Genomic DNA, 69,758 nt, shown 5'->3' with positions numbered 1-69,758 from the left:
GACAATGAATGCAACATTTTACCCTGTGTCCTTTTACATAGTAATGGGTAATCAAACTTTACCATTCTCCTGAACACAGTATTCATTTTATGGGCAGATGGTGATAAAACTTGAACGGATGATGTTCTCTAGAAGAGGCACCTTACTGATTTCCAAAATACATGTCTCAAGACCACCCTGAAGCCAAAATGCTAACCCGTAAGCTACTGCCTAGATCAGGGGTTCCCAAACTTTTTAGCCCGCGACCCCCAAAATAACAGTGCCAGAGACTGGCGACGGGGTGTCGGGGGGGGGTGCTAGTGAATTAATTTCAGTTTCCCGCACTCTCGCGGGAGTGTCATTATTGTCTCACTAGTCCGCCCCTGAAAATGTCTATGCAAACGTTATTATTAATAATTTTGAAGAAAAAAAAAATTATAAAAAAAATTAATCAATTTTTTTAAATTATTTTTCTTTTTCTTTTGTAATCATCTCGCGACCCCCACTTTGGGAACCCCTGGCCTAGATAGATCTTGTTATCATCATGTGAGATGTAGCACATTGTGCTGTCACATAATACTTTTGGTTTAATTGTGTTTTCTTGATGCTTTCATTTTATTTTCTGCTGAAGCGTTAGAACTTGCAAAGATAGCAAATATTTAGTTTTTTTGATGCCACCCAACATCTTTTTATGGGCTATTAGGTCGTTTTGACTTTGTTTTAATGTTGTTAATCTTACCTACGTAAAATGCCAACAATCCACCAATTTATAAAACATTTTTAAAACGGCAACTTTGTAATGCCAATGGTTTGCTTTTATTTATTTTTAGTGAGTATATTTATAATTTCAGACATGTCTTAGGATGCACATTACAGTTATTACATTAAAAATAATGTGAACATTCTTTAAAGACAGGATTTTGAGGCCATTTCCTTTTTAAGTATCTCTTTTCAGCCAACCCAGGAGTGTCGGAGTGAATTCAAGCTGTTTTTAAAGTGGACTGTTATGGTATGGACTTAATGAAATGGCAGGATATGTCTTCTGGGCCATACATTTTGGGGTGAGCAGGAGTGACATGCAGCAGCAAAGACCAGGCTGTGCGGTCTCCTTGTGGTAGGTTATCTGCCAGAATTTATAAATATTATTTGAACTAATGCGTTTCTAGCTCGCTCATTGCTGTCCATGTGAAGCAGCAACCAGTGAGATTTTGACCAGTTGTTCTGCTGTCTCAACAAATGTGACTGAGCACATAAACAGAGCCGGGCGTGCAGCAGACTCCCAACACTGGCCTGCTGTTTACATCTCAAGGCTCTTTTGCTCAGATATCGTCATTCTTATTATTTTGACCACTGTGTAGTTCTCCAGCTGGATTCAAATACAGTAGAGGATGTGAAGTCCGAGCAATAATTGAGTGCTATCCCGCAGAATTTGCTCTGAGTAAAACAGAATTGATTTCACACATGATGTCTGTTAATTAGCATGCAGCTCATTGTCTGCTCTCACTGAGACATGCTTTGTCCAATATAAGCAAACCCACATTCAGCCCTCAGATTGAGCTGGTTGTTTATCCTGGGGAATGAAGCCACTTGCAGTGTGCTTTGTAGGCCACCACATATGTGTTAGACGGACCACAGTTTCCTGGTTGGTATTTGGAAGCAATCAGAACACAACACAAGCTATTGATTTAGGTGCAAAACCCTTAACTCAGTGACATCAAAATGACTGCAGGCAAAGATGGAATATATAAGTTTAACTCAGAAATATGAGGTAGAGCTATACCTGTAGTTTTAAATTGGTGTTACAGGTTACACCTCTAGGTATCACCCAGGGCTACATAAAGACCCTAAGCCTTGAAAGGCAGCTTCACTGTGGCAATCTCTCAACATTGTGTGGCCATTGTGTGACTGTATCGCTGCCGCCACACCGCCATGTTCCACCACCCCAAGTCACAATAGTGGTGGTCATCTGTGTGTACGGATGTCGGTTTCACTTGTGTCTGGCAGGATGTGTGTATTTTCTAGGAAGCTACTTCGTCCGGTTCCTGCTCGTATGCATTACACCGAATGCCACTCACTGGTCAGAGAGAACAGGCAGAATTCTCTAGGTTTGCTCAATCCTGTTAATGTGGAACAGCATTTAATTAGATCCGCTCTACATCGAGCAGCTGCATCTGTGTCTGCAACATAAGAACACTGCATGTCGCTAAACACTGAATTTAATGCTCTGACCACTTTGAATTATCCTTTTAAAAGTAAACAAAAATCAAAGGCTGTGAGTGTAAAGAAGACCATTTAAAGTACAACGTTGTTCGACTTTTGTGATGTTAACACGTTATCTACAAATTACATATAAGGGCTACACTGATTATTATCGTTCTATTTATCTATTACTATGGATCATTAAATTAATTGGCAGCCCCAGATTATGTATTCAAAACCTAATTATTATCAATTAAGTTATTTTCTACATTAACTTATAACAGAGAATTCTAAATGTTTTTCATAAGACGATGAGAACTGGTACAAACGTGAAGATTTACGTAAGTAATTAATCCATCACATCAAACATTGAGGTTTGGCTTGATTCATTGGGACTTCCCCTGTTTGTATTGTGTTTTCACTTGACCCAAGTGTACAGTATTGTTTTCACATCAGTTCATGCAACAAAACTTCACTCCGCTCGATTCAGTCACTTGACAGCCACAGAAGAAAAATGGAAATTGCCATTACGAGTGGAATTTTAAATTATTGGTATTCTCTTTTTAGGAGGCTGACTAAGATGGATGGTTTACGTCTGTGTTTTTAAATCTTAACAAAGAACCTACTATGCCAGATGTCACTGAAATCCAAATTGTTTCTAATTTTCAATATAAGTTTTTGCTGTGGAAAATATTTCTCTCTTTGTGGAGGGAAATCTTTCGTTGAGGTGTTAACAGCAATGATACATTTGAGGCAGATGCATTATTATCAATTTTGTTCCTCCATGTCATTGTTGACTCTCGCTTAGGAGAGGAACGTTGCATCCTTCCCTGGGAAAACAGAACTGTTCTGGATGATATATTTTCTTTGTGGCGTTGCTGAGAGAAAACTGTCATTGACAAATAACGCTGGAGACCAGAATCGGCATAACAATCCAGTTTTTTTTTTTTAGGGCAAACAACCGAACATATTGTCCAGCCCTCCTCACTTTCAATTTCTACTGTGTGCCTGAGAAAGCATTTTAATGTGGTGTGACTGTCTTTTGTGCAGTCCATCACCTTTTCACCCCCTCCTCCCTCATTCCCTGCCTCTCTTGTGGGCTCAATGCATACCATTACAGTTCTTCTATAAAAAAGAAGGTGGAGCAGTGAGGGAGAGAATGGAGGATTGGAAAGGTGACGAGAGGACTGAGAGATAAAAACCAGGCTGATTTCAATCTTACTCGAGCGCCATGCACAGGCAGACAGGTTTCTCCTCCCCAGCAACCAGGACAAAAGGGATGAATGCTGTAATGTGGCAGCATGGATTGATTCTCTTCATAATCTGTCCCTATCAGCTCTGATGCAGCGTATAGTTTGCACAGAAAATGTGTCCAAAGAAAAAAAAAGACAGCCTGACACTTTTCATGCCATTATGCCATGCAACCACATTCTTACAGCCACATTGTCTCATTATTTCCAGAACTACTTTATTGCTGTTTGAGCTGATACGTAGTCTAGCCGTTTGGTCCCAGTCAGATAGATCATATATCTCCAGCGCAGGGAGTGCTTTTACGGTGGCTATGAGGAGAGATTGTGAAGTAGCTGAACAAATTACAGAAAACAAATTCAAATTACACTTACACCTAACTGTAATTTGAATTTTTGTTTTCTTAATTTCTTCAGCTACTCCACAAACACCACATTGAGAGTCCTCGAAGCTTCTGCTAACTGTTTATTATATAGCTAGAGCTGGCTTATCTACGGTAAGTAATTGGACGCTTAAAGGTTTCTTTGACAGTATTCTGGAGCGGCAGGGATACATGCATGCTGGATGCTGGGAGGGTGGGTGTAACGTGCACTGGTGCCAACTGCTCCGGTGAGATGCTGGTAACCAGGAGGGCGGAGAGGTTGCTCTGCAAGAGTGGTCCTGCTTAGAACAGCAGCGCCTTTTGTGTCTGCCTGTTTCTGGCGGTTATTTATAAACCCAGTAAACCCACAGCACATTCCTGGCTGCCACATACGCTGGGAGAGCTGCACCTCACCCATGTGTGTCCTCTTTGTCTCTGCTTGGAGCTCGATCCTAGCTGTCAGGACCAGGGATGACGTAGCTCAGCAAGAAGAACACAAAACAAATCTTGTGCTTTTGATTTATACCTCGATTCTGGAGGTGCATGAAAAACCATTTCACTCCCCTTTTTTCTTTCTAGCTTTGGCACTTCAATTGCTGTCGGCAGTTGCATTTTTATGATGCTGCTTGTGGTCTTCCATGAGTCATATTAATAAGATGGCCTCCTTCCTTGGCAATAGATTCCTCAGCTAAATGTTAGCCTATTACTGAACTTGACTACTTTTGAAAAAGTGCTACTCTCTCTGTCTTTCTCTCTCTCTCTCCGTTAAGGACTCCTGGGAATTCCTTTTCTGAGTATGTGGAAAACATTAATCACATTTCCCTGGAATGCATTTCAAAACCAGCACAGCGCAATAATGCATTCAGGGTTTTCTCATTAGCAGCATTGCTTTATCTTTAGAGTCTGGATCACCCTCAGGAAATTTGGTTTTCTCATGTTTCCTTATGCAAGATGTTGTTGCTGATGACAACTGTTTTATTTTCTTACCCTCTTCCATTTGATTTTTGGCTGCAGTTAACTTCAGGTTTCCTGTAACTGAGTCCAGAGAACTGTTGGAGGAAGTACAAAGACTAAAGGTCTGAGTAAATGAGCTAATGGTTAAACATGTAACGGAAACAGTATAATCCTGGCATTCATTTTCTTCTGGATTTGTGTGTTTGACTTGTGTGGTGTTTTATTTCCAATGGATGCTGTTGTTTTTGCTCACAAACATACAGATTGGTTGCTCTGATACTCAGTGCTTGTAAAAGGAATGTACCAATCTTTGTCAAAAACAACAACATCACTGTGTTTTTCTCTGCACCTTCCTGATTATTGGCAGGCTTTGAAATAGTTTTTCCCTTTCTAAAAACTATTCTCAATGCCTGCTTTGTTTTGCTTTGCTCTGTGGCATTAAGTGTTCAAAACGTTAGATATATCCTGTAATTTAAAAAAGGAGGGTATCTCCATCTCAACCAAGGTAATTGTATCTCTGCAGAGCGGCAGTCATGGAAATGTATCGTTTCTGAGCTGCACTATATATCACAAAAGATTATGGCTTTATTTGTGGAATAAATAAAGAAGCTTTGTTACTTGTTACTTTCACATTCAACTCGCCCATTGGTTACTTTAACTATACTGAAGTCAAGTCAGATGTAATCACAACATTGTTCACGTTTCATTCAGTATGCCATTTTGGTGAAACTGAAGAGAAAGCTACTGACTAGTGATTGAATGAGTGATGGGTCAAGCTAACATATAGAGATGGCGAAACATGGAGAAATGTGCCCACTTTTTCCTTGAAAGGATTTCATAGTGTTGCACTCGTGAAAATGTTACAAATAGGTGTGTCAGGAGTGATACAAAGTTGTCAGCAATTCCCGTAAGCAAGTCAATGCAGGAAGAAATCTCACTGTGACCTCGTCCAATCAAACTATGATTGTACAACACAAGGTTCATTCCGGTGTCATTGTAAATGTGTAAGGAAACATTTCCTCTAGCTCCAGCATTAGTCATCTCTGTGAACTTTATTCACTTTTCTTTTACGTTAACAGTTAATAAGAATGATCCTTCATTTTTACGCCATATTGTGACCAAGCTATGTTGAATTTACACACAGCTGGGGCCACAGGCTGCTTTAATTTAAATGGTAACAAGAAATCTGAAGGACACTTGTCATCCACTTGCATCATTAAATCTATGTCAAATTGGTAATTCCCCTCACATGTCCTTTACTTTCTGTCCCGACTGTAAGGACATTGCTTGAAACTGAAAATCATTGCTGATAAAGTATTTAATTTCCAGTGGCTCAAGTATTTTCAGCCTTAAACAGTAATAATGTAAATGAATAATTGAGTAGTGTTGGGTTGAGCGTGAAGGAATTTAACCTGGGGATTACATCATATGGTCTGAAAAGCCCTTGAACTGCTGAAATAAGATATTATTAGAAGAGTCTGTACGAAGCCGAGGCTCAGAGAGGGCTAGTAACCTCTGCCTGCATCAGTGGGGGGACTCAGATCCGTATGTCAGGCTTCTGTAGCTGAATTCCAAACACACCGCCAAGCGCCCACTTTCCTCTGATGCTGGTCGTGTTTTTGATGAAGTGGAAGCTTGAAGCTCACACGCTAGACGGCTCGTTTCTCCTCCGTGATTTGAAATCATTCAGTCATTATGTGTTAGTTTTTCTTGGCTTTGTTTCCTTCTGAGAGTCTTTAAAGCCAGGTGTGTACGAGAGAAATACCACTTAAAGAGGCCCTCAGGTCGACAACATAGGAAGGTGGTGAGTAGGGAGATTACTGACTGTTTGTTTAAGTTTTTTTCTTTTGTAAGTGTTTCATTTAAGACAGTGATTGCGGGGAAGATCGGAGGTTGCGTGGAGGCTACGGGTGAACGCATTTCACAAAGGCTGTGCTGTTTTAGCCGGGCTAATAAAGACTTGAACTTTAGACCCGTGCTCTGCCCCGTCAGCCAGCCGTCCACCAGGGTGAAGTGACCCTGAAAATTGACACTCGCTGTGTCTCTGTCCCTCCTCTATCAGTCGTTCTGCTCTTGCCTTCTTTCATCATCTCGGTTCCTGCTGTTTGCTCACTCTCACTGGCAGATGTTTGTTTACAAATGTAAAACTCTCATGTTACCTTTTGCGTCACCTTTCAACACAGCATTTCAGCAGCATGCAACAGGAAAGAACTTAATTGCTTAGTTAACGTTGTTTACTTATAGTTTGTGGAAACCATACAATGCATGTGCCCTGGAAAAAGGGTTGAGTTGTGTTTTTATAAATATACACAAGCTTTTTTTATTTGTTTAAGGCTTCTCGAGTTTCACCACATCTGACCAAGCTAGCTCTAACAACAACGTGCCCTTGTAAATTGTACCACTTCTTCAAGATAAAGTGATACTAGTCATATAGTAACCATGCTGTCGGACGGGTGTTTGTTGACTAAGCAAGAAAGAGGGAACAATCAGCCTTTCAGAGTAAAAAACACATTAAACATTAGCAACCCTCATTGCTTTTGAGTTGTAACATTCTGTGTTGTTCCTTAATGAAGACCAAACTAAATGTTGTATTTTATGATCTGAGCTACACATGTACCTGCTGACCATTCCCATGCTATAATTTAGAACTGCCGCTAAGTATAACTTTTTCTGCAACTAAAGGCCGCAACACACCAACCTGAGACCAAAGAACGCAGTAGGGCCTGGCTCATTTCGTGGCATCTGCAGGCAGTGGCAAGTACTTCCGGCATCTGCCACAGAGGCCGCTACTCCGTGGTATCTGTGGCAAGTATATGCCACAGATGCCACAACTTGCCGTGGCAAGTATATGCCACAACTTGCCGTGGCAAGTAAATGCCACAAGTTAAGAGAAGGTTTATGGTAGCTGCCACTCGCCTTCCGTGGCAAATGCTGATATTTAAACCCGTATTTATCGCGTAAAATGTCGCTGTTTTGGCATGACTCAGCGTTCGGTCAAGAACTCGAACAATATAAATTGTTCGCCAGTTTCAAAACGCAATAAAAGGGTGGATAAAAAAGCATGCATTGTGTCTTGATTTTTAATATACTGTCATGATTGTCTTAACGGAATAACATGGTTTGTTTAGATTCACTGATATCAATATCTAANTGGGAGAGGGAGGCGGGCTATTTCATCGTTATCAGAAAATCATCATATAGGGCTTACACACGGAGCCGTTGGACCCCCAGAGCGTTGCGTATGCCGGTCTACCCACCTTGGGACATGCCGGTCTACCCACCTTGGGACCCCACCACCCCCACCCCCAGAGCGGAGCAAGGCAACGAAACTTAAAATAAGAAGCAGCATTTTACGGCGCGCTATGCATGGGGCCGCCTTGAGGGGGTTTCCCGACATGTCGTTTCATTAAATTAAAGGGTGTTTCATGTTGTCGTTGCTGTGGGACTTCTTAATACCTTGGAAAATGCCGTTTAATACTTTTTAATAGCCTTAATTTTGGCTAAATTGATTTATCAACTTTTAATACTTTTTAAGACCCCGCGGACACCCTGACTACATATATATTTTTCAACTGTGTGGAGTCCCGATCAGTGCATATCTTGCTTACAAATAACAAAAGTTAATGTGGCTAAATGTTATATTTTAGTATCATCAATGAATCCTATAAGTGCTTGAAAAGCGTTACTCGCTATGTCAAACCAACAACCCTCAAACCCGAACTGAAACCTGAAATGTTTTTAGCTGATCGTTTAAGCTTTTGTAGCCCGCACCTTCAATGTTCGGTACACTCTCAATACTTCCAATTAAACCCAAAAAAAAGCTATAAAAGTGTACTCTACCTGCTGAGCACTTAACAGCAGACAAACAATTTAGCAACATGACGGCCAACAAAGATTTAGCAGCTTGAGAGCCAGATATATCCCTTAGGAGTTGGTAAAGTCCAAAGACAGCTTCAAACACAACTTCAAATTAATTGTCCACCAGAAAGCAATGACAAGATTATTTTAACACTTTTAAGTATTTCCTTGGGTTATAATTCTTAAAGAATCTTAAACATATTTGGTGCTAATGAGATTTTGTTGGCCCGGGCCAGTGGAGGAATGTTTCTCCTCTCAAAGATCCTATCCAGTGTTTGACTTGCTTGTTTGTCAAAGTCATTAAAATGCAATGTGAGCGTGAAAGGATTATGAGATGAGGGCAAATATAGAAGCCCAACCCCACTTATACTGCAACCAGTCACTAACACACTGTAGTTTGTTCATGCTGTAGATGAAGATGGCAGTTTAAACCAGTGGTTCCCAGCTTAATTTGCTTTACCTGCAACCCCTTAAAAAAAAAATCTGAATATTAGCTGCTCAAAGTGTCAATCTCAATCAATCAACAACTTTATTAATCCCGCAAGAGGCAATTGGTTATGAGCAGCTTATGTCATGTACACAGGCAGGAACATACAGGAAGAAAACACACAGATACACCCGGGAGCAGAGATGTGGATCATTCCAATTTACACGATAAGTAGTTCATAGCATCACAATAATAAATAAATAATCAAGTTAAAAAGCCTTTCAAGAATTCAAAAGTTTGAGTGCTGAGGGGATGAATGATTTTTAAAAGCGATTTGTCTTAAGAGCAGGTACACTGTATGCCCTATCGTGAGTAAAGCACATCAGTAAGTAAAGCACAAAAAATGCGCATAGATTACCGAGTAGTACGATGCGTGTCATCCAAGAATTGACCCGACTTTAGCTTTGCAAGTTTGTGTGAAATGGCATTTTAGTGGCTTATCTCACCTCTCCCGCCACAAAGAACAGCAGCGGCATTTCCTCCTCCTTGGCTTTGTACTTGGCCATAATCTTCTCCGCTATTGGCTGAATCAGCTCCTTGGCTGGCTCCAGTTCACCTTCCTCCTCCGCGTCTGAACGAACCAGAAAAGAGACACAGAAAGAAGTTGAAAGTCTGGAAAAAAAAGCCACCTGGGAGAGGAAAAATGCATGGGAAGCAAGGAAGTGGAGATGACTGGTGGACAGATAAGTGAGGACATTAAAGAAAGTGTGGTCTTTTGTCTTGTTTTGTAATCCAGTTATACCGCAAGAGGCCAGGGTGGTCTTATATTTTGAGGATCATCACTGTCAAACTGGCCTTTAGTCCATTTCAGTCCGTGTACATTTTAATATCATTCTGAAAGCTCTTGCTATTCCTTTCTTTGTACATTCTGTATTTGCATATATATAGATAATAGATAAATACTAAATCATTTCCCAAAGACCTTTGGACCTATCAACGCTTCAAGCATTTTCCACAGTGTCTGACATTCAATATGGTCCACATAAATGCCACTCCATTCAAGCACACGGAGCTCCTGTGCCCCATGTGGAGCTGCAGAGGCTTCATCAAATATGGCCGTCCACTCACCCACAAACAGGACGAGGCAGGGCCCCTCGTGCAGCTGCACGGCGTTGGACTCGCTGAGTTCCAGCACAGGGCGAGGGTGCCATGGAAAGAGCCGGCACTCTGGGTCATTCAGCACCTCCACACGGCCCTGTCGCGAGATCATGTGACCCTCTGTGTCCAGCAGAATCAGTGTGGGAATACCTGGTGTGGAAGGAAGAGGAGGAGAAGGTGGTTGGAAAAGGAAAGCAGGAAACGAGCAACAGCGTGGGAGGTGATTAGGGTAATTTTGGTAAGTGTTTGCTTCATGACGCAGACTGCTCCCTCTCCCGCTGTGATTTTCTTTGTTGTATGGATGTTTTTTTACCCTTTTTTTACCCGTTTCTGCCTCCATGTCTGCTTGTATCTGTTATCTACCCTTCCTTTGACCACAGGTGATTGACTCGCACCATCCTTTTGATCAAAACCTTGTGCTCTATTGACAGTCTTATCAAAAACAGACACCATCCGGGACCATACGTGTACATGAGAGAGTGTGTTCCTGTCTGCGCATGTGGTCTGAAGTCAACAGAGGTGGGGGCCATACTAAACTGCATTGATTTAAAATGTGGGAGGTGGGCAGTGTTGACTCATCTTCCAGGCATTCCTCACATATTTTGCAGGAGAGGCTTAGAGCCAGCTCTTGCTAATTTCATCCACAGCCCTGCACACACACACACACACACACACACACACACACACACACACACACACACACACACACACACACACACACACACACACACACACACACACACACACGAATCAGGAGAAATAGAGCGAGGCAGAGGGAGAGGCGAAGCACTTCCGTAGCGGACAAGACTGTAAACTTGATAAGCAGCCCACATTCCTCCAGCAGCGAAGCAATCTGTCAGCCATTGCGCCAGTGTTTCGGTGAGTGGTGTAAAAAAGCCTGGAACAAAACATTTATCTTGACTCTCTCCTCTCAGCTTGAAGATCAGGAAGTGGTTTTGTACCTTGTATTCCATAAAGTCTGTTGAGTCGTGACCGGCGACCCTCGTCCGAATACGGCACGGCCAACCAGGGCATCTCGCTGAAGTACTGCTTAAAGGACTCCTCTGACCTGGAGAGGAAAGCACCAAACAGATGGTGATTGAATAGAAAATAAGTATTCTCTTTATTACATAGACGGATGTGTCAGTATGTATCAAAAAATGATCTTGTCTAGATTGGTGCATTTTACCTGTCAGCGCTGACAAACACGATCTCAAACTTCTGACCCGCCTCTTTGACGGTTTGATATGATTCCACCAAGACCCGGGTCAAACTGCGGCAAGGAGGGCACTGATGCAGAGAGAAGAGGGGATAAAAGGGATTGTTGAAGGGAGTGAAAATACAGTACATAAAAAAATCAAGTATGATGGGTTGCTGCAGCAGCTCCCATTACTTTGGGTATTTTCAAAATGTCTTTCCATGTGACACTGGATATATTATGTCAAGCACTTCCAATGATCCAGTCATGAATACTCATCAAACTGACACAAAGGTACTGTGGCAGTGTGAAGTACATATCGTCGATCAATACATTGCTCATTGATTGACCACTTCCTCTGTTACTCAAAAGAAGTAAATGCAGTTTATTGCAGTTCTGCTGTATTATAGTTTGCACAATGTGGTGCCAATACTTCTTTGTATTAGTCATGTGGGCTGTTCTTTGATGATGTTAGTGACTACACTTCTCGCTTCAGTTTTATTTTAATGACTTAAAAGAAAAATTCCTTAACACTGCAGGCCAAAAAGCAAATGTGTGCCAAAAAAGAAAAACCCTTCTGTGTTAATGGATTCCAAGTCTAGGTACTGGCATTTCATGTTTTTAAAATTACTTTAATAGCGGATAGATTTACATGAGTAACCAGGGGGAACGTGGTGTATAAAGAAAACCCAAATAAACTCCTGTAATGACTTTTGTGACTTGTTCTATTCAATTTCGTAAGGGTCTGGGGTTAGAGCCAGCCTCCTGGCGTCTCCTCTCTCTGAGGCTGCGGCTCTGGCAGCTGCTGAGCCGACTGGCCCCTGTGGCCTGCTGCATCTCATCAGGAACAGTCCTCCTTGCACGCATCAACGAGTCATGACCTTCCCTGGCTATCAGCAGGTCCAGCAGTAAAGAGACAATAGGGATGATGTCATTGGGGTGGGGAGACCAATGCCTACTTTTAAAAAAGGTCCAGAGGTGGTGGTGATAGGACTGACAGGGATAGCTAAGCACAGTCAGTGTAAACAGGCCAACACAATGGAGTCGCCTCCACCCTGCTGCTACTCTTCTCTTATCAGTCTTGACTGACTGCTGTCTCTTCCTGGTCCACTCCGCTGGTCATATCCTTTCTTTTCCCAATGTTTTGATTTTTCTGGTAGCTACGATGCCAGAAATAAAAAAAACAGGCTTCTCTTTGTCCTTTTTCTCTGCTTCCTGTACTCACCCAGTGTGCCGAGAAGTACACTCCCACGTAGTGTCCCTCCAGAGAGGTGCCGTCTGCCGTCTGCCTGTTGTTCCTGAGCAGAGGTCCTGCCACCACCTCTGCAAATGGCTTTGGCCCCCAGGGGAACTCCAGGCCTGGGAGAGGGTAGGGGGGCAAGAGAAGAAATGGATGGAAAAGAAAAGAATCATTAAGAGGAAGATAAGAAATCAATCTAGCTAGTCTGTGAAGCACAGCCATTCTGAGCTATGCTAAAATTAGCATGCTAACATGCTCACAATGAAAATGTTAAAATGCTGATTTTGACTAGGTATAGTATTACCATGGTGTACATTTCAGTTTAGGAGGCTAATAATAATAATAATAATAATAATAATAATAATAAGATGAGGCTGAAAATAATGTTACTTGTAATTTGTCATAAACCAAAATACTGTAGACAATCAAATGTTGACCTCATGTTGGTGCTAGATAAATAGTAAGGTGTATTACAAATCAAATAGTTGTCAAAATATTTGCGTCTGGACACGGCACCAGAGTAGTTTAAAAACATGTGTCAGGTAAGTTGGTGAACCGAATTAGGTCTGCAACTAACACTTTTTTTAGTCATTGATTCATCCAAATCCAAGGCGACATCTTCAAAAGGTCCTGCTTCGTATGACCAAAGACCATTGATAATCAATTCACATTCGATGAAAATGTTGGCATTTTCTTCACTTTTTTCAAATTATCGAAAAAGATAAATGCATTTTTTAAATGATTTAATTAGTTATCACTTAATAAATGCGTTGCCTTGAGCAAATACAGGTTGCAAGAAATACTTCCTTCCAGCTCTCTTTCGCACGTTATTGTTACCATCAAGCTTTAGAGATGTATTTGGAACTAAAAAAGGAGGTACTCATAAAAAACCTTGTATGGCTGCATCATAATGGGCTCTTTATGCAAGCGTGGTTGTCCAGGGATTCATTAGGCGGGAATGACACGTTTGCACCACACATACACGGCCTTTTATTGTTGTCCTGATTGTAAAAGTGCACTCCATCTTTCCGCTGCAGGCTAGTCTGCCGCCACTCAAGTTCGGTCTTTCATGGAGAGTGAAAGGCTGAGAGCCCTGAATCGTTCAAATGCCCCTCCCAGTCTTGATGCATAGCAAACTCTTAATTCCATATCCCTCTTCCAAGCTGTAGCTGAATTGATTTGTCATGTCAGAAACTACTCTTTGTCTGCCTTTCAAATAATATGAAAATGAAAACACATCAAAATGTAAAAAAATGAAAATAATTGGGAGCCTGTTAAATGGTTATCCAGCTACATCTAGTTTGGAAGAACAGCCAATGATAATTCTGCAGGCTGGGACTGGCTTTCACTAGCCAGTGAGCAAAATGTGTCACAATCCTCATGTGAAACCCATTCTGCTTCACCGCAGCACTTCCACAGAGCCGCTGTTCTCTTTTCTCTCATGACTAATGAGTTCTTTCACACTGACCTAGCTGGACCTGAAAAGGTAATGCTTTTTAAAAATGTAGATCTTCACAGTCACAGCCACAGAGGACGTCCTGTGCACAGGGAAAGGAATGCAAGTTCACTCTTGTTAATTCCCTGCCTTCACTTCAAAGTGCAGAAATGATAGGGTTTTCAGATGAGGGAGTGAAACATGGCCACACTATAATATTCATCCAGCACCCTAATTACGGCAGCATCAACACAAACACGTAATCGCAAAATGTTTCGTCCAAATGCTGAATGATGTGGCAGTATCTCCACAGGGAACTCTGAGCAGGCATTTGGTAAACATCATTACAGAGAATGAGTGTTGTGACTGTGTGTATGCAGGTGTGACTTCTGTCCTCATCAATATCTTGGTTTACTTTCATTTCTGAAGCTAATCGAACATATCTATGTTGGGTACAACACACTGTGGTAGTTAGACCAGTTGGAATAATATATTATGTTACACTGTTAGGTTTTATTAGTATTGTTCTAACTAATGTTAGTTTAATATTAAAGCATCACTCAACAGTTTCTTTATTTCACATTTTTTAAATCGCAAAAATTGGAAATGAATAAAAATAGGGGGAATAGAAATGCCAGAAATCCCCCAAAAGGTCTTTTTTTTTACATTAAAGTTGCTCATTCATGCCCCCTTGCCTCAGGGGAATGTTCCTAACTGCAGTAGTTTTATGAGGGACAGGTGTAACGTTAAAGTAGAAAAGCTGATGTGAACCCAGAGCAAGGGTGTGCAAATTGTTGCTGTTTTGATGACCAAGAATGTAACCCAAGAATCCAGGGTTACAGTGGTTTAAACAAGTGTGTGAGAAATGGATGCATGTTGTTCTGTCTTTTTGACCCTTAAATGTCTATTACCTAATTTAGAGGTTGTATTTTTAGGGCTGAATGGTTAGTGTCGGGGGTTAAGGTTAACCATTTATTAAAGAGGATTAAGGTCGGAGCTCGAGATCAGGGGACAAAAATAAATCAGCATGATGCATTCACTTATAATAGCCAACATGTGTATGTGTGCGTGCTGCAGAGACCACCAATCTCACCTTTAGGGTCATCTCTGACCACCAGTAGACCATTTCGACACACCACCTTCCCCGTAGAGGCATCCACGAACACCAGAGATGGTATACTGGTTACCTTGTACTTGTTCCACAGCTTCATCTGAGGAGGGGAAAAAATGAGAGTACAAATTGGAAAAAATTGTAATGGAAAGACCATATTTAATTCAATTTCAGAGCTGGAAAAACCCGGTCTCAGTTCACTTGCGTACTAAAATACTGCAGTATTAAAAAAACGAATGGAAACAAATACATATAGTAGTTTAAAAGGTCAAACAGAATATCAACCTGTCCAACAAGAGCGGGAAAAGAGACTCAGGAGAATAGGTACAATAAAAGAGGATACCCTCAGTTGACTTAGAGGGGTGAGAAGCACACTGCTGAGGGTGAACTGGAGCAAAGTAATGCTGTCCATGCTGTGTCATGAACAAGATTTAAAGCTGGAAAAAAAAAACATTTCTGAATCCTTCTTGAATGTTGAGCAGTGCAATTATAAGAGCTTCTTGGATAGAAAATTCAAGCTTGAATAAGCATTTACGAGTGTCCTTTGACCTTTATTGTAATTATAAAAAACAAGTTGTTATGAATACGACCTGATAAAGTCAGAAATGATCCTTGTTAGCCTAAGATCTGTGCATGAACTGACACTGTCAGTGTAGTCCTCAACATCAAAGAACAGATCAAGCATTTAACATATCTGAGACTCACTTTCCATATCACAGAGAAAAGTCAGCCTTGTGAAGTGAGGCTGAGCAATGTTGCTGCTTCAGCATTTGCAGGAAAGGGAGAAGGGGATTCCTCGCATGAAATTCAGATACCAGATCAGACATTCAGACATTAAGTGAAAATGAGAAATATAGTTTCACCTCTTTTATTTGTCAAATATCCCATAAATTACAAGTATAGCAGAGTATACTAATAGCGAGGTATACACAAAAGTGATTTAATCTTTGCCAGATAAACACATTTCACACTGCATCATCTGTGTCATACAGAGGTTGACCACAGGCCCTTTCTAAAAGCAGGTCAAACGGTTCGTCCACAAGACAAGACGACCCAGAGCCTCCCGACAATGTTGGTCTGGAAGTCCCTCAAAAGCAAACTGCAGTGTCTGCCACAGTCAACAGTTTTACCACACGCTCCACGCTGCTCTGGAAACTCAATCTGGTCTCACAAATTGATGGGGTTTAGGGGCATTAACTGTGACTGTCTCCGGAAAGCTAACGTGCCTGACACTGCATCTGTGTGACTGCAGCCATTTCACTTGGCCGCCTGCTGCTGTCGTCCGGGGTTGATGATGTGAGATTTAGAACCGGATTTAGCCGAAAGAGTGAGAGAGGGACACGAGAGAAGGAACAAAAGCTGAGTGATAAGGTGATTTGTTCCGCACTTGCACTAAAATGTCAAGAAATGTATTCCATGTCAAGGCACAGTGGAATCGGCACTGAGGAAAAAAAAGTAATAATAATAATAAAAAACAATCGTTTTATTTCGATTACGTTGTTTTCGTAATCGTTGCAAGCCATAATCGTAATCGCGATTAAAATATGATTCATTGAGCAGCCCTATCTCAAGCAGCAGAAAAGAGACGTATAGCAACCTCAGAGGAAGAACGAGTTTTTCCTCATGTTTGCCTGGTGCTTTGGCTCCAGCTCAGAGTAGCCCTAGGATGCTAAATTCTGTAAAATTGTGATTGTGAGTTTAAATTGAAATGTCTGTTATGATTTCTGGGGAAGAGGAAGTCTGACTTGAAACAACAAAAGCTATATGTGTTGGAGTCTTTCACAAACAACATAATTGCAACACATAAATCTTCCTTTAAAACATCAAAGACAATAGCTATTACCCTAACATCGTCCTTCTAGTCAAATTGAGAAAACATGAGGATCACATTCCCCAAAACACCAAGTCATCATCAAAAGCCACAGGCTGTCTATTATATCTGAGACAATAAATACAGAATGTGAACTTCCATCATACTGTGAGAAAAACAGCTTCCATCTCTTTGTCATTTTGGCATTGTTTCTGATTATGATCATTCATATCCATTTGAGGAAGTGATTTACATTTCTCCGCTTAACATCATTTTATCTTTAATATACAGTGTTTTGGGAAGCTGGTGGGATCAAAATCATGTTTCATTTTTTTTTCCTGGACAAAAACATCAACTGAGAAAAAAATGCAGAAGATTAATTCATCACAGATTTCTGTTGGAGACATATAAAACTTTCTGTATCAAAATTAACAAGGAAACTTCTCACAGGTTGTCTTCACTGCATCAAGATTGCATGTCGCTATCTGGCTTTCTCTAAGGGCGCCTCTATTCATTATCAATATCAACAGACTGTGAAACCATATAGCAGAGCAGGAGGCCTGGCTATAACGTTACACACAGGTTTAAAGATGCCAATAACCCCTGCAGAGAGCCCACCAACTGCTAAGACTCTAGGGAGAGCTGGGATCCATACTAACAATCCATTAACTCTCGTGAACATGCAGACATTAGCCTCACACTAAGCCCAGTGCTCATCATGCTAATTGGATCACGCATGGCTGCACATCCATAACCAGAAGAGCAGCAAATCAAGCCGTAGAGGGGGCAGAAGATCGGAGAGCATGGACATACCAAGGTGGAAATCTCATTGTCCCAGTGATCAAAGGAAATGCAGGTTTTTTTAAAACATTTTTTTAGATGTAGCTACTTTTTTCTGATGGGATCAATGTCTGCTTTAATGTCCAACCTATACGTTGGTATTCTGAACTGCAAGAAAACAACCAACATTTATATGTTAAATGTCATGCGTAGAAAACACTTTAATGCCCCTTTGCACTGTTGCACTTTAGGGCCATGTTCTGCTCTTTGAAAAATTAGGTTTGCTTACATCTACCCCCAAGAGATTTGAGGGTTAAAAGTGTGTAATCTGAACAAGTCGTTTCGGTTTTGAACCAGTCTGTGTTGAAAACCTGAGCAGTCTGCCCTGTCAGTAACCAGTAGGGCTCTGCAGCGGCTCTGGTGGTGTGTGTGTGTGTGTGTGTGTGTGTGTGTGTGTGTGTGTGTGTGTGTGTGTGTGTGTGTGTGTGTGTCGAGAGAACTAGAGTGGAAGAAATGTCATCACTCAACGAGCCCAATTCATCTATCACTGTTGGAGCCCCATCTTCTCAGAGATCTACTTTAGGCCTGAGGCATCTGCCAGACGCTCCCATCGCTGCTTCATTACAAGAGCGAAACTACAAAGGAAAGTCAGCCATTTACAACAGGGGACATGAGAGGTATCCTGCTGTGACGCTGATAGCAGCACAGTCCTTTATCTCTAAGTATTATGCGAGGGACCATTGATGATAATCCAATTCTTATCTTGAAAAAGAAAAAGGGGGGATTCAACCAAATGTTCGTGTTATTCATTCTATTTCATCCAGATAAGCAACTTGGACTATTCCCAACTGCTCGAGTGGATTTATGGAATTTAATTTAACCTACGCAAGAATTCTCAATGGCATTTATTATTGTATTGTAGAAATGTTCCTGCATATAATTTGTGTATTCATGTAAAGAGGAATTTCTTGGTACAGTTCAAAGCAGAGATTAGAAAATAAAACTGATGGACTCTAACATAGGACACAGAGGGAATCACATTCTAGTTTGATTTGATTTAAATCTTCAAAAGAGGAGTTTTTCCAAATAAAATTCAAACTTGTTCAATGATCTGATGCACGAGGAGATCAATGTCAGGTGGTCAATGGCTTCTTCCTGATTGATGTTGGCTGTAAGTGTGTGAAGCTATTTGTAAGAAGATGGACCGACCAGCCTCCCACAAGACGTGTTCAACACAAGCATTCGTCTTTAACTGGGACGTTTGTATTGAGAGTGCCTGCAGGCGGTATGATCTCTGACCGTAAAGACTTACAGTAGTGGTGAGTAGGGGCGAGCGGGCCATACTGGACTCTCCGTTAGCCTTTTGGCAGGCACTAACAAAAGCTTCTCTAAAAGCCCCCGGGCAACATCTATAACTTGATCTGCAAATGGATTTAATCCAACATGTTTTTGCACATAAGCAGCAACAGCTCATTCACAACGCACCAATCAGCTTTTAGGTTAAAGTCTGAAACATTTTATTCTGGGTCTATGGTTGAACTCCAGTCTACTAACTCATTAATATCTCCCTAGCTACACCACTGTAACTCCCTTTTGGCTGGGCCCCTGCAGCCAGAGTTGACTTACATTCCTCCGAACTGCCCCCCCCACCTCTGCTCAATCTGCTCCTGAGGCTCTCAGGAACTGCCTGTATCCACTTCAAAACCCTGCTGCTGCTCTTCAGGGCTACAAAGGGAGCCCTCCCCTCCTACCTCTTTGCCGTACTTCAGCCTACCCTAAGCAGGCTAGTGTGTGTTACTTCACGCTTCAATCTGTGACGCTCCGACTAGACTATCACTTTACCCGGTCAAGGGTCTTCTCCGCTCCCTCTGTGATGAAATACACATCTCAAAGCCAGTGACAGCTGCACAGCCGCTGCCCTTTCTCCATGCTACACTGATGACCTCTCTTTATGTGCTTCATCTCGCTTTTCTTGTCGTTTTGCATTACATAAAAGCACCACAGAAGTATGCGTTCATCTTTTACTACAACAGATTTCTGCTCATCTGTTGTCACATGATTTTATAGAATGTTAAAATCAACCCAATTGTTCTGTTTTCCAGCCACTTCCATTTTGACCCTTCAGTGTCAGCAATATTCCTAACATTTAAAAAAAAAAAAAAAAGGCATCTCACTCAAGCATACTTCAATGTGCTCATTACAGAGGCTCATCCTGCACTATACATCCATTATGATGAGCAAATGCTCTTCCCCCAAAATTGTCTTCTGAAAGGCAAAAAGCTGCTGCTATCTCATGTGTTTTATTAATCCTATAACATTCTCCGGTAGAGACATTTTGGTGGTGGATCCTCTAAGAACGCAGACGGGATTCACTGGCTAAATTGCCTTTTTTCCGATAAAAAAGCCCCCCCCCGTTGCCACGGCAACCACACCCCCTCTCCACCACAAAGTCAGGACATGTCACCGAGTGCCAGACACATTGTGGGCTCTTAGTTAATAATTCAGTGATAAATTAACGGTTTTGTGAGGAAAACAGGTGCCAGAATGTCAGAGGGCTTAGGGGAAATAACCCAGCAGAAAAATAGGGAGAGAGAGGGAGAGAGAAAAACAGCAAGAGAGGGAGGTGTGGGTGTCTCCTCCTTTGCCTTGTTAGGAGGCACAAAAGCCACCCCCTGAATACAGGCCTCTAAATCCAAACTTGGACCCTGTATGGCAATAAGTGTTCATGTAGTAAAGAATGCAGCGTAAAAAGCAGGGGGGATTGTAAAGGATTAAAAAGCCAGGGCTCAATAGGTATCAAGGCATTGTCTCTCCACAGGCGTGAGGCCTACATTTGGCAAGGTCAAAGGTCAGGACTGCAGGGGGTGCATTCTTCACTCCCAGTGGTGTTTAGTCCATCCTGCCTGCCTCCCTACAGACTTAATGTTTTTTATTTCTCTCTCCATCTAGTCCTCTTTCTTTATAGTAGAGCAACGTGTAAACCCATTTCACACTGGCCATATAAACACTGAAGTGGATTTATTCATGCATGCTAGACATTTTCAACCACAAACATGCTTCTTCATCCGGACGAGAATGAAAATCATGTGATTTGAGGCTGTTTATCATGTGATACATGTAACAATTCTGACTTTAACTTAAATAACATTCCAGTAGAAAGCAGCATGTTGCCTTGTGCCATCCTATCACCAGAAAACACTTCAGCAACCACTACGGTAGTTTATTTTGTGTTCGACCATGGGAAAACAAACAGACATTGCCATGCCTCAGTTTTCCGTTCTTGCAACAGAAAATCATAGTCATTTCTTAAACAATGACCTCTTGATTTCAGACAGATGAAACTATTCTTCGAATTTCAGAGTCTGCAACAGTTTGCTGAGAGAATGTAGGGACTGAAGCCACCAAGTCAAATAAGTTGATGTTAGCTTCATAAATTGGTTCAAATGTAACTTGTAAGCCACATGCATAAATTAGCATGACACATGACCCCTGACTTAAAGCTAAAGGAATTTTTCCTTAGTGGTTTTATTGATTAAATTCTGATGAACTCAAGTCGATGGTGATGATTTACCTTGACTTTATCACAGGATAACAGCTCGTTGTTGTGTGAATATTGTGTCATGATTTCTCAGTTATTGTCACTCACACCTACACTCACCACCATCAGTCTGCGATTCATCAACAGGAGGCCTGCAGGGTCTAACAGACAGACAGACAGCGATAATATGAAGCTGCTCTGGCTCCGAACCAGCTGGACCGGCTCTATCAGTTACCTCAGTGTGACCCTCTGAGACTGGCATTATAAACTCAGTCATCTGCCAACTCATGACTTGGAAAGCCCGGTGCATTTTTAGAGTTTGTGTGTTTGCCAAAAGGTAATAGCCTACAACACACTCTACTCTTTGTCAAATGTATTCCATTAAAGTGTGGAGTGATTTGGGTCTTGAATAAAGAAAATAACTTTGTATAACCTCATTAAGACTATGCCTCTGCACTTGGGGAATCTCAGGCTATTACATATTAATAATGAGACAAAACACATTAGAATAAGCCTTTCAGCTCAACCTGATTTTTGTGCTTGCTCTTTTTACACTTGCTGCTCGATTAGCTACGCTCAGCAAACAGACCCACAGCAGCCGTACATTAATTCTACCCATAAGCCTCCACTTTTCTATTTCTGTGGTACCCTAGTTTCCTGGAGTGCCGACGGAGTAAGGGGGGGGGGTTTGGGTGTCGGGTTTAGACAGCTTCCCTGTTGTGCCCTCTGTTTGACCCCACATTTAACTCCCACCACTCCTCCTCGTGCTAAAGCCCTGGGAGCAGCTCAATCCCGATCCCATCACACACATTAATATTTATGGAAATGCAAAGGGAACATTTCAGACACATTATCAGAATTTTGTGAATAATCAAGGCAGCTCTGAATTCTATAAACGACAATCTATGTAACACATATTTACATTTAGTTGGCTGGTTAGCGCTCCATTGTGTATTATGTCTGCACTCACCCATTTAGCCAATCTGCATAGGATATACAGTAAAAAACTGCATGAATGCAATTCCAGTATGGTTTATAATGGTATTCAAATTGGGACTATGTTATCCTGGCAAAACTGAACAAAAGCAAACCATATACACATAATATAGACTTCCTTTTCAAAACAAAGGGACCTTAAATGGTGCTGTGTTAACAATATTAAAAACTAATGTTTTCATCATTTAATAAAGTTGGCTCATTTACGTATAAAAAGCCAAGATTGTGACGCTGGATGCAGCCTTGGAAGAAAAGGGAAACATAAAGAATGTATGGTAAACATGTTTGTAGTAAAGGCATTATGCTAGTTCACCTGTGTATTTCACTTCAATTCAAGCCATAACCTTTTTATTGCAAGCATGAACAAAGGATTTTACTAGTTTCTCTTATAATCTTTGTTTGTTTCAGTTCGAATTCCAAAGGTGCACATGACTAATTCCACCAACGACGTCATCCTAAAAATACTTGATATGGTTTATGTATGAGATATATTCAAGATAAAAAAAACTAACATACCCAATAAGTGCAGGGATGTTGAGAAACTGTGCACTTGGCAGGGTTTTTTAATATTTGTGGTCCTTTTGTACCCTCAACAGCTGGAAAGGAGCCTCATAAATCTTAATCACAATGACTCTTCCTCATGAAACAAACACAGTAGGATATATATATACACTATATATAGACATATGAGCCCGACAGCCACCCTCTGTCCCAGGAAGTAGAGTACAACTTTTCACGTAACATAAAAGCTATATTGCCGCTGTGGGCTAGGATGCACAATAGTGGGCTGCAACATCAACAATGGTTCACATATCCTGAGGGAAAGGATGCTCTTTCCGCCCATTACCTGAGCTCCATGAATCTCTACATTGACATTTGGTGACATTTTATCTCCATCTATTAGCCTGTTTCCTCCTCTAGTGTTACGCTCATGAAAAGTAACATCTGTTTGGCTGCAGACCGACCTTGTGAGTTTTTATAGCTGAGCTGTACAGCTGGTCCCCTCTCGTATCTCGCACGAGGCCCACATGGCTGTCCTACTCCACGCACCGCTTTTTCTAGGCTTACCCCACCCCCCATCCCCAGACACTTTTCACAGCAGGAGCAACTCATTCAGACTCCCATAAGCTCCCTCTCCAACAGATTTAGCCCAAATTGGTCAGTGGAAGAGACTCCTGGGTACACATTTCATTTTATCCGGATAAAATATTGTGAGGGAAATCGTACAAATCAAAAATCCATCGAGTCTGGGTTGCACGCCTAGGGATGCATTGAATTATTTTTAAAAATAAAATCAATTCAGCAGGCCCAGTTATAGGAACCAAGCTGCATTTATGCTATTCATTATGACTTCATATAAAGGTGATCTTTGAAAATGAGAATATGTCTGACAGTTTGATTGTCCCTAAATTTGATCTTGACTCCCTACATTGTATTAGGACATAAGGGATACTATTTCACTATGTTTACATCAACCACAGAGTGCTTTTAAAAACTGGATTAAAGGCATAAAGACAATGGAAATAAAAATGTCCTTTAGAGAAGACAGGCAGGCTTGGGACAGCAATAACCTAAGATATAAAAGCAGATTGTAACAATGATTCCCTGTACAGTTGAGCTTTGAGAAGTGGTTTAAAAGATGCTACTGATCTGGCTAACCTCAGCTCTGGCAGAGTGCTACAGACCTCAGGAAAGAGCAGGTCACCTTTTGTTATGAGCCTTGGAACAGGCAGCGGTGCTCCCCCTCAAAAGTGCTTCTAAAGAGGTCTGATATGTAGCTCAGAGCCAATCCCCTGCTGAACTTCAAGCTAAACATCCACCAATTGTCTAGATACATTAGGTCAGGACTGTGGTGGCAGCACAGCAAGCTACAAGCTTACAACTTCTTGTAGCTTCTCTTGCACGATCTACAGCTGAGAGACAGTAGGGATGGGGAGAACATCTATCAGGTGCCTGGACCACCTCACCTGGCTCTGTTCTGTTCAACTTGGCAGTGTCATTATATCTGTTAGAACACCTAAAGTCAGAAAATGTTGATGCAACTATACATTTCAGTTTCGCATTCTCCCTGAACGAGTTTTCAAAACAGTCCCTGCCCACAACTAAATAACTATAAACAATATACATAATGTGAGAAAATAAAAAGGATGTTTATAGAGCCGGATTAGTGTCTCAGACAAGTTTCATGTCCCTGCAGGTTGATTTTCAGCTAAAGGCCCTGACACACCTACCCGATTTTGGGAGTCAGAGGCCGTCAGAGGTAGTCGGGCATTCGCGGCGCCCTACTCAGGTTGGTGTGTCCCGCACACCTCCTGCTGCCTCCCAAGAAAGTCGGCCAAAAGAAATCACTCTGATTGGCTGTTGCCTCTTTTGAATGACGAATACACACTACCGCTGCCTGCTGGTAAGGACAGTTATTGCCACTCATCGACTGAAGTCTTTGCGGTGTGTTCGTAGGCGGGCGGCGTAGGCGGGTGGCGTAGCCAACGCAGGCGACGTAGCGGACGTAAAAGTCGGGACGCCTTCGGTACGCGTTCTTTGAGAGACAGCAAGCGCATTTCGTGGCATCTGCAGGCAGTGGCAAGTACTTCCGGCATCTGCCACGGAGGCCGCTACTCCGTGGTATCTGTGGCAAGTATATGCCACAGATGTGGTATCTGTGGCAAGTATATGCCACAGATGCCACAACTTGCCGTGGCAAGTATATGCCACAACTTATATATGCCACAACCTGCCGTGGCAAGTATATGCCACAACTTGCCGTGGCAAGTAAATGCCACAAGTTAAGAGTTAAGAGAAGGTTTACGGTAGCTGCCACTCGCCTTCCGTGGCAAATGCTGATATTTAAACTCGTAATTATCGTGTAAAATGTCGCTGTTTAGGCATGACTTTATCGGACTGATCTGTACACAGGACTGATGTGCGATCTCTATTTTTCAAAAAGATAATAAATTATCATTTATATTCAATTTTACTTGGAATAGCCTACGTGGTTTGCTAAAATAAACAAACGTGCTATATCTATGATAGTAGGCTAAACATAGGCATATTGTAATAAAAAAAGAAATATTGGCAAGTGAGCGTTGCAACGCAAGCCCTTGGCAATAGTCGCTTCTTGAGGGGAGTTTCCACAGCTTGCTACGATAACCAGGTGTATTGTTACTAGTAAAGACAAATAATTAAAAAATAAATATCTGTATTGACACAGCAACGTGTACAATGGTGTTATTAGACTTGGCTACAGACTTAGGGCAGCTGTAACTGATTGCAGTTGCCACTGCTAGTGAGATGCTAAGATTTATATTTTATAAATGAGGCAAAGGACAGTTATATTTGATTGTACACATGTATAAATGTGTTATTTTAAATCCAGGCATATGTACTTAATTTGTATTATTTTCGTTGTTAATAAACAGATTAATGTCATTGTATCTGTTTTGTTGTTTAATATTTTAATTCTGGTTGAACATTTTTATTTAAATGCTTCAGATTATTCTTATTAGATATTGATATCAGTGAATCTAAACAAACCATGTTATTCCGTTAAGAAAATCATGACAGTATATTAAAAATCAAGACAAAATGCATGCTTTTTTATCCACCCTTTTATTGCGTTTTGAAACTGGCGAACAATTTATATTGTTCGAGTTCTTGACCGAACGCTGAGTCATGCCAAAACAGCGACATTTTACGCGATAAATACGGGTTTAAATATCAGCATTTGCCACGGAAGGCGAGTGGCAGCTCCCATAAACCTTCTCTTAACTTGTGGCATTTACTTGCCACGGCAAGTTGTGGCATATACTTGCCACGGCAAGTTGTGGCATCTGTGGCATANAACCTCTCTGTGAAGGTCAGGTTAAATGCAGTATGCTGCTTTGTTGCTTCTGTACTCGGTGCTCTTTCATTCCAGTAAAACTCTTCAGAAACCATTAGATTCTAATGGTTTCTGAAGAGTTTTACTGGAATGAAAGAGCACCGAGTACAGAAGCAACAAAGCAGCATACTGCATTTAACCTGACCTTCACAGAGAGGTTGAAGTTCATGTGGAAAGGAGGCTTCAGTAGTCTGTCTGCAGTCTGTTTAGTTTTGCTATCTTACAATCAATATAGTAAATGTGAGGTAAAGTGTGTTGCCAATGTAACCGGTTACAACTCAAAGTGGCGATGAGGTCTTAAAATGTATGGAAAGGGTCTTAAAAAAGGTCTTAAAAGGTATTAAATTTGACCTCAGGATTCCTGCATATACCCTGTGTAGTACACCAGTTACAATATTTCTGTAATATGCTAAAGTCAGCCATTATTTGGCCCCTCCAATTCAGCCATCCGGTTCTTATCACTTATTGTATGTCCCTTGTTTGGATCCGCAGCCAACCCCTTGTTATTGTTGCAATGAAAGCATTAGAGGCCGCTCTTCGAGCGTCTTGAAACGGCAAGAGTCACAACTATCCATGACCTAAAATTCAACTTGGTGCCTTTATCATGACGGGTAGACCCAGAGCGTGCCAGCAGCCAGCTTACACTACACCCGTCCAAATAATCCTTCCATCTATTTGTTTTTCCCCCACGTCCGCCCTTGTGCGGCAATCCCTGAGGTTTTCATAACTCTGGTTATCTTGTGTTGTTCTGTCTCGACCTCTCCAGAGCTGGTGGAGTTAGCAGCAGCAGCAGCAGCAGCAGCAGCAGCAGCAGCAGCAGACAGAATGACCAGATTAGCTCCCTCTCCCCTGCTCCCCTGCTCTCTGCCCTCTAGCTCCCGTTCCTCTCTGCCCGGCGATCTAGGAGAACGACGTTTCTCATGTCACACGCCGAGATCAGGCTCAGGTTTCTCTGCCGTGGGGCTTGCACATGTGCTAACTGTCTGACCCTGTGTGTCTGTCGAAGGCCACTCATCAGCCTTGAAATGTCACTGACATACGAACACTGAACAAGAAAAGCTCCCAGAAAGACGGGAGGTGACGTGATAGTGTGTCTAGGACATTGTCTGTATGCCAATATTTATTTGACCTAACACAAAGTCACATTGTTGCACTTGAGCTTGAAGGGATTTCGAATTCTTAAGTTGGCCTTTTTTTCCAGATATGTATACCTTCATGCAGTGCTGGTATCATTTCCTGGCTCTTGCTCAACTGGCTTTGAAATCACCAGGTTTCACTTCCAGATTGGATTCACAGTCAGATTTCACTTCCTGTTTCAGGCGTTCAGTGAGTGTAGCTTCCATGCTCAAGGCTCAGACGGCTGCACCTTGGCTCGGGTTGGCCCTGGTAGTCACAGGCTCCTTGCCAGGCCAGCTGCTGGGTTTTCTGTGTCCATGAGACAGCAGTATGTTGGCAGTCTTTCAAGGGGAGACTGGGCTGCGCAGAATGACACGGATCTTCTTACCATTCTGAAAAAAACAGATGACACAGAGTAGTATAGAGATTTTATTAAAGCAGAGTAAAATATATTTTGTTCTCTCATTTCTGCTGAGTATTGGCATACACAATGAACTTTAGTGGTATTATCAAATCACATAAGGATATAATCTGCATGCAGCGTTGATTCATCTATTCAATTGATATGCTTCAATTGGTAAGAGCTTGATTCATATTGACCAAAATAACAGTTTTGAAAATTAATTGATCCATTCCTTCTTTAATCCAGCGTTTGGTAGAAAATGTGCACCTTTTTTCCAATTAGAATATTTTTAGGGTTTTTGACTATTGGGCAAATAAAAAAAGATATGGGATGATTGGTTATAGGATCCTACCAAACGATTGATCATATGATCAAGGAAATAACCGGTGAAGAATTACATTCGGGATTCTGAGTAAACATTTTTAACACCTATTCATTATTTTAGAATGATTTGTGTTGCCCCCCAAAGCATGAGTCGGTGATACAGTAATGTGTGATCTAGCGCCATCATCAGGCCAAATGTTGAATTTGTTCAATATTTTTAAGACCAAAGAACAGAGGAGTGTCCAGTTTTTAGCTAATGTTAGCCTACTCATGATAAACTAAGGTGGTGAACAAGGTAAACATTACACCTGCTAAACGTCAGCATGTTAACATTGTCACTGTGAGCATGAAAGCAGACGTTAGCAATGAGCTAAAATAAAGCTCCCCAGAGCTGCAACAGTGTCATGTAGACTTTCAATAATCTTTATTAAAAACACATTGAATGTTTAATTATTTCTTTGCTCAAAAGACAAAAACATAAAAGTGTGACTGTTAGCACTAAAGCTCAATGAATCATTGTATTCCACTATCCACAAAGTCTAAATATTTAAAACTGAGTTATAGTAATTAGATAAAGCGGACTGCAGCTGTTTCCTTCATGTAGGGTCAAATAAATTGTTTGTGCATTCATCATTTTGTTTTTGTCTTGAGCTGGAGTTTTAAAGTGATTCTCCAGTTTATTCCACCAGGCAAAGATGTTTTTGCTTTTACTAACATAAACTGATGAGCAATTGATCTTGTGAAAACCAAAGATTTCCCAATAATGACTTTATTTTAAGACTTTGAGAAGGACGCAGCCTCTGCTCAGAGGCCAGTGGGGAGGTTTGTTCATCATTACCAGTTCAGGCCTTATCAGCTGGTCATCGCCTGTGAAATGCCACAGTGCATCAATAATCGGAATAATCCTGACACGGCCCAGCAGGTTCCACAGCGTACACACACGCTGAGCCTTATCACAGCTGTGTGTCCGGGCTGCAGCAGAGAGGCCCTTTTGTCTTTTTTGTTCTGAGCTGAGCTTCAGAGGGCGGGGGGGGCCTCTGGTATGGCTGCCCCTCACTAGAAGCAGTTTACACAAGCAGAGAAGGCACACAAAAGAAGATGCATGTCTTCCTAGGAAGGCCAAGACCGATTCAGAGATTACATCTCCTCATATCGGCGAGCCTGGAAAGGCCACAGTGACAGATTGTGGAATTTCACTGTTTGTGGCTTCTTTACACAGAGCCCAGATGATCTATAATCTACACTTTGTAGGCCTGCAAGAAAGCAGACAATGCAAAGCCTGTATTTTTAGTAGGAAAATCAACCAGTATTTTAACAATATTGCCCTTTGTTGACAGCTTACATCTGTGGGAATCAAGTGGAGAATCTAAGGTGATTTGCAATAGAAGAAAATGGGTTCCATTCAGAGGAAGTTAGCTGCCTAAGACAAAATACCACACTGCAACTCATCTGTTACATCTGTTAGCAGTTTTGCGAAGACGATGTCACAAACTTCATCTTGGCATACTTATCCTTTTTAGGTAGCAGCTCAGCAGAGCTATTCAAGGAGAAGTCTGAGGGATGATTGGGTTTTTTGATCCATTGAGCAAGAATAGCTGCGGATCTTCTGATAACAGGGAAGACATAACAAAGAGGCCTGAAAGTGAGCAGAGAATGCTTGAGCTTTTAATGTAGCTGGAAATCCATCCAAAGTTGCTTCATCTTTGACTTTGTTTTGACAAAACTCACATTGGCACATAAATCAGTACCAGTATTGAGAAGTCCAACTCTTTGTTGTAGTGCCACCCTCTGGCCCTTTCCTGTTAGTTCTGAATTTTCAACATAATCTTTTCCATATGAAACTGATGAAACTTTAATCTTTTGTGAGTCTCCCTCTGAGCCAGCCAGCCAGCTAAGCTGAGGGGAAATCATGTCATGCTGTCATGAGTTAAAGAGAATGATAGTTTGCACTTCTAACAAGGGAACTGTGTGACCCTTCAAAACATAACACAATAAATCCTTTTGATTTAAAGCACATTTTACAGGAATAATATAACTCTTTCAAGGTAGGAATTCCAGAAGCACACCCAACTGAAACTAGAGCTGACTTACATAAGTGTGTGATTTCATATTCAGTTCCATAATTAATGGCCCTTTCAAGCTTGTGTGAAAGTCCCTGGCTGCCTTCTGGTTATTCATTATGTTAACTCTGACAAAAGGGGGTTGCAATCCTGATTTGTTAAAGTGTGAAAGGTGACATCAAGCCTCAGGCAGAACAAGAGTAAAGCCCTTTCAAAAATAACTGCAAAGAAATATCCCCTCAAAACCCAGCAGCAGTATTTTTGTAACATATTCCTTCACAACTCTGCACCTCTCCCTGTCCTGCCCACATGTGCCATTCAAACGCTGTGATGAGATTTATATCTGACCTGAGTGAGCTTTTGAAAATTGACAGATGTTGTTGGACCCCCACCTGGTTCCTTCCTGTCTTCCCAAACAGCAGGATGTGTGACTAAGCACCAACACTGTGGCCCCTCAGGGTCGGCTCCCTGCAGGAAGACGAGAGAGAGTTTCATTTTCTCTTTCAAGAAGAGGCCATTAATAAACATTGTGTGCGGCACTTTTGAATTTTAAGGGGTAATTTTTACTTGGCATTGTTTGAGCAATGGGGGCTGTCCTAGTTTCCTCAGACAAAGGCAAGTCTGGAATGACGAGCAGTGGAGGAATGTTTCTCCTCTCAAAGATCCTATCCAGTGTTTGACTTGCTTGTTTGTCAAAGTCATTAAAATCCAATGTGAGTGTGAAAGGATTATGAGATGAGGGCAAATATAGAAGCCCAACCCCACTTACACTGCAACCAGTCACCAACACACTGTAGTTTGTTCATGCTGTAGATGAAGATGGCAGTCCAAACCAGTGGTTCCCAGCTTAATTTGTTTTACTTGCAACCCCTTAAAAAAAAAACATCTCCTTGGCACCTAGTTGATTGGTGTTTAAGAAAATGATATCATAGAAAAGAAAAAGGCTGAATTCCTGCACATGTTTCCTTTTTTTATGAACTTCTCGGCACTAGAATCCAGCTATCCTTATCAATTTCCAATGTTGTGTTGGGTCTCCAATCATATTTGCAAACCATTTTAAACATTTTGAGCAAGCCATAGAAGATAATACTGAGTCCTTTAAACAACTTTATGAGTAAAGCTGTGGGGAAAAAAGTTATATTTTCAGAGCCGAGCTATTTTGTGTTGACATTTTTTTTGAACCGCTTTACCATATTTAAAGTAGACATAACTTTTGCCAGGGTATTTTCAGAGAAAAACGGCAGACATCCCTACTTTTGACTTTCCAACAAGATAATTTAAGTTTCCTAAAACAGAAGCTTTAGTTAAGGCCTGTTCCCAGTAATCCAAAAATGCATGTGATGAATGTTCTACTGTAACACCATGTGCTCACACACACCTAATCAGTTTTCCCCTCTTTCACCACAGGATGACATGAGTGACTCCCTGCGGGACTACACCAACCTCCCAGAAGCAGCCCCTCTGCTCACCATCCTGGACATGTCGGCCCGGGCCAAGTATGTTCGCGACGTGGAGGAGATCACGCCGGCCGAAGTGGAGCAGTTTGTCAACGACTTCCTGGCTGAAAAGCTCAAACCAGAGCCCATCTAAAGAGGAAGACTAAGTGTAAATCGGACCTACTATATGGGACTCACTCCATCATCGAACCCTGACCTGTTGCTACTCCCCCTCACCCTCCCACTATCTCTCCCACTTCCCCCCTGACTTTGTCAGACTGTTAGAGAGATGTCTCAATTTTTACTGACATTTTAACAACTTTTTTTTAGACATGTTCCTCTTCTCATCGAGTCCTCTCTTTCTCCTGTGGTGCCTTGCATTGATGATAGTCCCTACAATAATATATATGGAGATTCTGTTGTGGTTTTTTGTCCGAAGAACACGTATTTTTTCTTTTTTTCACCCAATAGCATTTCTGTACTCTAGACAAAACCAGAGAATTACCCAGTGGACCTACTTATTCAGCTGATTGTATGCTTTCTGTTTTGTCTGCGAGATCCTTGCTGCTTTAGGTTTCTGAATGATGTTGAGAAAGAATAAAATGCATTTTTACAGTCGTAATTCACTAGTAGTGCAAATGTGCTGAACCTCAGTTGGATGTAGCCTATTTAAACAAAAAAACAGGTGCACATACAGTAATGATCACACTCTACTTGCTTGTAACAGACCAATGACTGAAGTGTTTAAACCCGTGTCTTGTTGTGTGTGCTGTGAGCGAAAGTCCTCTCTTGCCAGTTGTTAATGGTGGCTCTCATCTCAAAGTCATTATGAGGATTTTCTGTGAATATCCCCTGATGAAAAGGCCAGGTTGTTTCTGAAGGCACAGAAATGGCATTGGAAAAATGTTGAATATATAAATCCCTGTATTCTTTTACTTCAGTCATGACTTCTCACACCCATTCAAATGTCACTGGCAAGCTCAAAGTTCTGCTCCTTTTAACTTCCATCAATAAAGTTAGCTCTTGGATATTTAAAATGCATATATTGCAATGAATCAACATTTTTGTCAGAAGTATTTTAATAAGATGTTTGGGCTCAATGCAAATGTTCTATTTATTATGGCTGACAGATCATTTGTTAATGTGCAGACTTGGGATTAAAGTGTAGTGTCTTCTGCATATTTGCATAGACAATGTGGCAGCAGATATAAAAGATAAGACTGTATTTTACTTTCTAAATCTAGGCTGAAGTTGAATAGTCCATTTAGTTTAGGAACCTTCCTAACGGAGTGGAATGACCCGGAAGTCCCTCAGTGGCAGCCATTATAAGAGCCTTTCGATTCTCTAGATGATAGGAAAGGAGGTTTCAAACTTCCTTTATAACCTCCTTTAGCTTAGGAACCACTGGACCTCCCTTGACGAAAGGAGAGGAGAAAATGCTGCCCCACAATGCCTTGCAGCCGCAGCATTTGCCGTCACACAACAGTCGGCCGTTCACGCGGAAACAACCGATTATGACCGAGAAATTATATCATGAAAGTTACGGTGCTTATTAAGCATTTTAAAACGTATGTGGTAAGTGCTTTGTTTTGAACGTTCATCAGTATTATAATCAAAAAGAGAAATTTGAACGTTAGTTTTTACTGAAATGATCAAATAAAGTCAACATTTCACAGTCTTTATATCACTATGTTTGAATGGTGATATACACAGTGATAGATGTTAAGGACTAACGTTTATAATAAATACATTTGTATTTATTTTAAGATCTTTTCATACAATAATACGTATTGGGATCATTTGTATTAATGTGGACCGGAGGGAGAGGGTGACGAGCATAAGTTTCACTTTCCTTTTTTATTTCAATTCCAACTTTGGTCATGAAGAATATGTTTCTGTTGTCCATGTTCATAAAGCATAAAACAACAGCATGTCTCTAGATGAGTTTACAGTAGTCCCTCGTTCTTATTATAGCCTACATCCATGTTGTAGTCCGCTGTATAGAAAACTGTAGTTTCCCCACAGCAGCAGACCATGGATGTATAAGAACAGCAGATGCATGACGTCCGCTGGCGCATCATAAAGACGTCGGATAGTGAAAGTGCAGTCGGATTCTCTAAAGTACTGCAGTCTCTTAAGTCCTTTTGCATTCTCCTATCCACTATCCCTTAACCCCGTGACGTTTCACTCAGAGGTCAAGGAATAGACGATAGGGTTAGAATTTAGGAGCTGATTTTTGGATTATCCGACAGCAACCCTAGATTATATATTCGTCAAGTGCTTCTATCTATTTAAGGCATTTAGGAACTATATTGAAAATATAAAGGTCGGAGGTGAAAGAAAAGGGTGGGGTACTAGTTTGACTTTTTTTTGGGAATGCCAATCTTTATTTTAGCCAAAAAATGTTTCTTATTGTAAATTAAACATGCGTTTTCTTGTCTATAGTAGTACACTGCACATATTTTTAGTTTAAGAAGGTAATTTGAGGGTTATGAGAAATTCTGAGAATTTCAACTTTCTTTCATTTTTCCTACAAAATTATCAAGATGAGAATTTCAGATCATTATATATTGGAAAAATAAATCCAGGAGTAAAAAATAACGTGAACAATTATCACAGTTAACTAAAATAAATGTGACAACAAAGAAACTCATTGCATACAAAATTCCGTTTTTTATTAGCAGGACAAGATGTAAAATTAGATCATTCAACTCAGTCTGTAGTAACAAGGACAAATTGAGACCAGATGTAACTCACTGATATTTAGAGCGGTCATGAAAACTGCTGCTGGGCTTTAGATGTCGGTTCCTTCCAAGTGCCTAGGTGAGTTTTAACAGCTGTTTCCTGCCTTCAAACAAAAGGATACTGGCAGCCATGGCTGAATTCAAGCTGTCCATATCCGGAGCGACAGGAATAAAGAGCCTGTAACCGGAAGTTTTCTCAGCCAGCTGTACTGCATCTACACTCAGACCATGTGTCTCTCCGCCTATCACAAGAGCAGTGGGACTCTGAGCCCAGCTCTCATGGTACAGCTTTGAGTCCACTGTGGGAAGTGATTGTGCCCCCTCCTCACAATCTGAGTCCGTGTCAGAATCGTATTCCTCATAGCGCACGTTGCTGCGGTTAGACCTCGTGCTGACCCATCCATAGTCTCCTGCTTTGAGCGTCTTGTGGGACACGTTAACTTGTAAATTCTTTATTTCTTCACTTCTGTCAGCGCCGCAGCTGCTGTCAGCCACATGCACAGTCACAGATTTCGGGAGGTGCTTCTCCAGATCGTCCCAGCTCAAGCTCTGGTAGATGGGAAGGCGGAAATGGGCGCCCATTGCTGCACGCAGAACCTTAGGCTCCCAAGCATCAACACAACCTGGTGGTGGAAAAATGTAACAGACTTTAAAAACGCAACTTAAGAAGAAAAGCCATTATCAAAGGGTGTAGTTCACTTGTATGAATATTAACTTAATAACAATACCTTTGGTGAGGAGGACATCATGGCAGCCAGCAGCAGCAGCACATCGCAACATTGTGCCAAGGTTACCAGGGTCTCGGATGTTGTCGCATATCAAGGACAATGGCACCGAGTCACCTTTGTTAGCAAAGTTCAACCGTAACGGGTCTGGACGAGCAAATATTGCTGCAGAAGAAAAAGTAAAAAAGTCAGAAACGGCTCATTGTACCTGTGCTTCATTATGAAACAAGTCTTAATATGTGACACTCACCAATAACCCCTTGTGGGGCCACAACATCAGACCATATCTTGATGTCCTCAAATTTGACCTTGACCAACGTGGCCCTTTTCAGCTTGTCTAAGGGAAGCTCTCGGAGACGGTCTGCGGTACTGAAGAACACCATATGTGGGTTGGCTCCAGCATTCAGGGCGTCACAGATCAGACGCCTGCCCTCCAGGAGGATTTTACCTTGGTGCTCCCGAAACGTCCTGGAACGAGTGATGCTAACTAACTTCCTGAAGGAAGTTCAAGGGGAGATGGAGAGACAAGGATCAATCACAGGCAGTGTGAATGAGTTATTGTCAACATTAATACCATTTGGGAAAGAAATAGAGCACTTCAAAACGGACTTATGTTACACCCTAATCTGAGACTGAAAAAGAAGATAAAGTAATATGATTAAACAAAAATAACCTTTAGCTTTAATGCCAGTATTGTTAATTGCAGTGGTGGAAAGTAAGTTACTCTATTTTAAGCAAAATACACCATATCTATAGGCCTACGTATAGTCTAGTAACATAATTTAATTCTGATATTAGATAAAACAATATCTAAAAAGCAGTTTTGCAAATAAGTACTTTTACTTTAATTTATATTTTTACTTGAGTTAGATTTTAAATGATGGACCTCAACAGAGGGTTTTTTACACAGTAAATATTGCTAATTTCAGTAAAGTAAAATATCTGAATACTTCATTATTGTAAAACTTACCCCAGTCTTTTATCTCCAGGGAAAGCCCTCTCGAAGCGCAGTCCATCAATTTGATCCTTTGTACCTGTAACATGGGCATGTGTTGTAGTCGCCTGCACATTACTCCTCGCTTTAACAAAATCTTCTTCAGGATGCTTTATTGCAGCTTTGACTTTTTGCCCCTTCTCCCTGTGGACGTCTCGTCCCGCTGGCTGAGGCCGAGGCTTGACGACTTTATCCGCCTCGTTTTCAGGGAACAACACTCGGACTGGGTTCCTCCTCAGTCCACGTACATACCGTTTGGTTTCCACAATAACACCACTTCCCCTTGAGTGTCGAAAAACGTTTCGCTCAATGGAAACAAGACATATCATGCTTCTCATGTAGGCAGCCATGTTTGCCCCGTGTCTTCTTCTCTTGTTTCACAGAACGTTGCACTAACACTAGCTCTGGTTCCTATCGCCTCCCTCTGGAGTGAAGGCAATACTACATGTAATCTTCATCTCTAGTGCCTCAGTTCGAGTTAAAAGATACCCTGTGTAGCTAACACACACACTTTCCATTTTTTTGAATGTTGTATCTTGTATTCTTATATTTTAATTTCCTATTTTGGAGTGTCAAAGTTGTTGTTGTTCAGCATATGAATGAGTATGGGGTGGGGGCAAACGTATTGTATATCTATTATTTGTATTAAATACAAATTACATTATTGATACAATAATTATTATATGATTAACAAAAGTATTAAACATAGATGTCTAAAGACTTTAATGCTGTTTTCTCACTTATATTTACTTTTCGCTCATCGATGTCAGAATAATCGATCATCAAGGATGACTAATCGTTCCCTGAATCTCGATCGGCACAACAGACATCCTCCCGTCACTAAACATGGCTTTGAGACGAGCGCTGCATTTTGTTTTCAAAGTTGGTGAGAGGGCCAAAACTGCCACGTTTTATCGAGATGTTCTGGGCATGAAGGTAGCCTACTCTTTTTGAGGTTTATTTTATAGCCAGAAGCCATTGATTAACTTTTGTGTTGTACAACATGTGTAGCTAGCTAATTCCTCTTCTGTCACATGAGTGAACCCCAGCTAGACTCCATTATATACATATGAAGTGTATATAAAACCACTTATAGAGCATATTTGGTACAACCAGAGTCTTTTTAATAAACGTGTTCTCATACTTATTATTCCATTTCAGATTTTACGTCATGAAGAGTTTGAGGAAGGCTGCAAAGCAACGTGTAATGGGTAAATATGACACCTTTGAACTTTGAACTTACAAAGCCGTATAACACAGACGTATAGAGCTGTTATTGTCCTTATACCGACGTCTCCTCTCCCCCTGTGTCTATACAGTCCCTACGATGGCAAATGGAGCAAGACAATGGTGGGCTTTGGTCCAGAAGATGACCATTTTGTTGCTGAACTGACATACAATTATGGGGTGGGAGAGTATCAACTTGGCAATGACTTCCTGGTGGGTGAGAGTTCATCTTCCAAACCTACAGTGGACAGCACCATGTTGTGTTTTACTGAGTACGACAGTCTTCTAAAAGGATATTGACACATATGTGTTTACTTCAGGGACTCACTTTGCAGTCGAGCCAGGCTGTAAGCAATGCTAAACGCCTGGGATGGCCTCTCACTGAGGTGGGAGAGGCTCTGTATCTGACCCAGGCCCCCGGAGGGTATCCATTCTACCTTGTGGACAAAGAGCAGCCTTCTAGTGGTGAGTGTCACATGTCTGCATGATGACAAGGAGTCATCCCTGCAGTTAATCCAGTGTTTAAAACAGTCCAATTTTGCATTTGTGTCACAGCTTCACAAATGCAAAGCATTATACATTTATGTATAGAAAAACTCATTCCTTTTTATTTTACTGGTAAAACTAATTAAACTAATCCAAATATATGTTGTATTTTATTGAGTAAATAATTAATTGATTAATTAATAAACAATAACATTGAATGAAAAAATTATAATTATCTGCAGGTGCAAAAAAAATTGAAATACAGATAAATAATTGCTTTGTATTGGAGCCTCTAGTCTATAGTATGTTATAATATGTCATTTTTCACTGTCATTATTTCCTAATGGGATTTCTATGCAAACGACCCATATTAAAAACTAAGTCCTTCATGCAGTACTTAACAGCAGGCACATTTGTTTTAAGACCCCGTGCAGAAGGTTTGTCTTGGAGTATCAGACCTCCAGAAATCGACCCACTACTGGACTAAGCTCTTGGGAATGAAAGTTCTGGAAAATAATGAGGAAAAGAAAACTGTGCTGATGGGATTTTCTGACAGTCAAGTGAGTCAAGTATTTAATAAATGTTTTTTGAGTTTATAAATTAGAACATTTTTCTTTTACTCAGACTTTTTATTTTGTATCTTGATGCAGTGTAAACTGGAGCTTCATGATAACAGTGGGGCAGTGGATCATGGAACTGCTTTTGGAAGGATAGCATTTTCATGCCCACGTGAACAAGTAAAAATATTATTTAATGGATATATTCTTGGCTGTTAATAACATTAAAAACAATAATATCTTTTATCATAAATCATTTTTATTACATTCCACAGCTGCCTGGCCTTGAAGCCGTGATGAAAAAGGAAAATCAGAAGATTCTCACTCCCTTAGTCAGCCTAGACACTCCTGGAAAGGCCACAGTAGAAGTGGTCATTTTGGCCGACCCAGTAAGTGCATTAAAAATCTAGCGCTGTAATTAAAGTGAAATTAGACTCTGTTATAAATGAAAAAAACTTAACTGGACAATTGTTGTTTTAGGATGGTCATGAGATTTGCTTTGTGGGTGATGAAGCTTTTAGCCAACTGTCTATGGTGGACCCCAAAGGAAATGAATTGCTTGATAAGGTTGGTGTTACTCAAGTATTAAACTCTCTTTAATATGATTTAATATGCACCATGTGTTTGATATTCACTATGTCTGTCGGTTTTATTTCAACTTTTAATCTTGTTTTTTTTCAGGCTATGGCCGAAGATAAAAGTGATGAGTGGTTTGCCAAACACAACAAACAGAAAGCTGCGGCATGAGATGAAGAGGTTTTGCACCACTAATTTCTCAACAGTTCATATAATGATAAGGTGCTTTACAAGGCACCTTTGGTGTAAATCTCCTTGTTATGACGACTCAATTGTCCTAAGGCTGGCAGTATGCAGTGAATTTTCACCTGGAAGCATGCCATACAGAACAGTTGCATTGGCAGCACTTTGTGAAAGGACCACTTGTTCATTATGATGGACATTTTTCAAAATAATGTTTCTATCAATAAGGAAAAGATAGGGGTAATGTTAGGATCCTGTCGACCCTCCATAAAACCATTGTATAATACTATTAGGCTGCAAGATTCCTGTGCATAAGTTAGATGGATAAAAGCATTGTCATCTAGAACAAATCTACAGTGCAATTGAAACACAAGTTGAAATGATCAATATTAACATGATGTAATAAAATATCCTTCTTGTTGCTATTTTAATTGTGTCATGTTGTAGCATGTTGTAGCAATAGTTCAGTCATGTGTTAAAATTACTTATGTGTAAAGATACATCATGTCAGTCATCATGTTGAAATAAATGTTGTCTCTTTAACTTTTCACCTTCGTAAAATAGTTTGATTATGACTGTGGGGTGTTGGAAGAAATATTTAAGTGTTTCTCTTGATTGATATAGGCTACCACAGCATAGAAGCACAAATCAAAACAACAAATCAAAGTCCTCATTCATAATGTTAAATACAAAAGCATTGGCATCAATATATTTAAAGTGCATAAAGTAAAAGTACTTGTGCAGAATGGGCAATTTCAGAAATATATATTACAATGCTTTTTTATAATAATGCATTAATGTGTGTTTCATTTTAATGTTGCTCCTGGTAAAGGTGGGTCTGATTTCAAAATGAACTTTTACAGCTGTGTAGCTTACCATTGACGGTGTTGATTTATTTTTGTGATAATCTAAATGTGCTTAAAAATAAGGCTATCCTATACATGTAGTAGAGTAAAGAATAAAATATTTGCCTCTACATGTTAAAATAAGTATAATGGAAAAGCAGTACCTTCAAAATGGACTAAACATTAGACTCCACCACTGTGACTGTTTTTGTTTTATGTGTGTATGAATTTGTTTGGGTGTGTTATATAAAATAATAGGTGACCTTTTTGTTTGAATGCATAAGTTAAAGATTAATATTTGCATACACAGTTTTTTGTTGGCGGTGCTCCAGCCACTGTAGTGCCAGTTCTGGGCTGCAGGTCAGATGAAGTGCCAGCTGAGCAGGGCGGAGCACAATGTTGACTGTGAGCACAGAGTTACTGTCAGATGAAAGGGCTCTTTGCAGCGAAACACAATGCTGTGAATATCTCAGGGTAAGTCAGCTTTATACTTAACTGGAGCCTGCGAAAGCAACATAAATATATACTAGTTACCATAAACAATGCCAAGTTGTGTAGCAGTCTAGCAGCTGTGCTAGCTAAGTTAGCTGTAGCGTTAGCTTGTTAGCAAAGATTTGCTGCTGATTTTTGGATGACGCGGCGACAATCATCTTTAACTATTTCATGTCTGACTAATCTGGGCTAACTATGCTACCCTTAACGAGCCAATGTTCTACCACTGATTGCTAGTAAACAATGACTTAGTTTATGCGACATGTTTTAACACTGTCAGTGACAGTAGGTGATAAAGTCTGGCTACGTGCTGTATCATATTCTGTTTGTGATTGCACTTGTTAATTAGCCTTGTTAGCATTGTGATGCTAGCTGTTAGCTGAAACAAACAGAACCAACGTTTATTAATTCTCACAGCAGAGGTTGCTTAGCCTGCTGCAGTGATGGACAAGTTATTGATTGTTGTTTTCTAGCAACCCGTCAGTCCCACCTGAGTGTGAGGTGTGTTGAACTGAAGTGCATCTCTTCCTCTCTGACAGCAGCTGATAGAGGAGCAGCCAGACCCATGACCGAGATTTGGGTGTGAACAACTTGGGACACCATGTCTCTCTTGCTGATATCCTTCCTGTTAATTCTTCTGCTTGGGATTTTGTTGTTATGTTTCATTTTCAGGTAAGAAGTAATTTAATTCCTACAGTATATGTGATTGCTAATGATACTCTGTAGACAACATACAGTTTACCCCAGATAGGTCCTGTCCTTGGTTTTCATAGTTTTCTTTACATATTTTTACAAAATCAATGATTTTGTGCTCTTGTCTTTTGCTCCTAGGTGGCTCGTATGCACCCTGGCTGTGCGATTCTTCCAAACAGCCCTGAATGCTGATCTAAAGATCAAATCAGTCGGGCTGTTTTCTGTCCAAGGAGTTAGTATCCAGTTTCACCCCCAGCATACTCTGGTAAGACACACTGTGTTTACATGACATTTATGTAGTGAGCTCATTGGAGGCCACTATTCCCATTTCAGGAGTAACAGTTTGACCCGGTAATGGCCAGTAAACCTTTTTTGTTTATTAAACTGTCAAAAATTATATCAAAGGTACTTTTTGACTTCACCATAAAAAGGGAATATCTTTTTGACAGGAAATTGACAGAATATGGATTTCAAGTAAACTTCTCAACCAGGATTTGCCGTAAGTTGTCACATTTCTTTGTCAGTTGGATAGTTAGAGATACAATCTATCAGCAAATCAGTAAAAGATTTGAATCCTTTTATATATGAAAATACCGTGGTTATTTGCAACAGCTAGTGCATGTTTGTGTTGCAGGAGGTACCTGGCGTTGTGTGTTGGCGAAACCAGAGTTAGGTTTGACTTGCAAGCACCACTCAGCCCTACGGTAACGAAGAGCCATGGGAAAAAGTCTGGGAAGTTTTCCGTCAGCCCCACAACGCTACGCTTTCTGTCGCAAGTATGGAGCCTCACCGTATCTCAATCTTTAAATAGACTTATTTGTAGACATTATCTTACCCCTTCTTATCTATCTATTTTCAGCTACTGTCGTTCCACGTCAGCTCGATCAATGTGATGGTCCTGAACCTGGCACTGTCAGAGTCTCTATGGCACATGACAGTTACAGGCATCACCTTGTTACTTGACCACCAAAGTAAAAGGTGATGCACTCTATTATTTCTGTCTGCTATTGGTCTGATTTGACGATTACATTTAATAGAAATATACGGATGATGCTACAATTTCATTAATGTTTTAACTTTCATATCAGGTTGGCGTGGGACTTCTCAGTTGGACAGCTAAGCAGTAAAGTGCTTAAAAGCAGTCAGTTAGTAAGTTTTTGCAATTTCTCTGAGATGGACACTTGGGATTGAATGTGTGACTAACATGCTCTCCACTGCAGGATATATGTTTGGCTGAAGTGGCCCTGAGCCTGCTGCTGTCTGGAGAGGTGAGCCTTCCGGAGATGAAGCCAGGCGGTCTGTCCCTGAATGTGAGGACACTGATCGCAGAGCTGCATGAAGGACTATTTCTCAGCCAACTCCTGCTGCCCTCGTCTCCCAAAAGGAGCATTCAGGATGCATCTGGTGAGCAATCGCATGCCTATTCCCTGAAATGTCTAAATCCTTATTAAAATAAAGTGACAAACTTGCTATGGCAATAACCAATCAATATTGGGACGTTCAGCTCACATCTGGGATGCTGGTTGATTGCAGGAGTGCATGTCAACATTTATAACGAGTATATAAATGTAGTCCAACTGTTGGCTGTATTTTTTTCTTTATTGCCTAATATAATCCTCTGTACTTGCACTTACAACAAGTACAGCATACGTTAACCATGACAACACTAAGGTTTATTTCCACTGACTTACATCAGCAAACTTCTGCTTATTCTAAAACGTCTGGATGTCTACTGCAGTCTGTGATATTTTTAGCTGTTCTGCTAACCGTCAAGAAAACGAGGACAAGGTCATGTCGTACAACAACCTGCTTTATTAAGCTCTGCAGTTGTTGAAATCTCTACATGCTCAAGGGAAAAGATAACGTTTAACCTCCTCGATCAAATGAAGTGTAGGTTATGCTGTCATTCTAAAAAGCGAGAAGAGGTTGGTAAAATGATGTCAGGTATTTAGAATAACATAACATTTACATGTGTTCTTGCATTTATTTGAATGCAATTTGATATATCTGCAGGTCTTTTTGGACATTATTAACTACATGAGAAATTAAAGAAATGCATTGTTAATAAAGTAGCATAGACATTATTAAGGTTGATAGTGTTGCCTGGATGTGACATATTAGCTCACTCAGGTTATCTGATATACAGCACACAAAAAAACAAGTTGAAAGAAAATATCAGACAAAGGATTTGTATTAAATGGAAATGTGATAGTATTTGTTTTTTCAATTGTCAAATAGATTGTTTAGCTGTAGCACTTTCAAAATCTTTGATAGAATCGTACATAATATTTAGATTATAATATTATTAATATTTCCTTTCAGAGTGTGAAAACATTGAGTTTATCCAGACTGAGGCGGTGGAATGGTTTCATGGGCTGGTTCCCCAAAAAGTCGATGTGGAATTTGATAATACAAATGTAACTCTGTCCATGCACAGCCAGAAAAGGTGAGTAAACATTTAGATGTTGTTTTGCACAATTTGATTCCATATTGAATGACCTTCTGATTTTAACATCATACCTTGTTTTCTTGTCTGCACAGACACCTGAACTGGACTCTGAAGTCTCTAAAAGTCTGCTATGGACGTGACGATGAACAGCTTCATCTTAAAAGCTTCACTCCAGAGCTGAGCTTTCCTCAGAGCAGAATGGAGCTCGTTCTAGAGGGTGAGTGGACGGACGCAATGCAGAGAGACGTGAATGAATTAAAGAAAGCAATAATAACACATCCCCTTTTTTTTTAACTGGCAGATGGACTTCTCCTCTCACAAAGTAGGCAAAGAATCCTGTGTGTGAACACGCTGAAGACGGTCCTGCAGGTGAGGAAGATATTTGAAGGTCACAACACAAATTATTAAAATAAAATACATTATTTTGACTGTCCCTTGTGTTTTCCTACATTTAGGTTACATCAGTGGACATCTCAGGGTCGTTCACTGTCAACACTTGCATCATCCACTACCGTCACCAGGAGTTCTCCCATTGGCTAAATCTATTTCCATGGGAACAGCTTATCCACAGGAAGGCAGCACATAGAAAAAGGCAAGTCTCAAAAGGAAAACAGAAGGGTTAGATTGCTGAATGGCAATTAATATTCATGTTGGGGTTGAACTATGACGATATATTTTCTGGAGTGATTGGATCTGTGTTCAAGGTTACCCGCTGCAGTGACGATAACATACAATATAATCTAATACCCTTTTTATTTTTTTCTCTCCTATCCATGTGTGTTTGCGCTCATTCTGTATTGTTGTTCCATGACGTCGTTGTGTTGTGTAGTCCATTAGATTATTTGCCCACCCTCCTTTTCCTCAGGCGCCTCCCTCACTTAGATGCCCCTGTGATGATCACCTCCTCCGTATCCAACGTCAACGTGTCAGTTCAGCTGGGAGACACCACGCCTTTTGCTCTCGGGTTTCTCTCTGTCAGTGCAGGTACTGTAGGTCTTTCACATGCTGCACACGTGCACATTCACACACAGGGAGGCAGGTGAACATCCTAAGATGTTATTGCTACAGAGCAGAATGAGGGTATGGTGCGTTGAAGTTTAACCCCAACTCCTTGTTGTAAGCAACAGTACTTCACGTTATGACTTTACATCGTCATTCTTACCTCACATGTCTGTTCAATAAATCTTTCTGCTTTGTATTCTGCAGGCAACTTTTGTGTCAATCTCTGCCAAACTAGATTAGATAACATCTTTTATTAAAGTGCCCTTTTAAACGTTACACATTAACTTGAGTTTTTTATAACCCAGTTGCATTTAGTTTTTGGAAAACAAATGAAATCTTTATACTGCAGCAACTTTAAATGTACTTTCTGAATAAAAACATTTTTATGATGACTTGTGTGTCCTGTGCCCATAGAACTGCGGCATCTTCTTGACATTAAAGTTGACTACGAGAGCACAGAGTCCCAGAATGTGCACCGACGTGCCTCACTGTCCCTGGACAACTTCTGGTGGAGGGTGGGTCAGGGGTCTCATATCCAACAAGCGCCCCACCCTCCTGGGAAACATGTGTGGGGAGAAGCACTAATTCTAGACACACTTAGTCTTCAGGTAGGTACACACAAACATAAGAAATAGTGTTCTCGGATATACAATGTTTTTTGTTCAGTAAGTGATTTAACCAGAGGATGAAATGGCTTACTCAATTTCTAATGTTTGTTATGACCTCATCCCTTCAGGGGAGTTTAATTCGGCCCCACATGGAGTCGAGCAGCCAGTGTCCGAGTTTGAGCGTGGAGTCCAGCCTGAAGGGGCTTCAGGTGGAGCTCTCGGAGACCTGTGCTCTGTGTCTGTCTCGCCTGCTGTCCCTCATCTGTGTTCCTCGTGACGTGGTCTCTCCGCTGCCAGATGTGACCTCACCGCTGCCAGATGTGACCTCAGTGTCTCCCTCCAGTGGCCACACTGTCCAACCACATCTGCTCTTTAAACTCGACTATTGTCTGGAGGATGTTAATGTGTTCACACTATCCAATCTAGCAGGTATGTTATTTCAGATTATGTATGAATTTTGTAGGCTTTGTTTCATGATTCACTATATGTGACATATACAGTTTACCCTTTAGCATATATTTAGGTGCGCCTCTTAGTTGTTTGACAGAAAAGACATGTCCTAATTCTGCTGTTTTCATTTTTCTCAAGTAAGCATTCCTGTTGTCTAAAGGGACTTAACGTCCCAAATAGATGTCATTTATGTGGAGCCAACACGATTATAAAAATATACATTTTAATCGGCAGCTGTTTTTGATAATTATGAGGCAATTTTTTGTTCGTTTGTCCAACAAATACATCTCTATGAAGACTTAACCTTGGGTTTAAAGGAATTTGTATTCTCACATTTTTACCATTTTATGGTCAGGAAATATTGTTTGTGAAAATAATTGTCAGTTTCCATTTGGCCAAAAGTATTGGAGCAATACACTTTAGGGCTAGAAAAAAAGTAAGTTGCTATCTTCTTACAAATGCCCTTTGACCTTAATTATGTTGAGTTAAAGACCACTGCTTATACAAAGTACTCTGCTCCTCAGTTGATCATCATGCTTGATTATCATTGTTTATTTCCTTGTGTTCTCTTCAGGAGCTGTGTCTCTGCGAATGGACACTGTCAGAGTGCAGAGCTCTGCAGACAGCTCCACGGTGTCTCTTCAGGGTGTTAGCCTGTCAGCGATCAAAGCACTCACAGAGAACATGGAGTCGTGTAGCCCCTCCTCCCAAACCCCCAGCCCTGTGCTCAAACTCACCAAGATAGCCTTTTCTTACTGCATCACCACCCACACCTTACAGGTAATCACATCTCCTTCAGTTGTATTTGTCTTGAATGATGGAATATCTGTGTCAATATTCATATTATATCTTAACCAGGTTCAATGTGAAGAGGAGCTCTCTGTGGAATGGACGCCACCTGACCACATGGTCTTATATCAGCACCTGAGTGAAGCTCAGGCTTGTTGGCTTATGCTTTGCGGAGAGAGAGGAGAGGACAGTCCAGTCGAAACCACAGAAAGTGAAATCCTGCCGGGTCAGAGCAGAGGGCTGTGTGTGCGCATTGCACTGGGCTGCACTCGATTGACAGCCCATGTTAGTGAACACAACTACATCCTCCTGCACACAGAAGCCCTCACAGTGTCCAAACACACGGGCTCCATGCACATACGCTCTCCGTCCGTCATCTTCAACTTTGATGGCCACAACATCGTCACCTTTAAGGGTCTGTCTGTGGACATACACTCGGAGCTTCCTGAGATGTGGCTGCACAGAGAAACCTTCCCCTTCCTCGAAACTCCCCACAACTGTGTCGGGGTCCTCACTTGCCCCTCTATGACTGTGGAGTTCCCTTATCAGTACGACTTCTCAAACACCTTTGACATGGCCATCAGCGTGCAGAAGTGGCTGAAGACCCTGCATCGCTCCGCAAGCCAAGCCCCCGCTGCCCCCCGCCTGCCTCCTGACCTCGTGTTCAAAATCAGCCAGTTCTCCTTCGTCTTCCTGGACGATATCTTTGAAATCAAGCTGCGAGACAACTACGAGCTGCTGAAGGATGAGAGTAAGGAAAGTGCCAAGCGTCTTCAGCTTCTGGATAAGAAGGTGGCAGATTTGCGCAAGCAGCATGGAGAGCTTCTCCCTGCCAGGAAGATCGAAGAGCTGTACAGCTCACTGGAGAAAAAGCACATCGAGATCTACATCCAGCGCTCACGCCGCCTCTACGCAAACACACCCATGAGGAAGTCTCTGCTGACCTGGACTGTGTCCGACCTGGAGTTGGTATTTCTGGCTGATCAGTCTCTGCACGGGCCGGAGAAGGTGAGAGAGCAGCTCAGGGATATCGACAGGATCAGCCCCTTCCCCAGAGACGGACTCCCTCTGGTGGTCCAGTGGTGCCGTGCTATCAAGTTCAAACTGGCTGCATTTTTGGGTAAGTTCATACAACATTGATTTGCAGATTAGAGACCGGATTTAGATGAGACTAAATTGGAAATGACCGTCCTCCCGGTTTTAACCTACTACTAAAATGATTTCCTTAATTTCTCTCTTTCTGCCGTGTCAGTGAGAATCCGGGATTACCCTCGCTACCTGTTTGAGATCCGGGACTGGGAGCTGTCGGGGCGTCTCATTGGGACGGAGCAGGATGGACAGACCAGGGCTCATCGCAAAGAGACCGTCCCACTCGGTTCGCCATGGGGAGACGTGACGGTCCACAGGAATATGCCACCACTGAAGTTCTACTATGATTTAAAATGTGAGTTACAGGAATGATGCTGTCAACGTGTTATTCTACCATCATTATCTTAAGTCTTTTTCACGAGTTTCCATCAGGTATACTCATCTTGTAATTTTGCCTGTCCAGTCACAGCTTTTGTATACAGTAACTATTTATGTGTCCGAACAGAAGTTAAAAGCAGAAGTAAGGGGGCAAAGGACGAAAGAAACAATGCCTATAGTTAATGATAAATGTTTTCAAATTCCTAGACACCATATTACAAAGGAAGGATAAAGTTTCCTTTAGAGGCATATATCCATTTACATCATTTTAGCTCCAGTTGTGCAGTCTTACTGTTGGCTAATGGGAAGAATACTCTTCAGACACTGTACATTAATTTCTCTTTCTGATCATCTTTTTCTTACAGCGAACATCTCTCTGTACACCATTGTGTGGGGGCCATGCTGGGACCCTGCCTGGACTCTGATTGGCCAGTCCGTCGACCTGCTGACCAAACCCACTGTGGATCCCTCACCTCCTGTGGCCTGGTGGGACAAAAGTCGCCTCCTTCTGCACGGGCGCTGGGTTATGGACATCGACCAGGCCAACCTTCATCAGCTGGCTACAGAGGTAAAACAGTTTACAGCTTACAAATTAAATTGTTGTGAATATCAAATCATCACTTAAATTCATTTGGAATTTGTACACTCAGTGTGTCACAGAATGTTTCAGTTCGTTGGGGCAAGCAAGCCATGTTGTGGTAAATAATATTAATCACTTTATCTAATATAAAGATGAATCTTGATTCTTACAGGACCCTTACAACACAACAGAAAACCTGCACTGGGAGTGGAATAAACTGAACTTTGACTGGAACCCTGGCCAGTTTGTCTATAAAGGAGATTTAGATGTTAATGTCAGAACAGCGTCAAAGTAAGTAGAGGCATCCAAAAGAAAAATGTAATGCAACTTTAAGCTTTATTTGTCAATGATTGTTAAGTAATATAAATGCTGTTTTCTCCACACTAGGTATGATGATATCTGTTTTCTACACCTGCCCAACCTGTTTATGACCCTTGACCTCCAATGGCTTTGCCATGGCAACCCCCATGACCACCATTCTGTGATGCTCTGCTGTGCGGAGAACGTTGCAGACGTGACTTCAGGACAACCTCATGACTCCTACAGAGCCTTTCGCTCCGAGAACCTCAACTTCTCCATCACCATGGACCTGAACCAGCACTGTGGCACAGGTACCTGCAACTCTGATAGATACTCTGTATACAAAAGCCCACTGTGCTGGAAAACTAGCATCATAGAAATGTATTTAGCTAGATTACTATATTCACTTTCCTTTGTAGAACCCTCCCAGCCGAGAATGCTGTTGTACAGCAGCACTCTGCGCTGGATGCAGAACTTTTGGGCCACATGGACGGGTGTATCTCGACCAATCTGCAGAGGCAAGCTCTTCCACAGCCTCAGGCCTATCCGCAAGAAGCTGGGTCAGCACTACAAACAGATGTCCTACACAGCTGCCTTCCCACAACTACAAGTAAGGGTTTTTCTAGGCTGCTGTCCGGCAGCAACAGTCCACTAGAGATCTGCTCTATGTGTTTACCATTTGTAGTCACACAGGACAGTAGTAACTTTGATTTTGTAGACATTGTTGAATATATTTCTTTACACCTAATATCTTCCATGTGTGCACATTTCAACATGTTATCTGTCCTCCAGGTGCATTACTGGGCCTCCTTTGCCCAGCAGAGAGGAATCCAAGTGGAGTGCAACAAAGGACACGTCTTCACCCGAGGGGCACAGAGACTTATTCCACAGGGTACAGGCGTCTGCATGATACAGTTTTAAAAAACAAACAATAATTCATACACACAGATTGGGGCTGTAACTGTTTGTGTATTTGTGCTGACTGTCATGGTAGAAGGGGTTACGGCCCAGTGCACACAGCCGTAGTGTTTGTCTTTAAGACTGTTCAGCTGTGTAGCCCAGTTTAAAACATTTGTTGTAAACATAATCAAATGTAGAAAATTACATTACTTTGATCAAGGAGTTAAAATATTTAACTGAGTAAATTGTTATCTGAAACCTAGCTTTTTAACACTGCTAAGGCGCATTAAACAACATGACCCGCATGCAAAAAGCAACCGCTAATTCAAATGAATAATTATAAAACCTTTATGTTTATAGCCTCTTGTGAGTGTAATGCAGAAAACAAACAAATGTGAATGGGCTTGTTTTTTAAGGGTTTTCATTATGTGTTTTTATTTTCCTTCAGCTGGCACAGTGATGAGGAGGCTGATCTCAGAGTGGAATGTGACTCAGATGGTTAGTGAGCTGTCTCAGGTGACGGTTCACCTAATGGCCTCCACCTGGGACGAGACAGCGGACCACCAGATGAACGCTCAGGTGAAGAAGACCCATCTGGTTAGCCTGTCCTCCCTGAGCTACCAGAGACAGAGCAACCGCATGGAAGAGGTAAAAGCCCAACGAGAGCTGCAGTACCTGTCGTTCTTCACTGTCGACGAGTTCATAATCACACAATTTAAATATGTCTCACAGGAGGTGAACCAGAAGGATGAGACGAATGCCTCGTACACTCACAAACTGCGCCTGGTAGACCTGCGTGCGTCCTGGACCACCACGAACAGGAACATCGCCTTTGGGCTGTACGACGGTTATAAAAAGGCGTCTGTGTTGAAGAGAAACCTCTCCACTGAAGCTTTGACGGGTCTGAGGATCGACACTCAGCTGCAGACAAAAAAGCTCAAACGCTCTCCTTCCAACTACTCTCCCACCACAGCCCCCACCACACCAGTGATGCCCACCGTCAGAGCAGAAAAAAGTCAAAATGAAGGTGAGGAAGTAGCTTCAATAAGAAAGACATCAGTCAAGTCTTTTTATAACCATAACGATTTTATTTCCCGCTTTTTGCAGGAACATCGATGCTCCAGAAACTAATCGAGGAAACAGACAAGTTTGTGGTGTTTTCAGAGGAGGATTCTGGTGTCAGCGACCAGCTGTGTGGCATTGCAGCCTGTCAGACCGACGATGTGTATAACCGCAACTGGTTTATCGAACTGGTTAACTGTCAGGTAAATGCCTTTTATTTTTCTGCTGCAGGACCATTTCATCAGAAACAGGTTGATTGCCAGATACATTGACACATACAAGGAATTTGACTTGGTGTTGTGGTGCATACATAAACATACATACAAATGAAACCAAGATTAAAAACACAGATAGAGAACTATTTTAAGAAAACTATAATAAAATTAAAAAATATTAAGAAATATAGCAGTATTTACATTGGTTGAAATCGTAGACATAGAATTAGAATAAAATATGTGCAGTAATGAAAAAGAAGATATTGTATACATTGTGTGCATTAATGTAATGCATAGAGTCTAGGATGTGGCTGAGGTGCAGTGTCAGTCAGTTCCTACCTAATGTCATCATAGCAGGGTTGTATGTTTCTATGTTCAAATTCACAAATAGTGGCTGTTAAATTCTAACCCAAGAGTTGATAAAGCCCTATCAAAACAAAAATATTGTGTTCTCTCTTTCTTGAAAGTTTTCAGTTGGTTGTTTATTGAAATGCTGGACGATTTGCACCAACGTTTCATTCTCCTCTGCTCTCCTCAGATGATGCTGCGGGGCACAGAGACGGCAGGCTGCGTGTTGGTGTCAGCAGCGAAGGCTCAGCTGCTTCAGTGTGAGCACGACCCATCCTGGTACAACGACACCCTGAAGCAGAAAACCACCTGGACCTGTCTGCTGGATGGCATGCAGTACTTTGCCACCATGGAGCCCAACCCATCTGAGCAAGAGGACAGACAGCTGTGGCTGGAGGTAAGCAACATTCATAATCCTTTTGATGTGACATATTCGCTTGGCCTACTCATATAGAACTACACTTTTTTTCCTTTATCTACTTCTGTTTCGGCGGAACACTTAATGAGGTTACATTGCCTTTTAACTGATTATTAACCATTGATAAAAAAGTGTTCAATTAGTTAGTATGGCAAGTTTCTGTGTTATGCCTTGATTAAAGATGAATAGCATGTTAAGCTAGTTTGAATACCAACTAATCAACTTCAACATCACAACCAAAGCTATATACAGTAGTAACTTATTCACGTGGAGTGTTGTTCTGCTCTGATTTGCTTTGTCTGTGTTGTGTTTAGGTGAAGAACATAGAAGAGCACCGGCAGCGTAACCTGGACTCGGTGCTGGAGCTGATGGAGAGTGGCCAGGCTGTGGGAGGAATGGTTAGCACCATTACAGCAGGTAAATGAAATATCAAATGCAGGATCGTCCTTCCTCACCACATGGAATAAATAGGCATCTTCGGACAAAGAGAATCCGAAATCCTCTATTAGTCCCACAGCGGGGACATTTAAAGTGTTATGGCAAAAAGTGGCATAGCAGGTAAAGAAAAAGGCATAATCAAGGAAATATTACAAAAATATATGAATAAGCTAACTTATTAAGTATAGAGGAGAAAAGCAAACGTTAGTTGTACTAGAATAAAAATAAAGGTAAATGGTGATTCATGGTCATTTTTCTGTCTGCAGACTGGAACCAACCGGCCCAGGTGAACGAGGCTCAGCAGGTCCAGCGCATCATCTCGCGCTGTAGCTGCAGGATGCACTACATCAGCTACAGTCACGACATCAACCCTGAGGTGGCCACACAGATCAAACCCCCAGAGCTGAGGAATAGCCATGAGAAGGAGGACCTGCTGAAGAAACAGGCCGGTATGTCTGGCCACCTGTTTACTGTACATCCAGCACCTGCAAGGAATAATGCATTAGAGTTCTTGTCAAGATTCAAGGCTTTATTGTCATGTGCACATTAGCTACAGTGTAGATATGGCAATGACACACTTAGATCACAGGCTCCTCCAACAGTGCAACATGACTATATATAGGACATAGAACAAATAAAACAGATCAAATAGTGCTATAGAATGTTTTGAAATGTGCAAGTAAATACAAATAAAATAGAAATAGTGCAAGAAGAGTCTATATAAAAGTAAATGTAATATGATATATTAGATAAATCATTTGCAAGATGAAAACCGATGAATGTTTATGGATGTTCTTTTATACTTATTACAAATTTCACCAAATATGACATATGTGCTTTATTATGTGGATTTAACAGGAGCTGTGGACACCTTCACGCTCATTCACCACGATCTAGAGATATCCACTAACCCCGTTCAGTACGCTATGATCCTGGACATCGTCAACAACCTGCTGCTGCACGTGGAGCCCAGGCGCAAGGTAGGCCGGAGCATCAGATGAAAGTACGTTTCCTTGTGCTTAGCGATGCTCATTCTTTATGTTTCACCTTCAGGAACACAGTGAGAAGAAGCAGCGTGTGCGCTTTCAGCTGGAGATCTCCAGTAACCCTGAGGAGCAGCGCAGCAGCATCCTGCACCTCCAGGAGGCCGTCAGGCAGCACCTCGCTCTCATCAGACGCCTGGAGAAACAGATCTACTCCAACATCAGGGTGAGGCATCACGCTTGTGGGCGCTCAACTGTTTTATAAAAGTATGAGTTTACATTTAAACTGATTATGTTTCTATTGCAGGCACAAACTGAGGAACTGAGCGGAGACGAGCTGATGGAGATCAACACGAGACTGCAGAACCAGCTGAACCAGGAGAAGAACGACATGCAGATGAAGAGTGAAGAGCTCAACATTCTCATCAGGTCTCACATCAGCACTCATTCACATCGAGAAAATATTGCACAAATGACAAAATTAATATATTTCTCTTTTATTTCAGGTGTTTTAAGGACTTCCAGCTGCAGAGGGCAAACAAGCTGGAGCTGCGTAAGCCCCCGGAGGATGTGAGCGTGGTCAGGAGGACAGAGATCTGCTTTGCTCAGGCCCGCTGGTGTCTGACCGAAGAGGACGGCCAGCTTGGCATCGCTGAGTTAGAGCTGCAGAGATTTATGTACAGTAAGGTGAGCGGTGATTATTATATAGGAACGCTTCTTATCTTCCACAGTGCTGACAACTCTCCTGACATCTCACTACATTATCTGTCCTCTCCAGAGTTTCATAGTCCCACATAGGGCTGCACGATATTGAAAAAAACTGACATTGCGATATTTTTTCCCCCTGCGATATATATTGCGTTTTTTTTAACTATATTTAACCGGATGAAGGATTTTAGTCACGGACGTCTGGATCTTAACTGGTTGACTCATCATACCTTAAGTCATCATCTAACATGTCATGATAATGCATGTTGCTTACCCTCAAATAAGGGGGTTCATCTGTGAATGAAGAAGAGAAGAACCTTTTTGTATCCAAAATAGTTCCAGATGGCAGATGTTGCTTTTCTTTTTGGAAGTAAATCTTCATTCTCGCCGGTATTGTCCTGCTGTGCCTCGCTCATTTTTCACCGGTTTTTTGATGGTCTGCAAACTAGTGGGGCGGGGCCTGCTGTGATCTGATCAAGAATGATTGTGATTGGTGGTTTGTCACTCACTCAAGTACCCCTGACATGAGAGCCGCGCAAGTTTTCCTTTTGTAGCAAGCAGCAAAATAATTGTAACATGACGTGTTTGAGTTAATTTACCTACTTAATATCGCACGTCCTAAAAAAATAAAAATAAAAAATGTTTATAAAATCGCACGTCCCTGCGATGTGAATATCGCGCATGCGCATATCGCGGTTATCGCCATGACACGATATATCGTTCAGCCCTAGTCCCACAGCAGATTTATTTCCAACTACTTTGATAACAAAGGTTTTCATGCAAAGGTTCTGTGTTCCGCCACTCATACATGTAGATGTCCTGCTTTTCTCTGTTTAATATCATATTAAACTGCATGTCTTGGGTTTTGAACTGACAACCAGTGGAAGACTTTGTGAAACTGGGTTGGAAATTTTTCCGTACTTTTAAAAAAAAACGTTTTATAGACCATAACATTAATTTAATAATCTATCAAAAAATCTCCATATTAATCAATAATGGAAAAATGTGTGAGTTGCAACCCTAGTCTCTCAAATCTTCTTTTATTACATGTATTTGCACTTCATAGCACGTGACCGGATTGTAACCCTTATTTAAACTTTATTCAACATTCTGTATTCCCCGAAACATACTAGGATAATAGGAATATATAACATATCTCATTCAACCAGTGTATCACATTAGATCTTACTGCTGACATCACATATTTCACTTTTCACTGCTGGATGGTAGTCGTTGATAACTGTGAATACTTTGTTCCCACAGCTGAACAAGTCTGACGACACAGCCGAGCATCTCTTGGAGTTAGGCTGGTTCACAATGAACAACCTGCTGCCCAATGCATCTTACAAGGTACGTTTCACTCATTATTCAGACATTATTTAAACCTAAATTGTACAAGAAAATGTAATCAAATCCATGACAAACATCCTTTTTAAGCTGACTATTCTCGAGAGAGACGTTTTCAACATGTATTTTCCAAAGATCTGTGATATTTATTGACTCTGCCTGGTTTCCTCTGTGCAGCGTGTGAGGGTATGTACAGCTCGAACAGTGACTCAACGTCTGTGTAAATCCATCCTGTTTGTCCAGTTGGGATCACTCAGTGACTCTTCAGAATGTCATACTCATCGTTGCATGTGCACTCAATAGTTCGTTGATGCATGTGAGGCGGCGAGGTCTCATGCAGTTTCACTTGACCTGGTGCTGTCGCCCATTCTGTGTTCATATCATTAATAATATGTGCTCTCATTTCGAGTTGGATTTTCTCCTTGCACCAGAGCTTGATTTTGTGCGATCGCCGAGGATGAATTTAATTCCTGTTTCTTTTTTTAGGTTGTAATCCGTCCGCAGAGTACATGCCAGTCAGCACGGCAGTTTGCTTTGCGTATCTTCAGTAAAGTGCGCCCCCCTGTGGGAGGAATCTCTGTGAAGGAGCACTTTGAGGTGACGGACATCACATCTACAAGCAACCGCATTCACTAGAAATGTTTGGATTGTGATTAATGGAAGTGTTTCTATCATCAGGTGAACGTGGTGCCTCTCACCATCCAGCTGATGTACCAATTCTTCAAAAGGATGATGGGCTTCTTCTTCCCAGGACGAAATGTGGAGGAGGAGGAGGTCACTGATGAGGAAGACAAGTTCAGATTGGTCACTACAGGTGAGGTGTTGTCGCTCAGCACGCTGAGTAACTCAGTCTACTCTCTGTGGGATCACCAGGCGGAAATCTATCCCAACAAACGGATCAATAATAGTTTCCATTTTCTCCGTCAGACGTGTGCTTGGTATCAAATAGCCCATTACTGTGTTGTGTCATCGCTCTGAGCTATTAAAAGGCTCTGTCACAACGGATATGACCTTGAGGTGTGTGTGAGAGACTTGCTGGGAGTGTAAGGTGTAGGGTGCAGAGTCCCCCAGGGGCCACAGTGCTGACGCCCTCTCTGTGTCACAGGTATCGCTGTCAAGTCCCGGCAGTCATCAGAGGACACCATGGGTGCTATGGGCCCCAGCAAAGGTGTCACCCAGGGGCTGAACCGCACCGCGGGGGTCCGGCGGTCCTTCAGGAAACCTCCGGAGGTAAACTGTGTTCTGATTGTCTGTGCCTGTATGTCACTAGTAAGAAAATAAGGACATGTGATTGAAGTCTTTGTTTCCTCCCACCAGCATCCTGTTGATGACATTGATAAGATGAAGGAGCGAGCGGCTATGAACAACTCCTTCATCTACATCAAGATTCCACAAGTGCCCCTCTGTGTCAGCTATAAGGTGGGATTTCTGTACATTGACTGACATGTTTTATTAAATTCCTTTTAGATAAAGAACTTGTAGAGGAATATAACTGAAGAGGATGTGTCTGTTATATTTTATATAACACCTCAGGTCTTTCATAAAAGATCTCTAATTGTGAAAAATTATCATCACTTTAACTTTGATATTTTAGATTATGCCCTGTTGAAACTGCATGAGAACTACAGGCATTAGATTAGATTACAAGTTTTATTAATCACCTCCTTTACAAATATTGAAGTGATGTAAAGAAATTAGGTGGAGACAGAAACATGACCCAAATAAATACAAATGGCTGGATATATAAGTATGCAAAAAGGTTTGTCATATCATCGTCATGTTTTTCAGATATTGAACTAATGTTATAAACATCCCCATTCTTTAGGGAGAGAAAAGCAGTGTGGACTGGAAGGACCTGAACCTGGTTCTGCCCTGTTTGGAGTACCATAACAACACCTGGACCTGGCTCGACTTTGCCATGGCTGTGAAGAGGGACAGCCGGAAAGCTCTTGTAGCACAGGTACAGAAGAACATTTATGACTTTGACTCCTTATCATATGCTCACAACTTGAAACCTTTAAGTTCAAATAGTGTGTTAATTAGGATAATACCACCAAAATGTTCCCTTTTTAAACTGTTAAAAAACTATATTTTGTTAGATTTCTCTCTGCTATTTAAATGCTTAAATCCTTTTCTGCGGACAGTTTCTACAAAGATTGACTAGGGTCAGAAGTAACCTTCATTTGCCTTACCATTGATAAGTTCTGTGTTTATAAACTGTTATTTGTCCTCTGCTCTGCTCAGATGATCAAGGAGAAGCTGCGTCTGAAGCCGGCCTCAGGCTCAGACCAGCGGGGGAAAGCGTCTGAGGGGAAGTTGGACAACAGCATGCAACAGCAGGAGGAAGACGAAAAGGCTCGGCTCCTCATCGGCCTCAGCTCCGCAGACAAGAGCTCCGGCAAGAAGAGCATCTTCAGTCGGCGTAAGTGACACGACAAACATCGTGCAGCTCGACTGGAACGTCCACGCAGCAGCTTCCACACTCCCTCTCTGTAAGAGGATCAGGGACACACTGAATATCAGTCTGGCTTTGTGTATCACAATTAAAAAGGGAGATAGTCGAGCATTTCGTTTATGCGGATAACTTACTGTGTCATGAGCCTGCTGAACATTAATCTTATTTGAAAAAGATACTCCAGATGTGTCTCAGATCTGAATTTGTGGCAAACACCCCTGCAGGGAACTCAAAACAGCTCCAGTATGAACCAGGGTGCCATTTTGACCAAATATATATTATTTTCTTGTTTATTTACGGGCCATTCAAAATTCTTTCTGCATTTCATACACACAATGATGACCACTTGCATTGAATGTAGCGGGGATATTTTCAGTGTGTAGCGAGCACTTCACTGTCTCCTCTGCTTCTATAAATGTTAGACTGAGAGCACCTTTTCCTGCTGGCTCAGGAACGCTGTGCGTCTGCTCCAATAACTCACCCAACTGAAAGCACCTTCATCGCTGTCTGCTGTAGGAAAATATATTTGATTTTGAAATTCCATAAACGAATATATTATATCCCTATATGTTTTATCGATTATATTTGTAAAAGGCTGTATGAGTGTCTCTGACAGGAAGGCCTTTTCCCCACAAATGACCACAAAAGATTTTATATTTTACCTTAAATGACTGTGTGCATCCTCAGCTAGCTGGTTTACTGTACCTCACCCCTGTGCAATATATCAAGAACAGAGCAGCAAAAACATATTTATGTGTTGTATAATGTCGCATTTGGTTTGATGGTATTGTGGAAAATATATATATTATGTTGCAGCTAATGCAGAGTGTATGTTTTGTAATTTTATTACTAAAGCACCTTTTTATGCAAAGTATTTTGATATTTTTGTAACCACGGTTGTCTTCTGTTTGATTACTTGTATAACTGTGCTGCTAAGCCTGTCACATTTCTATTAAAAATAATTACAAACGCATCATATCACAAAAGCAGATGTATTCACATTTCTATCAGCTCTGTGGCTTTTTGTTTATCTGTCAATAAAAAGTGTTACAGTCTCCCAGTTGTGTTTGGGTTTTTGTGCAGTATAGAAAAACTAGAGGGGGGGGGTGCTCTGCGTCGCAGGATATTTGGGAGCAGAGGGCTAAGCGATGATCGAGCTGGCAGCTTCAACTGGAGCGGAATCCAGACCCGCCGCAAACACAACACAACAACACGTGGATCAGAAAAGGATGCCAAATAAAGGACTGAACGAGTTGAGTTTTTACAGATTTTTGCGTGAGATACAGATCCCTGTATGGGCAACGACATCAGTAAGGTACGTTCAGTGTCATCTGTCCGATACATGTGAATCATGGAAGTGATTGTTGAGCTGTCGCTAATAATAAGTAGCCTATTATAACAACAACAAATGAGATATACAGCGATCGCATGTGTGGATTGTTGATTTAATGAGCAACTACTGGTGGATCATATGATACAGCATGTCTAGGCGGAAGAGTCAGAAATAGAGCTGTTATCAATAAGTGATAACCCGAGGGGCAACACTCTGATTCTCTGTAGCCCTGAATGAATAGCTTCATGTGTCATTGCTGGAAACTGTAGCTGTCTAAAGCTCTGTCTTTCACGTGTTAAAAACACGTTAAACATATAAAGCTTCTCCAGATTTGTTTTTATTTCATTCATATTTTTATAAAAAAGATGCAGTATAATATACAGACAGAAGGCAAGTTGTTAAGTCTTAGTTTTGTTATTAGATCTTTGAAAAAAAAGTGTATGAATATAGTTAAATCATAACTATTATACCATATATCACCAAGAACCAGTTGTGTTAATGTAAACAATATTCAGTCACAAACACAGTTCTGCATTGAAATCAGCAAAATGTATACACTAATACAAATTATGCAGATGCTTTCAACTATGTTATTATATTTTAAATGAAATGGATAGTATAACTACATAAACAAATTGTGTATCTTCATGTAGAACAAGTCAGTGCTGGTTTTTTAAACAACAAAAATATCAAAAGTGTACTTTTACTCCTCGCTCATGTCCTTGAAAAGAGATGTTAGTCAAACATATTATTTTAGTAACCCATCATTTGGGGTCTAACTTAGAAATGTAAATGAAATAAATATAATATATACATAGTATGTTTCATAGTGCCTTGCATTTCATTATCCAGACAAAGGGACCGCCTGCTCAGCGTCGCCTCAGTCTGGGGTTCTTCTCGAACAGGAGGGTCTCCATCACCCAAAGACTCGGACACTCGGCTGTGTTTTCCCGGCCTGTTGGTCCTGATGGCCGACCCCCTGACCCCAACCCTCTGCAGCCTCCAGACCACACAGACACTCCTCCAGCTCTCATCTCCGTCTTCCTACCCGAGTTCCCACAGCGAACACTTCCCGGACCAGAGCATTTCAAGGTATCACAACAAGGATGCTCAACAGAATTAACAAAGCAAAGAATGGGAAACATTGAGATAAATGTGATGTATGTCTTTTTCACAGATCCTGGGATTCATAGCCAAAGGCTCATATGGACCCATCCTGAAAGTAAAGGACTTTTTTAAAGAGAAGACCTACGCTGTTAAGGTTAGCCATAATAATCAGTACTATAAACAAACAGCATTAAGAACATTGAATAGTTTTTGTGTAATCCTTTCTATATTGTTGCATAGGTTCTACCAAAGTCAGACATCTTGAAGCATGGAGTGCTTGAGCAGTCAAAAGAAGAAGTCATCATTCAGGTATCACAGTGTACACTCTCAGCTGTGGACAGCGTGTACTGTGACTTTACTGTTCTTATTCTGCTGCAACAATTAGTCCATTCATGGAAATAAATGATTTGGAAATCCATTTATAATTTTTCAAGCCAAATATTTGCTGGTTTCAGCTTATCAGATATTATTATTATATTACCTGTTTTTATCTTAGATCAATTCAACAATAATTTATGTTTTTGTGTTTGTTTTAGGATTGTTGGTCGAATAATTCAAACAATCAAGGGAAATTACTTTGGACACTGAGAAGTCCTGATGGCTGTTTTTTTTCCAAACTTTTTAAAACTTTGCAGACTAAGAAATAATCATGAAACAAGAAAGTATGATGAAAATAATTGTTGGTTTTGGTCCTACTTACGAACTATTAAAAAATGTAATGTGGTTACTCAAAGTACAACTTTTGCTAAAGGCAATGTTTTACTTGCATTTTTCACTCTCTTATACAGTTTATCATATTGAACAGAAGTTCACTTTCCATCTCACTGTTATATTCACTTTCACTCTGTGTGTGTGTCGACTGTTGAATTGCAGCGGCAGCTCAAACACCCATTCATCCACAATCTGCAGGACTGCTGGCAGACACAGCGCCATCTCTTCCTTAGTGAGTTATTAAGAATAAGCGATGGCACAGTTCAACCCCTCTTCCCTTTAACTATCCTACTATTTGTGTCCCCCTCCCCAATCCCCCTCTTTGTCCCGTAGTCAAATAAATCAGTACAAACCCCAGTGCTGGGTATTGAAGAGGTGTACTGCCATCTAATGAGAAAGCTGGGTAAAGCTCAGATGCTGCAATGCCTGCATGACTTTCAAGTTTTTAGCCATGATCATATATTTGTACATCCAAAGAGGTATTCAAATATGTGACCCAACCATCAGGAGACTAACAAGTCAGAAGCACGTGTGTTTCAGTCTTCATCTTCTTCCTGTTTCCCCCAGAGAGAATGTGCGATGAGCAAGGCTTTTTCTTTTTCTTCTTTTTGGGTTATAAGGATGCTGGCCGCTGACATAAGAAGTGTGTGTGTGTGTGTGTGTGTGTGTGTGTGTGTGTGTGTGTGTGTGTGTGTGTGTGTGTGTGTGTGTGTTTTATCCTCTGCAGTGTGCGATTACTGCAGCACTGGAGACTTATACACTTGCTGGTTACTGAAGGGCCAGTTTAGGGAGGATGAGGTCCGGCTGTTTGCTGCAGAGCTGGGCAGTGCGCTTGGTTAGTGATCATCAGACTTTTATCATTAAGATGTTATCATGTTGACCTTTGACATTGACACAGACATTGTAAAAAAATATATTTTAAACTATTTTCACTTCCTTGTTATCTTGTTTTTATGTCAAGTATCTCACCCTCTGTTATTTCTAGGATTTCTGCATGACTTAGGGATCATACATAGAGACGTAAAGGTATGATGTATGTATATGTATTCCTCCATTTATAATGCGTAATCATGACTTTTTATAATATTAATTCTTTACTGTTTTTGACTCAGATGGAGAACATTCTTTTAAGTGATCAAGGTAATACACGTCGTCTACATTTTTGACCTACGACGTCTAAAGACATTTAGTGTGGTCATTCATTTAGAATACATGTTGTCACTGTCACGGCAAAAAGTAAGACTAACACGTGCCACTAAACAAAAAAACAATGCAAATGTCATTAGTAACAAAAATACTCATCATAAGCTTGCCAATAAAATATGTATACACATACAATTCAAGACTCTTCTTTCTAAAACATGATCTATAAATACCAGTGTATTTGTATTTCAGTGTGTTTTCAATGACCCAGGTCACCTGCGTCTGTCTGATTTTGGACTTGCACAGCGGCTAAAAAGAGGAGGAAGAGCATTCACGATATGTGGGACGATCCAATACATGGGTGAGATTTTAATTTCCTTTTCTCACCTAGAGGTAAATGTCATATTTCAAAGCTACAGTAGGTAGTATCAGCATTAGAGTAATATTGTAGCAGCATCTACTCCCTTTGGATTCAGTTGACCCAGTTATGAATGTGATGCACCTGCGCTTCGGTTCATATTGCACATCGTTGTAATATTCCCATTTATTGTCTAAGTGATGCTCATTTGTCATTGTAAGGTTTGTTTCCATGATTGTTTTCCTTTTTTGTCTGAACAGCTCCTGAAGTATTAAGTGGGGGTCCGTACAATCACGCTGCTGACTGGTGGTCTTTTGGGGTTATGCTGTTCTCACTGGTGACAGGAAAAGTGAGGGCAAAACAACTCAATGTTTATTAGTTGACATGTGATTTTGTGTCAATTGTCTGAGACTTTTTTTTCTTTTGCAGTTTCCAGTACCTGCAGAGCCGGACCACATCATCATGTTAAAAAAGGTCAAGGATTTTCCTTACATCCTACCTGAGACCTTCAGCTCTGCTCTGATCTCCCTGCTCACTGAGGTTTGTAAATGTGACTTCCATTTCTTTAATGTGGAAGAAATAATAATAATAATAATAATAATAATAATAACCATATGTCTCAGTTAATATTCTTATTTATTTTTTGCAGCTTTTGTGCAAGACTCCAGTGAACCGGCTTCGTAACCTGGAGTGTTTAAAGATGCAGGCTTTCTTTCGTGGCACTTCATTTGACTCACTCATCCTTCAGAAGACGCCTGTTAAAGTCATCCTGGAGCTGAGGACTCATCCTGATTGGCCAGCTAAAGCCTTGAGAGGCCTTTCATTAGACATATTTGATGACTTTGACTGCGATAAAATCTTTCATTCTGCTTCAACTCCCACTGAACTGTCTCCTACGTTGGCAACCATGGACCTGAGCCTGGCTACAGAGCAGATGACTGGACAATGTTAGTGAAGAAGTTAACTGGAAATAAACTATATTTTACTGCCATATTTGTATTGCTGCGAGTATATAATGATGCTTTTTGAAAGCTACTGTAAGTTAATTATTTAAGATGTATCCTAACCTTTTGAAATTAATATTTTGTAAGCAAACATGTTGTGCTCCTTGGTACAGCAAATGTCTTTGTGCATTATTGATTTCTATGCATCACATTACCTTTATTATTTATTTGAATACTTACGCATCACCAAAAGTAGTCTGGGTATATGTGTTTCATTTTACAATCAAGTAATAATGGGATGTGTCTGTGCATATTCAGTCAATTTTAGTCTGAATGTGAATTGTGTTGGCAACTGAGCTCCAAAAAAAGATGTAAACTAGTGTTTTAATAAAACAATGTTGCAAATGTAGCCTTTATCTCCAGAAATAAAAATAATCTCAATCAAGGCTCTATTGAAATGTGTCTGCAGGATCAGTGACACCTTGGGTCGACCTATTTAAAGGAGTGCTGAAAAACCCATCGAGGACAAACTTAATAGGACAGAAAATGAAGGACCAGATAAAGTATCATCATTAAATATTTTAATTAGGTAACAGAGGGAAAAAAATGAGGGCCCGGCGGAGGAAGTCACGTATAATTGCTGTTCTTATTGAAGTCATCTATCTATTTTAAACTTTTTAAACCGTATCTCCCTGAAAGGGGGGCTCCGGGTTCTCCTTTCGCTGCCTCCTGACACTGAATACCTCTCAGGCCCTTGTCTTAGACAGGTCCCTGTGTTGCTGCAGTCCAGTGACCCATATCTAGTTTCAGAGGCACAGTGACCCACAGTAGTGAAGGGAGGAGTCCCCTGAAATACTGCTGACTATCCCACTGAATATAACCTAATAATATCATCATATACCAGGAACACACAACAAAAAACATGCTGTTTCCTGAACATATAGCTCATACCTCAATGTTACAGATATTTCCTCAACAAATTCTAATTAGAAACATAATGATGATCCTGTTAAGCTCACAGAAATGTAGTCACATTGTTGTATTCAACATTATAAGTATGTTGTAGTTCATTTCATTTCAAACCTTTATTTATGCAGGTGAATCCCATTGAGATCATTGATCTCTTTTTCAAGGGTGACCTGCTGCAAGTAGGTTCCACATGAATACATATAAACATAACAGAAAAACAAAACAAAAGGACATCATCATACATGGTATGGTAGTATGTATTTTTGAGAGGAAAAGATACAAAAATTCCACCTTCAAAAATGAAATGATTTAGCTGACCTATTTCTGTCTTTAATTTAGGACATTTCACCACGTTAATTTACATTGAATGTAACCTGGAAATGTACTTCTTTAACAACAAAGAAAGCCGAGTACCGGAATTGTTCTGAGACTGAAACTCCCCCGTGAATTCAGGGATGAAGACCAAATTATCTTGAGACTTAAAATATTCCTCTGGGCACGATTTGGCTCATTAAAATAAAAATAGCACACCATGGGGTGTAGTTAAATGCCTTAAATTAGGTTGCTTTAGGGGTAGAGGATGCTGCTGATAGAATCAATCATTTCCTAATACGACGTACGTAGTTGAGACACATCAGCATGTATGCAAAACTTAAATATAAAAACATAATTGTTGATATATACATCCAATTAACACCAGCACTGCAAGTTGGAAGCACAAGAGTAACATCAGCATAAAACCAATGTCTGTATTCAAATGGTATTATTCATCAAAAATCTGCTAATTTATATAGGGCAGAGATGGGTGTACAAGCGCCGCCCAGGGGTGTGGGCTTATGAGGTTTGACATACTTGAGCTGGATACAAAATTAAGCTGACTGAGAGTGTCCGATCAGTGTTCATCACACCAGAGGAAAGGACATATTTGATTTCTGTCAGGTATGAACAGCTCATCTCTTATTTAAATGTAGGGTTATATCACTGACTTCAATGGGCACATCTGAATATACCTGCATCAAGTATATGTTAACTTGCAGATTTAATAATGTTGGTGTAAACCAAAATGTAATTTGTACTTGAGAGAATTTAAAGCCGGTTTTATATTTTATCAACAGTGCTATCAACGTGGTTAGTAAGTTTGACGATTGTCTTGACTTTTGTTTCTTGCACCAGTTTCCACTTCTTTAGCCTGCATGCTACAACAACACAGGAATGTAACACCGTAGGGATCAATTAATACTTTTCGTGGTTTTTAGTGAATGATGAGGTTTCATTTGTATGTTGGACAACTATAGGTTAAAGTTATCACTCAATTATTTATGTCATCAACCTTGTAATTAACCCAGAACATGTTTTCTTTACCTTTTGTGAACAGCATCTATAGAAGCTGATTCTTCAGTAGGTTGTTCAGCGCTCATTGGAACCAACATGAGAAAATACCAATAGGGGCCAATATGTTGAGAGAGACAGAAGAATAGGGGCAACCAAAGACATTTAACAAACAGCAATGGTGGGTTATATCTGTCTAATTTTGGTTGTGAATGTCTGATAAAACAATCTTAAGGCGACTCCTACCAAAGGCTGCAGGACAATCAGTCAGGATGACACATCAGTCCCCAACGCTCTCTGAGGCGCAGAAGAGGGAGCTACATGAGACCGCTCTACGCATAGTTTCTCCAGGGAAGGGAATTCTGGCTGCAGATGAGTCCGTAGGTCTGTAGCACTTTTACTTTTTTCTAAAACGTAATTAAACATGTGTGCCATTAATGTATAAAAACAGTTATGTCACAAATAAAGGCCACCAAGTACCAAGAGTTCACAGTATGGATACTAACATCCCATGTGCACATCATGTTGGTTTCAGGCAGCATGGCTAAGCGGCTGGCTCAGGTGGGAGTGGAGAACACGGAGGAGAACCGCAGACAGTACCGGCAGATTCTCTTCAGCGCAGACGATCGAGTCAGCGGCTGCATTGGAGGAATCATCTTCTTCCATGAGACCCTGTACCAGAACTCTGATACAGGCATACCCTTCGTGAAGATGATCAGGGACAGGGGCATCCTGGTTGGCATCAAGGTTTGGGCAGTTTACTATCAAATATTGAATAATCCTACCCTCCCTTGTGGTATCAAGATTGGATCTGTAATAAATATGTAAGTTTGTGGCAATTCATTCTGTACGCTGAGTAAGGGTTGTGTCTTAACAGTAAACTTTTGCAAAACTCTTGGGAAATGTTTCGAGTTAGGCATTGACCTTCAATTGTTACGGTTATAATAGCTTGGCGGGGAGACTCATAAACGTTTTAGCCAAGTTTCGCACATCAATGTTTACCATCCACAAACAACCCTTATTTAGTTGTTTTTGTTTATGAGAATTTGACATCACTTCTCTAATTTTTATTCGCAGGTAGACAAGGGTGTCGTACCCCTGGCAGGAACCTTTGGAGAAACCACCACACAGGGTCAGACAAAAACGACTTTGTGCACTGCTTATTTCACTCACATCACCCGTATATTACAAAACAAACTATTAATATTTTCTACACCTCTGCCGCAGGTCTAGATGGATTGTCCGATCGCTGTGCACAATATAAAAAGGATGGAGCTGTCTTTGCAAAGTGGCGCTGTGTGCTTAAAGTCAGTGAAACTAATCCATCAACACTGGCTATCACAGACAATGCAAATGTTCTTGCACGCTACTCCAGTATCTGCCAGCAGGTAAGTACCCAATATTATAAATAATCTCTATATGAGATGCAACTGTATTGTTTTAACAAGATGTCCATTTTCGAGCAGCATGGCATTGTGCCCATCATTGAGCCGGAGATTTTACCTGATGGAGATCATGACCTAAAACGCAGCCAGTACATCACTGAGAAGGTGCGTGCCTCTTTCCGTACATACTGCATGTGCACGGGTGATGTTGTTATTACTGGAGAAAGAAGTGACACAGTGAGGAGGGGGAGTACCTGTGCGTTATCTCTTTGGGAAACAATGTGTGTATTGCAGGTCCTGACTGCTGTTTACAAGGCTATGTCGGACCACCATGTGTACCTGGAAGGCACCCTCCTAAAACCCAACATGGTCACCTCTGGACACAGCTGCTCTACCAAGTACAGCCCAGAGGAGGTTGCAATGGCGACTGTCACCGCCCTGCGTCGCACTGTCCCCCCAGCAGTCACAGGTGAGCCAGAGAGAGGGTTTTACACCTATATGTTTGAAGTTTGCAAAAACCAAATGAGAGTAACATGATGTTCCTTTGTTCCCTGCAGGTGTGGCTTTTCTTTCCGGTGGTCAGAGTGAAGAAGAGGCTACTGTCCATCTCAATGCCATTAACAACTGCCCTCTAGCCAAACCCTGGATCCTATCGTTCTCTTTCGGCCGAGCACTGCAGGCGTCTGCACTGAGAGCCTGGAGGGGACATAAAGAAAACGAGAAAGGAGCCACTGAGCAGTTCATCAAGAAAGCCGAGGCAAGTCCAGCTTATTTGCTGCAGATAAAACACATGGTCCTGATCTTATACGTTACACATAATTACTGAATGTTTGCTTTTTTATTGCTTATTTATTATTATGTATCTTCTCTGTCCACAGGCAAACAGTCTGGCCTCTCAGGGGAAGTACACTGGTGGTGATAATAACTACACTGATGCTGGCCAGCGCAGCTATGGTTCCTGTCATGCATACTGAGTAGCATGAGTAGCCATGTTATCATTAGCATTGTGTTTTCTTTCATTACCATAACAACTATTGTGAAGTAGATAAAATAATTGGTTAAAAAATGTGACACTCATGATGATGTCATATGTAAACAAGTGACAGTGTGTTTTTTTGCCTTGACAAATGATGACAAACAGAACGCAGCCTTGGGTTTCTGATGCATGTATTGAATGAAGAGTGCTAGCTTTATCACTTTACATTGTGCTCTTACTGCTTTACAAGATTACCAGTATAACAAATAATGACGAAATACGTGGCATTGTGGCTGCAGAATAATTACTACATTTCTGACATTTAATTTCCCTCCTGTTCGGGGAAGTGTCTTTAAGTTGTGCAAAATGTCTTGGTGTATGAGTCTGTATACTTTAGTTTTGTTAGTGAACATCCTCACAAATATAATATGCCTCCGCAGTCGATATGACATTCATAATCTTCACTTCATGGAACTCAAAATGTAATGTGATTGTGTGTGTAGTTATTCTGAATAGTTCTCTTTAATTGTATAGACATTAAAGCATTCAAACAATAAAACTGTTCATGTTCCGTGTGGGGTCGATGTCTTGTTTTATTATACCATCAGCCAAATCACATGTTTCCAGTACAAGACAAACTAGAGAAATTAGGTATTGTATTTACCATCGATAGTTAAACTTATTTTGTTATCTCCTTCAAATATATAGGATGCAGTCAGCTGTAGATCATCAGAGTTGTAGATCAAGCCAAAAGCAATCCTAAAGTGTTGTAATAACATCCCCAACATGCAGACATTATTACTTTTTTTGGAAGTGAAATATATGTTTCATAAAAATCATTTTCCAATCTTTAAGTAAATATCCTACTATCTGTGTATACAGATTACATTATTATATTATATTACTTATAACGACAGCAACAGGTTTCTATATTAATGTTGCAATATCAATTTTTATTTCCATATTGTGTTATTGTTTATGTTAATGATGTTAATGAAGAGAGTGTGATGTACACAAAATCACTAGATACATTATTGGGCGTCTACTGATTGCTAAAGTGTACAAGTGGCAAGAAGGCAAGAGGGCAAAAGATGGTTCAAGGACTTAGAATACCAATAGAGGGCCCAAGGTGGAAATAGAGAGCATGGCATGACTGCTTTATGTTGTGAAAATTCAGCTTTTTAATTCATCTTAAGATTCCTGCTCCATTATTTGGCTCTTACAGCCACATTCAAAGTTAAATTCTGCCTTCATACAGCAGCTAACATCTGCCCCAGCCCCAACCTACAGCCTCTGCCAGCATTCTACAGAAAAAAGTAGGTTGCAGACAGCTGCAGCCTGAAGCTCCACCTACAGTCATCAAACTGAATCTGCACTTTCGCCTCCACCTGAAGATTATACCAGAAACCTCTCGATCCACTTGTTGTCTTTCCCAGCAACCTTCACCACCAGTTTCCATTTTACCGCTATGTTGAGACCAGGGATACACATGTAATCTTTCAGTTAACCTGAATGAATGCCTGGCCAAGCAGTTTACTTCTTCTTCTGATTTCTAAGAGGAATTTCTTACGTGTGAAAGACAGAGCAAACATTCATCAAGACCACGCTACCTGACCTCGCCACCTCCTGCTTATCTCCCAAACTAAGATCGCCCCTCCCTCTCTCTGGCACCACAACCACTTTAGCAGATCATTGGAGGTCTGAAGAATCTAGAGACAATCCACCTGATACTTCAGGGCCTTACATTGCCAACCATGCTCTTTAAGCCTTTGCTCTGTTGCTTAATATTTGTTAATTTGTGTATGCCTGCAGATATATTTTTATACTAATTATTTTATGATAAATCACCCTTATTAAGGGTTTATAGGAATGATTATATCGTTTTTAATGAATGCCTCTCACTTTCTATTCGGCCATTATGTCTGCAGTAAGAAATGTTAAGTCATTAATTGAG

The 69,758-nt window shown here is 41.0% G+C and overlaps 6 protein-coding genes across 11 annotated transcripts; 4 read left to right on the top strand and 2 right to left on the bottom strand.

Moving 5' to 3' along the window:
* Positions 1-9,523: 9,523 nt before the first annotated feature.
* nxn (nucleoredoxin) lies at positions 9,524-15,580 on the bottom strand. The gene is made up of 7 exons (XM_010792525.1): positions 15,512-15,580; positions 15,151-15,268; positions 12,608-12,741; positions 11,374-11,474; positions 11,147-11,253; positions 10,155-10,334; positions 9,524-9,657 (listed from the first exon to the last, which is right to left on the bottom strand). Exons 1-7 carry the CDS (start codon positions 15,578-15,580, stop codon positions 9,524-9,526), a joined length of 843 nt encoding a protein of 280 aa, XP_010790827.1.
* An 18,584-nt stretch (positions 15,581-34,164) lies between these two features.
* mrm3a (mitochondrial rRNA methyltransferase 3a) lies at positions 34,165-36,378 on the bottom strand. The gene is made up of 4 exons (XM_010792477.1): positions 35,948-36,378; positions 35,228-35,472; positions 34,981-35,142; positions 34,165-34,875 (listed from the first exon to the last, which is right to left on the bottom strand). Exons 1-4 carry the CDS (start codon positions 36,319-36,321, stop codon positions 34,328-34,330), a joined length of 1,329 nt encoding a protein of 442 aa, XP_010790779.1. The 5' UTR covers positions 36,322-36,378; the 3' UTR covers positions 34,165-34,327.
* A 392-nt stretch (positions 36,379-36,770) lies between these two features.
* Positions 36,771-39,548, top strand: glod4 (glyoxalase domain containing 4). Its single transcript, XM_010792476.1, has 9 exons — positions 36,771-36,907; positions 37,133-37,182; positions 37,291-37,411; positions 37,519-37,663; positions 38,108-38,244; positions 38,335-38,421; positions 38,517-38,630; positions 38,722-38,808; positions 38,923-39,548. Exons 1-9 carry the CDS (start codon positions 36,818-36,820, stop codon positions 38,986-38,988), a joined length of 897 nt encoding a protein of 298 aa, XP_010790778.1. The 5' UTR covers positions 36,771-36,817; the 3' UTR covers positions 38,989-39,548.
* A 668-nt stretch (positions 39,549-40,216) lies between these two features.
* On the top strand, positions 40,217-58,604 carry LOC104963831 (UPF0378 protein KIAA0100). 5 transcript variants are annotated; one of them, XM_010792471.1, is made up of 41 exons: positions 40,217-40,319; positions 40,880-41,009; positions 41,169-41,295; positions 41,480-41,529; positions 41,665-41,806; positions 41,890-42,008; positions 42,119-42,179; positions 42,251-42,434; positions 43,353-43,476; positions 43,572-43,696; positions 43,781-43,848; positions 43,935-44,071; positions 44,309-44,463; positions 44,896-45,089; positions 45,218-45,518; positions 46,114-46,319; positions 46,398-47,448; positions 47,581-47,772; positions 48,161-48,363; positions 48,548-48,666; positions 48,763-48,986; positions 49,095-49,285; positions 49,468-49,567; positions 50,024-50,223; positions 50,308-50,602; positions 50,683-50,840; positions 51,391-51,597; positions 51,933-52,035; positions 52,323-52,505; positions 52,915-53,036; positions 53,110-53,265; positions 53,347-53,468; positions 53,546-53,726; positions 55,011-55,097; positions 55,272-55,280; positions 55,581-55,691; positions 55,773-55,908; positions 56,200-56,324; positions 56,412-56,513; positions 56,920-57,054; positions 57,339-58,604. In XM_010792471.1, the coding sequence occupies exons 2-41, from the start codon at positions 40,939-40,941 to the stop codon at positions 57,522-57,524; spliced, it is 6,762 nt and encodes a 2,253-aa protein (XP_010790773.1). In that variant the 5' UTR covers positions 40,217-40,319; positions 40,880-40,938; the 3' UTR covers positions 57,525-58,604. The 5 variants fall into 5 exon arrangements, with proteins under 5 accessions (XP_010790773.1, XP_010790776.1, XP_010790772.1 ...); XM_010792474.1 differs by having other exon boundaries at positions 40,877-41,009; positions 44,345-44,463; XM_010792470.1 differs by having other exon boundaries at positions 40,877-41,009.
* Positions 58,605-58,696: 92 nt separating this feature from the next.
* Positions 58,697-63,561, top strand: LOC104963829 (putative serine/threonine-protein kinase F31E3.2). Of its 2 annotated transcripts, XM_010792468.1 has the most exons (12): positions 58,697-58,864; positions 59,735-59,974; positions 60,060-60,143; positions 60,230-60,298; positions 60,863-60,932; positions 61,428-61,535; positions 61,686-61,726; positions 61,813-61,840; positions 62,115-62,204; positions 62,462-62,550; positions 62,631-62,741; positions 62,851-63,561. In XM_010792468.1, exons 1-12 carry the CDS (start codon positions 58,844-58,846, stop codon positions 63,151-63,153), a joined length of 1,254 nt encoding a protein of 417 aa, XP_010790770.1. In that variant the 5' UTR covers positions 58,697-58,843; the 3' UTR covers positions 63,154-63,561. The 2 variants fall into 2 exon arrangements, with proteins under 2 accessions (XP_010790770.1, XP_010790771.1); XM_010792469.1 differs by lacking the exons at positions 61,686-61,726; positions 61,813-61,840.
* A 1,435-nt stretch (positions 63,562-64,996) lies between these two features.
* On the top strand, positions 64,997-68,375 carry aldoca (aldolase C, fructose-bisphosphate, a). The gene is made up of 9 exons (XM_010792466.1): positions 64,997-65,053; positions 65,679-65,827; positions 65,979-66,190; positions 66,521-66,575; positions 66,671-66,831; positions 66,910-66,993; positions 67,123-67,297; positions 67,386-67,585; positions 67,707-68,375. The coding sequence occupies exons 2-9, from the start codon at positions 65,716-65,718 to the stop codon at positions 67,800-67,802; spliced, it is 1,095 nt and encodes a 364-aa protein (XP_010790768.1). The 5' UTR covers positions 64,997-65,053; positions 65,679-65,715; the 3' UTR covers positions 67,803-68,375.
* The last annotated feature ends 1,383 nt before the right edge of the window (positions 68,376-69,758 follow it).

This window comes from Notothenia coriiceps, unplaced genomic scaffold (assembly GCF_000735185.1).
Source record: "Notothenia coriiceps isolate Sejong01 unplaced genomic scaffold, NC01 NC01_scaffold00036509, whole genome shotgun sequence".
Taxonomy (NCBI): Eukaryota; Metazoa; Chordata; class Actinopteri; order Perciformes; family Nototheniidae; genus Notothenia; species Notothenia coriiceps.
Note: the sequence above shows the minus strand (reverse complement) of the source record. Positions and strands in the feature narration are given on the sequence as shown.

Excerpts from the sequence above, each read along its gene's own strand:
- nxn (XM_010792525.1), bottom strand. The coding sequence starts at position 15,580 with ATGGACAGCATTACTTTGCTCCAGTTCACCCTCAGCAGTGTGCTTCTC. Across the intron at positions 15,269-15,511 it reads CCCCTCTAAGTCAACTGAGG|ATGAAGCTGTGGAACAAGTA; the intron begins GTATCCTCTTTT and ends TCCCCTCCTCAG. Across the intron at positions 11,475-12,607 it reads TGTACTTCTCGGCACACTGG|TGCCCTCCTTGCCGCAGTTT; the intron begins GTGAGTACAGGA and ends TCTCTGCATCAG.
- glod4 (XM_010792476.1), top strand. The coding sequence starts at position 36,818 with ATGGCTTTGAGACGAGCGCTGCATTTTGTTTTCAAAGTTGGTGAGAGG. Across the intron at positions 37,183-37,290 it reads TGCAAAGCAACGTGTAATGG|TCCCTACGATGGCAAATGGA; the intron begins GTAAATATGACA and ends GTGTCTATACAG. Across the intron at positions 38,631-38,721 it reads TGGTCATTTTGGCCGACCCA|GATGGTCATGAGATTTGCTT; the intron begins GTAAGTGCATTA and ends TTGTTGTTTTAG.
- mrm3a (XM_010792477.1), bottom strand. The coding sequence starts at position 36,321 with ATGGCTGCCTACATGAGAAGCATGATATGTCTTGTTTCCATTGAGCGA. Across the intron at positions 35,143-35,227 it reads GGCCCCACAAGGGGTTATTG|CAATATTTGCTCGTCCAGAC; the intron begins GTGAGTGTCACA and ends TTTCTTCTGCAG. Across the intron at positions 34,876-34,980 it reads TGATGTCCTCCTCACCAAAG|GTTGTGTTGATGCTTGGGAG; the intron begins GTATTGTTATTA and ends TTCCACCACCAG.
- LOC104963831 (XM_010792471.1), top strand. The coding sequence starts at position 40,939 with ATGTCTCTCTTGCTGATATCCTTCCTGTTAATTCTTCTGCTTGGGATT. Across the intron at positions 49,286-49,467 it reads CTGCCTTCCCACAACTACAA|GTGCATTACTGGGCCTCCTT; the intron begins GTAAGGGTTTTT and ends TCTGTCCTCCAG. Across the intron at positions 53,727-55,010 it reads AGAGATTTATGTACAGTAAG|CTGAACAAGTCTGACGACAC; the intron begins GTGAGCGGTGAT and ends TTGTTCCCACAG.
- aldoca (XM_010792466.1), top strand. The coding sequence starts at position 65,716 with ATGACACATCAGTCCCCAACGCTCTCTGAGGCGCAGAAGAGGGAGCTA. Across the intron at positions 66,191-66,520 it reads GCATCCTGGTTGGCATCAAG|GTAGACAAGGGTGTCGTACC; the intron begins GTTTGGGCAGTT and ends TTTTATTCGCAG. Across the intron at positions 66,576-66,670 it reads TGGAGAAACCACCACACAGG|GTCTAGATGGATTGTCCGAT; the intron begins GTCAGACAAAAA and ends CCTCTGCCGCAG.
- LOC104963829 (XM_010792468.1), top strand. The coding sequence starts at position 58,844 with ATGGGCAACGACATCAGTAAG. Across the intron at positions 60,299-60,862 it reads AAGAAGAAGTCATCATTCAG|CGGCAGCTCAAACACCCATT; the intron begins GTATCACAGTGT and ends GTTGAATTGCAG. Across the intron at positions 62,551-62,630 it reads TCTCACTGGTGACAGGAAAA|TTTCCAGTACCTGCAGAGCC; the intron begins GTGAGGGCAAAA and ends TTTCTTTTGCAG.